Below are 64882 nucleotides of genomic sequence, written 5' to 3'. Positions count from 1 at the left end.
AACTAATTTGCTTATTTATTTATTTATTTATTTATTTGAACGATTTGTATACTTTGCCCTCCCATGTGATCGGATCCAGAGTAAAATCCGAGCAGAGCATGTGAAATCCATGTAAATCCAGGTGGAGTTTAGCAGCTGGGTGGAGACCAGACCCAAATAATATAAAGAACCTTAAGAATCAATACTAGCACAGATAAGGTGTACGTGTGTATGAATGAAATAACATACACTATTTACATAAAACAAAATAAACAAAGATGAAAACTAAAAACTAAACAACCTAAATGAACACTTTCTAACATCCCATGGATCTTAATTGTTGCTGTATGAACTCTGGCTACCTGATACGAAACATCAGTGTGGTTGTCTGAAAGAAGTAACTTTTATTTATTTACTTACCTACTTTTTAACATATAGTTGAAAACATTACAACAATTTAAAATTTTAAAACAATATTTTAAAACAGTGTTAAAAACATTAAAGCAATATTAATTAAAAGCCTGGATGAACAAATGTGTCTTTAAAGACTTTTAAAAAGCTGTCAGAGATGGGGAAACTCTTATTTCACTAGGGAGCGCATTCCAAAGCCTCGGGGCAGCAACGGAGAAGGCCCGTCCCTCAGTGGCAAATGCAGACAGACCTCTCCAGATGGTCTCAGTGGGCAGTGAGTTTCATGATGAAGAAGAAGGACCCAAGCTATTTACTGCTTTATAGGTTATAACCAACACCTTATATTTTGCCCAGAAACATATCGGCAGCCAGCTTAGCTCCTTCAATACAGGAGTTATATGGTCTCTCCAAGATGACCCAGAGAGCAACCTGGCTGCCACATTCTGGACCAACTGTAGTTTCCAGACCACATACAGGGGCAGCCCCACATAGAACGCATTGCAGTAATCCATTCTGGAGGTTACCAGCAGATGTACCACTATTTTGAGGTAGTTCATCTCAAGAAAGGGATGCAGCTGGCATATCAGCCGAAGCTTATAGAAGGCACTTCTGGCCACCGCCTCAACCTGGGAGACCAGGGAGAGGCTTGGATCCAGACGCACCCCTAGACTGCGTACCTGTTCCTTCTGGTGAAGTGTGACCCCATCCAGAACAGGCAGATCAAAACTGAGTTCTGACCCCGCACAATGAGTACCTCGGTCTTATCTGGATTCAGTCTCAGTTTGTTATCCCTCATCTAGCCCATCACCGACTCCAGGCAGGCATTTAGGGAGGTTATGCCCTCTCCCGATGCTGCTGACATGGAGAAATAGATTTGGCTGTCATAAATATACTGATAGCACCCTGCATCAAATCTCCTGATGATCAATCCCAGCGGTTTCATGTAGATGTTAAACAACATCGGAGACAATATGGAGCCCTGAGGCGCACCATACAAGAGTTCAAATTGTGAAGAACAGAAGTCTCCAAGGGACACCATCTGGAACCTGCCCGAGAGGTAGGAGCGGAACCACCGCAAAGCAGTGCCTCCAACTCCCAACCCTCTCAGATGCTCCAGAAGGATACTATGGTCGATAGTATCAAAAGCTGCCGAGAGATCCGAAAGGACCCACAGAGTCACACTTCCTCTGTCAATTCCCAGTTGGAGATCATCCATCAGGCCGACCAAGGCAGTCTCCACCCCATAGCCCATCCGAAAACCAGTTTGAAATGGGTCTGGATAATCAGTTTCTTCCAAGACTGAGGCCACCACTCTCTCAATTACCTTGCCCAGCCACAAAAGGTTGGAGACAGGCCTGTAGTTACTCAGCTCTGAGGGATCCAAGGTAGGCTTCTTCAGAAGCGGTCTAATAACTGCCTCCTTAAGACTAGGAGGCATCCTACCTTCCCTCAGAGATGTATCCTCTCTAATAAAACGCTTGGTGTCCGTCCGTGCCTTCCTTGGTGGTTCTGGGCATGCACGGAGCGCATGCCCAGAACACGCTGAGGGAGGCACGACCACCAGCACCCGGCGGCCATGTTGGGCGGCCAGAAGCGGCCGCTCAGAAGAAACCGGGAAGAGGTGGCGAGGGAAACGGCGGGGCCAGAAGCGGCCGCCGCGAAGATAGGAAAGAGGTGGAGGGGAAAGAGGCTGCGGGGGAAGCCGGCCGAGGTGGTGGCGGAGCCGCCGCCGAGGCCTGGCGTCGCCACTAAAGCCGGCCGGGGGGGGGAAACCTTGGGGCCCGACATCCCCGCACTAAAGCCCGACATCCCCGCACCCCCCCCCCCCGAACAAGGGCCGACATGGGCCAGGAAAATGCCACCGCGGCAGAGGCCGCCAACCACCCTCCCAGGAGCCCGATCCCGCCTTCCCCGCTCCCCCCCACATGAACAAGGGCCAACATGGCCCAGGAAAATGCCTCTGCAGCCGCCGCCGCCAACCGCCCACCCAGCTGCCCGAGACCTCCTTACCCAAAGAAGAACCAACCCTGATGACCAAGGAAAAAGGAGCTCACGAAAAGAGCTCCTCTCTCGGCAAAGACACTGCCCAGACTGCCGCTGGGCGCCCTTTACGCCCAATGCAACAGTCCGGGAAGAGGCTTGGCTGAGAAATGAGCTCTGCTTGCGAGCTCCTTTCTCCGTCGCATTCAAAACAGTGAGTAAAGTTGCCGGGTGGGGGGGGGGAGCGCAAGACTTCTGGGCAGGGGAGAGGGGGAGGGGGGAGGGCAAGGGGGAGGGGGGAGGGCAAGGGGGAGGGGAGAGGGCAAGAGGGACTGGGGGGAGGGCAATAGGGAGTGGGGGAGGGCAAGAGGGAGTGGGGCAGGGAGGAGGAGGGAGGGCCAATAGGGAGTGGGTCGGGGGAGGGGCAAGAGGGAGTGGGGGACGGCAGGAGGGAGTGGGTCGGGGGGAGGGGGAGGGCAAGAGCGAGTGGGGGAGGGGGAGGGGCAAGAGGGAGTGGGGCATGGGGAGGGGAGAGGGCAAGAGGGAGTGGGGCAGGGGGGAGGAGGAAGGGCAAGAGGGAGTGGGGCAAAAGGGAGTGGGTCAGGGGGAGGGGGAGGGCAAGAGGGGGAAGGGCAAGGGAATTAGGCAGGGGGAGGGGGAAAGGAAGGGCAAGAGGGAGTGGGGTGGAAGGAGGGACTGGGGCAGGAGGCTGACAGGAAGGGGAGGGTGCGAGCGGGATGGGAGGTGGAGGAAGAGAGGCCAGAGTGTGGGGCAGGAGGGAGGGTGGGACAGGAGAGACAAAAAAAAACACACACACACACACACACACACACACAAAGAAAAAAAACATGAAGAACACAAAGGGGGGTAAAAAGGCTAGCGCCCGTTATTATAACGGGCTTAAAAATACTAGTTTATAATAATTACCAGGCCTTCTACAGCAACCCCTCTGCCAGATAATATAAGCCATGTCAGGCAAGGGTCAAGAGAACATGTGGTGGGCCACCCTGTTCCAATCAGCTTGTCCACATCCACAGGAGTCACAAACTGGAACTGATCCAACCTAGTCACACAAGAGGAGTCACTGGACACCTCCACATCAGACACTGAAGTAACTGTGGAGATGGAGTCTTAAGTCGGCCCGAATATGAGAGATTTTTTCCACAAAGAATTCGTTAAACACATCACGGCGGGTAATCAATGGTTCCATATACTGATTCAAGGGAGGAGGGGCACATACTAGCCCTCTCACAATCCTGGACAGCTCCGCTGGATGTGAACTTGCGGATGCAATAGGGGCAGAAAATAGCTTCTTTGCTGCATGTATCGCCTGAGCATAGGTCTTCAAATGAGCTGTATGTTGCAATCTGTCAGATTCAAGCCGAGTCTTTCTCCACTTGCTCTCCAGTCATCTACTTTGCCGCTTCAGCCCCGTAGTTCTTCCATATACCAACGGGCCAGTTTTGAAGCGGGTTGGAGAGGATGCTTAGGAACAATCATGTCTACTGCCCCAGTGAGTTTGCTGTTCCAATTCTTTAACAGAGCATCCACAGGATCACTGGCAGAGCCAACACTAAATCCCTCCAAGGCTTCTTGGAATCCTATTGGATCCAATAACCTTATCAGGAGGACCAACCTAATAGGTCCTTCGCCCCTGCGGAGGTGGGAAGTGATTGTGAGTCCAACTTTAACCAGATGGTGGTCCGTCCATGACATTGGGGAAATCACAGGATTCCCCACCCATGGAACACCACCCTCATCAGAGTGAAAGACCAAATCAAGCGTGTGACCATCGATGTGTGTCGGCCCTGAGATAACTTGATAGGCCCATCGTTGTCATGGCTGCTATGAACTCCTGAGCTGCCCCGGACAAATTGGTCCCAAACTGAACACCACAAGCCTGAGGGACTCCAACACCAAGTCCGAGACCAAGTCCATCAGCTTAGTTAGGGACTCTGTTGAGCAGCGGGGCAATCGGCACACCAAGAGAAGTCCCAGTCTATCCCTGGTCCCCAGACTTAAGTACACACATTCTATGTGGTCCGACACTCTAACAGGGATCCTGGTAAGGGAAAGGTTATTCTTATAGACCACAGCCACTCCACCTCCCTGCCCATGATCCCTCACCCACTCCTCAACAGAGTAGCCTGGAGGAAGAAGCCAGGACCACACTGGGCCTCCGCTAACCAGGTCGCCAGCCTCCGCTAACCAGGTCTCTGTAATATATACCAGGTCAGCACCTTCATCCAGAATCAAATCATGGGTGGTTTCTGATTTGTTCTGGACCAACCTGGCATTTCAGAGGAGCAAGGTGAGGTTCAAGGGTGGTCAGCACTGCTCCCCAAGGTCAAAGAGCTGGCAGGACAGCCGGAAGGGGAAACAGCTATTAGATTCCCAAATCCCCTTCCCTTGTAACGGCCCGCTGACCTGCCAACGTTCCATCTTCTGTTCCACACCACCACCAGAATGATTGCCCCGCAGTCAGTGGACACGCCCCCTGTCTCCCCATCTCCAGTTAAGCCCAGACACATTCTAAGACTATCTCACCCAGGACTAATTAAAACAGAAGCCCCACTATTAAATACTAATACCTGGGCCAGGAGACCTCGCCCTCACTGTCCCCCAAAGTGGCTCCCCCAAAGGGGTGACCCTGCCGGTGGTGGGCCCGCCATCACTGGCAGCAGCCTCTATAGCCCAGAGCAGGCAGCTCTAGGCAGATGGGATCCAGGAAACTGCCAAGTCACCCTCCTCCCCGGGCCCAAATCCTGCAAGGCCTCACATCAGTACAGCAGCCAGTCCTGGGGGGCAGATAACAAACGGGGGGGGCGGCAGCAGGAGAAGCAAACAGGCAGGCACCCAGTCGCTCACCTTGGGGTTTGCCTAGGGGCAGATGGTCTCCCTGCTCTTCTCTCTCCTGCAGGCTATAAAACTCATCAGAATTATTTGGATATCTAAGAGTAAGAGGAGTAATATATCTAAAACGTACATCACGGTAAATAGAACAAGACAGGAGCACATGGCCAGCTGACTCAACATCCCCATTTCCACAGGAACGCAATCTCCCCGGGAAAGGGACCCTCTTGAACCTACCCTCTAGTACCACAGAGGGCAACACATCCAGCCGTGCCAATGTAATATCCATAACTTGCTGCTTGAGAATCACTTTGGCCTTATCATAACCCAGACAGAGTAGGTATTCCATCGGCAAGCCATATAATGGAAGCTTTTCATTAATTAAATGAATCCAGTCAGAGGGATATTCAGCCTTAAAAATTAAGGGAGCTCACCTAGAAGGAAAATAGATTAGTTTCAGCCAAAAGTTGGAGATATGGATCCAGGCACAGGTCTCCTAACTTAACAAGCCTGGTTCCAATCACAACTTAATATGAGACACACACCAAGGGGGTGAAAAAATAGCCCTAATAAATTTAGACTGGACCCTCTCAAGTGGACGAAAATCACGATATATACAGATCTGCCATAAAGAAGCTGTGAGAGTACTTTGGATAGAAAACCCATAATGGCAGCTGGAAAATATCAAACCCCTGAGAAAAAGAAACATCTCAAAATTGCAGTAGCTGATCTCTGAGCAGTTGTTATGGTAAAATTATGTTTCTCTTTTCAGCAACTTGTTGTCCGGAAGATGACCCAGAGATATTTATGTTGCGTTGTCTGAGCTACACTAACCCCATTGATTTGCCATTTGTGCAAAATGGGTCTTCTGGCAAACGTTACGACCTTTGCCTTCTGATAACTGAAGGAAAGCAAGTTTTCATGACATTATTAGTCAGCCAGAGCTCTCAGCATTTTTCTCATCCCCACCAGAGACCGTGATGGAAGCACGGCATCATCAGCAAAGAGAAGAATGGCCAGGTGTCCACTGCCCAATTTTGACAGTCTTTGAAACTCAAGATTAAGAGTTATCCACCATATCATTGATATGGTAGAATAATGGGGCTAGTTATAACTCTGCTGAGCCCCTCTCTGCACTGATGGAGCTTGTTAGTCTCTGCTGGTTGGAAGGCACTGTCGGGATGTAAGTGGTGAAAAGGCTCAAGCATACAGAAAGCCTTGATCCCTAGTGCTAGATCTGCAGGGTCAATTGTAGAATTTGGTGGTGGTGAACATGCACTCAGCATGAAATTGGATTGGGTCTCTTCACCGATCCATAGCATATTCTGGTACTGGAAAACAGAGTGGGCTGGTCATCTGCAGTTGATGAGGAATCCATGACAGCACTGCACATTATTTGCAATATGCAAATTAGAGCACCTGGATTTTCTGAGCTTGAATATGGCACCCCCAGCATGAGCAGACTGCAAGGACCAACTTCTTTGGGGAGGCCTCCTCTTTGGGGAGGAACAAAGACTCTTGGGAAGTATACCTGCAATCCACATTGTGAGAAGTTGCTACTGAGCCTCCTCGGTGGCCTAGGTGAATCGCAGAGCAGTAGACCCACTCTGCTTCCCCCAGCACAGGACTCAGTCAGCTCCTCACCTTGGTTCTTCCTGTCAGAGGTCTCTGCCAACCTTACCCCTTTTAGCCAGGCCTACATTTCAGGGTCATATGATGTCATGAGTGCTTCTGAGCATGTTCTGAGCATGGTTCGCATACCACTAAGTACCTCCCCTTAATAAATTGTCCATTTCTAGGATTATGGTTATTTACAGTGTTAGCTGCTTTGGGAGCCTGCTTTGGCTGAAAAGCACAGTAGAAATAGAATAGCACATGCTGGTGTTATCAGGGAGTTGCACTCTCAGGTAGTCCTGCCTGTGGGCTTCCCAGAGGCATCGGGTGGGCCACTGTGTGAAACAGGATGCTGGACTCAAGGGGCCTTGGGCCTGATCCAGCAGGGCTGTTCTAATGTCTGATGAGACTCAGGTCAGACCTTGCACTCAGACATGCACTACGCTGACTTATCTTGGGTCATTCCTCCCTCACAGGGTAGTCGTGAGCACCAAATGGGTGGGAGAGAAGTAAGATACTCCACCCCAAGTCCCTTGGAGGAAGGGCACGCTAGAAATGCAGTTGTACATCCTGACTTAGCTTTCCGGAAGCATGAGTGCAGATGAGCATGCACTGATCAATCCCAAGCTCATGATTATTTCGTATTCACAATTTCTAGCCTTTCGCAGAAGTCAGGAATAGGTTGGTGTGCACACCATCTGCCTCCCTCCCCCTTTTTTCTTCTGTTTGGGGAGTGGGGGGGTCAGATTAATAAGATACTCCATGCCACGTCCCTTGGAGGAAGGACAGGCTAGAAATGCAATTATTCATCCTGACTCAGTTTTCTGGAAGCATGAGTGCAGATGAGCATGCACTGATTAATCCCAAGCTCATGATTATTTCGTATTCACAATCTCTAGCCTTTCGCAGAAGACGTCAGGAGGAGGTTAGTGGGCATTCCTTCTGCCGGCCTCCCCCTTTTTTCTCTGATGGGTGGGGGTCAGGCCAACCCCAGGCTTGCCAAAGGCTCCCTCTCTACCCACTGGCTGTCTGTCCTTCCTAATTAATAAGATACTCCACCTGGAGTCTCTTGGAGGAAGGACAGGCTAGAAATGTGATTATTCATACTGACTCAGCTTTCTGGAAATGTGGGTGCAGATGGGCATACACGGATCCACCATGAGATTATGTTTATTTGTATAGCAGCTAAACTAGAAAAGTCCATGTGCAGAGCAATTCCCAAAAGGTGCCACCACCTTCCATTTCTCTCTTTTTAAAGTCACATTAAAAAAACAACAACACTCTGTCCCTCCCTTCCTCTGACTCAGATCTTTCCCCCTACCTTCCTTCCCTATCTTTCCTCCTTCCTTCCTTTCATATTGGGGAAGGAAGAGGAAAAGCAGCATGGTACCACTTTGCCTGCCTTCCTCTGCACCTGTCTTTGCGAGGAGTGGGTGCCGGTGGGTGGGCTTCTGGGATTCCCCTGGAAAGTGGCTGATCCATTGTTGCCGGAAGCAGCCCATCTCCCCCTTCTTCATGAACGGGCTGGCCCGAGAATGTCCTGATGTATTTTTAATGTCTCCAAAATACTGAAAGAGCACTTGAGAGATTTAATCTGCAAAATGGATGTGTGTGGTTTAGAGCCATGCTAGCAGGGGATGATGGGAGTTGTAGTTCAAGAGGATGTTGGAGGGGGCTCTAAGGTGTTAGCCATGTGGTTGCTTACCCTCCTCTCTAGAAAGGCAAGGAGACAAACTTTGCATGTGATCATCCTAGTGAGGGAAATTTCGTACTTTGAAAATGATGGTCTGCCCTCCTCCTGTTTCATCCAGAGTCCACATGCCAGAGACGAACGCAGAACTATATTCAGAGACAATTAAAAGAAAGCAGATGTCATGAAACACTAAGATACATTGATCTGTTTGAACCAAATATACACATTGATCTGGAACAGATACAAACACGGATCTATGAATACTGCAGAAGTAAGCATAGCCCTGAGACTTAAGCTCTTTCCATGTGCCAAACATGTATATGGTTTCTACCCTGAATGTGTTTCTTGGTGAGTAGTAAGGTTTGCCCTAGTATTGAAACTCTTTCCACACTCCAAGCATGTATGTGGTTTCTCCCCAGTGTGGGTTTTATGATGACTAGTTAGTTGTCCACTCGTCCTGAAGATCTTTCCACACTCCAAGCATTTATGTGGTTTCTCCCCAGTGTGGGTTCTATGATGCACAGTGAGTTCTCCACTCGTTCTAAAGCTCTTTCCACACTCCAAGCACTTATGTGGTTTCTCCCCAGTGTGGGTTCTATGGTGCATAGTAAGATTTCCACTGCAGCTGAAGCTCTTTCCACACTCCAAGCATTTATATGGTTTCTCCCCAGTGTGGGTTCTATGGTGCACATTAAGTTCTCCATTTGTAGTGAATCTTTTTCCACACTCCAAGCATTTATGTGATTTCTCCCCAGTGTGGGTACTATGGTGCATAGTAAGGTGTGCACTCTGCCTAAAGCTTTTTCCACACTCCAAACATTTATGTGGTTTCTCCCCAGTGTGGGTTCTATGATGCACAGTAAGATTTCCACTGCAGCTGAAGCTCCTCCCACACTCCAAGCATTTATGTGGTTTCTCCCCACTGTGGGTTCTATGATGCAACTTAACTTCTCCATTTGTACGGAATCTCTTTCCACACTCCAAGCATTTATGTGGTTTCTCACCAGTGTGGATACTATAATGTGTAGCAAGATTTCCTTTCATGCTGAAGCTCTTTCCACATTCCCAGCATTTATATGGTTTCTCCCCAGTGTGGGTTCTATAATGCACAGTGAGTTCTCCACTCCTGATGAAGCTTTTTCCACATTCCCAGCATTTATATGGTTTCTCCCCAGTGTGGGTTTTGTAGTGCACAGTGAGCTCTCCACTCCTGCTGAAGCTCTTTCCACATTCCCAGCATTTATATGGTTTCTCCCCAGTGTGGGTTCTATGATGACTGGTTAGTTCTCCTCTTGTGCTGAAACTCTTTCCACACTCCAAGCATTTATGTGGTTTCTCCCCAGTATGGATTCTATGATGCACATTGAGATCTCCAGTGCTGCTGAAGCTCTTTCCACACTCCAAGCATTTATGTGGTTTCTCCCCAGTGTGCGTTCTATGGTGCCTAGTTAGTTTTCCTCTTGCACTGAAACTCTTTCCACAGTCCAAGCATTCAAATAATGTATCCCCTGGCTGAATTTTGCACTGAGGTTGAAAGCTTGTTTCAGAACGGAAACCTTTCCTACTTCCCTGGCAAAGGCTTCTTTCTGTCTCCTCCTGCATTATTGTTTGTATTCCCTGCTGGGAAGCAGATGATCCATTTCTGTTCCTCCGTTTTTTTTCTTGTTTTGCTCTCGGTTTTTGTCGCTGCTGTTTCCTCTTTCTCCATCTGGCACTTCCCAACAATGCTCCGCTGGGTTCCCCCTCATTCTTCCTCTTCCCACTGTCACCTGCTGGAATGAAAAGAGAAAACTGGTCATAAAAGATGCTCTCCGGAGAACCTATGAGGAGAAATGTTGGAGATGCAAACAAGAGGTTGGCAGCTTTTTCCATAGTTTTATGGCCATGTGATTCTAATCAAGGAAAGAATGGGAAATATATTGCAAATAGGCCTCCGTTTAGAGCTTCTTTTTATTATTTATGTGGGGAAATAGATACCTAGCAGGTGTACCAAGTTGGCTCTATGCATCCTGCTGCCAGAACGTGCTATGCCAAATGCCACAAGTCAAGAGCTGCTCCTAATGTTGCTGGCAGCTCAGGGACTGGCTTCTGCTGGCACCCCCCACCTGCTCCTGCATGCCCTGCCACACCCCCGGCATCAGCATCAGGTGCAGAGTGAAGCGAGGGTTGTGCCCATCTCCAGGAATGGGGGATGTGCGCCCCCTGGTCTGCACCCAGCCGCTGTTTCTTATGTCCGCTGGGTGCTTCCTCTCTCGCCTTCCCTCAGAGCCCCCAGCTGTCAAACACGGCGCCCTGCCTCATGCTCGAAGCTAGCAAGGAAGGGGAAGGGGGTGCCCTGCAGTTGTTGGGAGGGATTCACGGGGGGTCGGCAAGTCCCAGAGTCAGTCCCTGGCAGCATCCAATGCAGGGCTGGGAGAGAGTCCTGCTTGGAACTTGGGAGAAACACAGAGTGACCACCGATCCCCCATGACCCTCAGCTTTGCCGCCCAGAACTCCCTCTTGCTAAGTGGGTCTCTGATCCTCTTCCTCCTGGCCCAGGAATGCTACACAGAAAGGCCACCTATAGCCCCGTCCTCGGACCCTTCTTCTCGGCCAGGAGCAAAAGCCAGGAAACACTGCCTCTGTCCCTCACTCCATGCTGCAGAGCATCCTGCTCGACAGGCTTCCTCTCTTTTTCAGAATCAGCCTTGGACTTCTTGCCAAAGCTCTTTGGAATCTGTCCAGTGTTGCCTCAAACAGGGATTCCCAGATGTTGTTGACTACAGTTCCCAGAATTTCCAGCCAAAGGCCACTGCAGCTGGGGATGCTGGGAGTTGTAGTCCACAACATCTGAATCCCTGTTAGAGGCATTACTGAATCTGTCCTCTCACCTGCCTTCTCCCTCTCCACCTCACCTGAGCAGCCTCTGCTGCACCTCTCTGGAATGCAGGTGCCTGTTCCAGTGCAAACACAGCTGTGGCTAGTTCAGATATTGGCTTCTTTGCCTCCCACAGTGTGCAACTTTTCCCATCCATCTCTCCATTGGTTTTCTCTTCCCTTCAGACCCACCTGTTCTAGGAATTCCCTTTCCTGTAGTTTCTATTGTTTTCAGGCATTTTCAACAGTACTCACATTTGACTCTAGACCACACTATCTAGGAGCTCCATCTCCAGGACTCAATGGTTTTGCCAATATTTTCATGGTCCTAATTGAATGTACTCTTGTTTTGCTCTCTTTTCACCCGTGTAACTTATTTTGGCTTTTCAGCAGCTGCACCCCATTTATAGAACAGCCTCCACAGTGACGTTGGCCTGGCACCATCACTTTATCGTTTTGTTCTTCACCAAGGGATCTTTCACACAGGGCGTTTCATGCCTTTAGCTCACATCTCCTCCAGAATGGAGGGTGTGTGTTCACATATCGGGCAGATTTACCCCAAAGTCCCAGAGAGCTATCAGGGAGCACTTCACACACAATCTGAGTTTTTCAATGCACATTAGAGTACAGCCCGATTTATATCTGGGGTTAAGAAATATCCCCATTTTGCATTGGTTTTTTGCGACAACTCTGAGTTCGCAGTCAGCCTCACAGAAAACGTGTGGTAAAGCCTGCTGGTAAAGATCCCATCGAAATACTGGTTAGCACATTCTTGTTCCCAGCATGCTCCTGGCCCAACAGAGGCAGAGGGCCTGGGCAAATGGCGGGAGCGTGGGTGAGGCAGCACGCAGCTCGCCTCCTCACAGTGGCGTATCGGGGGGAAACGGCGCCCAGGGCAAGCTCTGGCCCTGAAATGGCACCCCCCGGGCCCCCACATACCTGTGAGGGTGCGGCGGCACCCCCCAGGCGGCCCATCGCCGTCACGCCAGCCACCAGCCACCGCCGCACTCGGCGGGCCGCGGGCGACCTGCCGCCGCCGCCCACCACACCAATTCGCCGCCGCACGCCCGCCGCCACACTCAGCGGGCGATCCGGGGGAGCGGGGGGAAGCCACTTTTCGGCGCCCCCCGTGACCTGCCTGGGTGGCACCCGGGGCACGTGCCCCCTGCCCCCCTATCGTTACGCCCCTGCCTCCTCGTCCCGCTGACCCGGCTCTCAGACCCTCCGCCTTCAACTCCCGATTTAGAGCAGCCTGGTCTTGTGAACAAGCCTTCTTTATCACATTGGCTCTCTCTGGCCCACAAGTGGCTCAGACTCAAGACCCCGGCAATATTTGCACCAAATGCTCACCCGGTGATGAAGCCAGACCGGGGTCTCTCTCGTTTTACTCTCCCCCTCCAGGGAAAAAGAGGGCGTCTTACCCAGTGAGGCCGGATTCCCACCATTCTCCTCCATCTCTTAGCTGTGAGGGTTCTCTTTGGTCTGGATCCGGCAGAGCCCACTCCTCCTCCTCCTGTGTGAAATGGATGGCCACCTCATAAGAACATAAGAACAGCCCTGCTGGATCAGGCCCAAGGCCCATCTAGTCCAGCATCCTGTTTCGCACAGTGGCCCACCAGATGCCAGTGGAAGCCACAGACAGGAGTTGAGGGCGTGCCCTCTCTCCTGCCATTACTCCCCTGCAACTGGTACTCAGAGGCACCCTGCCCTTGAGGCTGGAGGTGGCCCACGGCCCTCCGACTAGTAGCCATTGATAGATCTCTCCTCCATGAATTCATCCAAACCCTTCTTAAAGCCATCCAGGTTGTTGGCTGTCACCACATCCTGTGGCAGAGAGTTCCACAAGTGGATCACGCGTTGTGTGAAAAAGTACTTCCGTTTGTTGGTCCTAGACGACCTGGCAATCGATTTCATGGAGTGACCCCTGGTTCTAGTGTTGTGTGAGAGGGAAAAGAATCTCTCTCTCTTCACTTTCTCCACACCATGCATGATTTTATAGACCTCTATCATGTCTCCCCACAGTTGTCTTTTTTCTAAACTAAAAAGCCCCAGCAGGTGTTGTAGACATGCCTCATAGGAAAGGTGCTCTAGTCCCCTGATCATCTTGGTTGCCCTCTTCTGTACCTTCTCCAGTTCAACAATGTCCTTTTAAAGATGTGGTGACCAGAATTGTACGCAGTACTCTAAGTGTGGTCGCACAATAGTTTTGTTTAAGGGCATTATAATTTTAGCTGTTTTATTTTCAATCCCCTTTCTAATAATCCCTAGCATGGAATTGGCCTTTTTCACAGCTGCCGCACATTGAGTCGACACTTTCAACAAGCTGTCCACCACAACCCCAAGATCCCTCTCCTGGTCCGTCACCGACAGCTCGGATCCCATCAACATATACTTGAAGTTGGGGGATTTCGTCCCAATGTGCATCACTTTACACTTGCTAACACTGAACCGCCTTTGCCATTTTGTCGCCCACTCCCCCAGTTTGGAGAGATCCTTTTGGAGCTTCTCACAATCCGTTTTGGATTTCACTACCCGGAAGAGTTTGGTATCATCTGCAAATTTGGCCACCTAGCTGCTTACCCCAACATCTAGATCATTTATGAATAAATTAAAAAGCACCGGTCCCAGTACAGATCCCTGGGGGACCCCACTTCTTCCTTCCCTCCATTGCGAAAACTCCTCAAAGGGCTCCTAGCCAGGAACAATGAAGGAAACATTGGATGCCTCACAGACCACACAGAACGATCCTGTCGTGGCTCCTGCCAGAGCCAGAGGAGGAGCGGGGAGTTCACTGGGCTGAATCCTGGGCTGCAAGGGGTTCACAGGAGGCTGCCACCAGCCACTTTCCTTGAATGTGGGACAAAGCACTCTCTCCATAGGATTTCTGGGGTTGAAGTGGCAGAACCCTCCCTAGAAAGGGCTGTGCAGTCCTCGGCCTCCCAAGGCAGGTGACTAAGGCAAGCCCAGCATGAAGAGCAGCCCACTTCACCAACACGTGTTCATCCTCACATTCAGAAGGCAAAGGTGTGCCATAAGAACACTTGTCTTTTCCTAGAGCCAACTGGAAGCGTGAGGGAAACATTTTCACTAACCAGGCGGATTTAAGCAACACAGTGCAGGAAAGCAACACATCTAGCTAGACTGGTCCCTCTAGATCGCTACTCACAGTCAGGGGTCGGCTTTCCTCCCTGCCCTTTCCGGCCTCTTGGCTGTGGCCTTCCTTAGTTTCCCCAGCAGCTTCGCAGGCAGCTGTTTCCTCCACACTAAAGGAAAAGCTCTCTCCTCTTCTGCTGGGGGCTGGGAGTGTCGTTCCCACCAGGTCCTCTGGTCTGGTCCTTTGGTTTCAATCTTCCTGGGCTTCTCCCCTCATTAGGAAAGACCCACAATCCCAGCAGCTGCTGCCAGTGAGACCTAGTCATCTCCCTCCCATCCTTGCTATCTCTGCAGCTTCTTTCTCTTCTGACCACAATCCAAAGCAGTCAGACGTTCAGGGAAGGCGGTAAGGGAAGGGTGGGGGATGTTCCCTACAGGGTCCTCAGCTGTATGACTATACTGCCTTTCAACACAAGTGCTGCAAGTGGTTTAAGCAGCAAAAAAAAGCATTGGGTGGTGGTAGAATGGTGGGGCTGGGGAAGACCACCCCCCGCAAAACCAGCATCATGCATTCCCTTTATTGTGTGTGTGTGTGCACATGTGTATGAGAGACATAGAGACAGACAGACAGACACACTATCCCATTCAGACCTTTTTACACCACTGGATGCAGGAATTGTCCTCTTGGCCAAGCAGGGTCCATCCCGGTTTGCTTTTGGATGGGTGACTACACATAAGCACACGCCGCTGCTCTCAGGGGTTCCCTTGAGGGGAGGGGCCCGCAGTTCAGTGTCAGGCATCTGCTTGGCATGCAAAAGGGCAAAGCAGTTCAATCCCTGGCAGCATCTCCAGGTAGGGGTGGGGAACGATCCTGCCTGTCACTTTGGAGGGCCGCTGCCGGTCAGTGCAGACAATACTTAACGATGTTGGATTAAGGCTTTGGGGGCGCTGGAGCACTTCAGAGGGGGGAGGCCTTGCAGTCTTGTCCACATGACCAGCACAACATCGGTTATAGCCAAGATCTGCAAACCCAGGCAGTGCCCCCAGCTGAGAGTGGACTACAAAAACCATGTTGCTTGAAATGTGTTCCAGGAGTCTTCCCGGCCCTACCTGGAGATGCTGCCAGGGAGTGGACCTGGGACCTTCTGCCTTCCAAGCAGGTGCTCTTCCACTGAGCTGCGCCCCCATCCAGAGTGACTCCTTTAAGGCTGCCCAGGATGTTAGCCAAGACCTGTCAACCCAGGTGAGGGCTCCACATTCCTGGACGCTGCTACAGAATACCACTGCTAAGGGACTAATGGGGTGGGGGGTGCCCATAGTTGCCAGCTGTGTTTTTCAGTCTCTGGTTCATTTTCCAGTTCTCTCTCATTCCAGGAAGGAGCTACCAGGAGCTTAAGAACAACGTCGTAATGCCCACCCTGATACCAGTCCAAAGCCAACACCAGAGCTCCCATATTTGGCAAGCCAGAATCAGAGTCCAGATAAAAAATCACCACTCATCACACACACACACACACACACACACACACACACTGCACCCCCCCCCCCAATATTATTTGGAAGGATTAGAAATGTTCTGGGAATCAACCCTGAGGAATGCGGGGAAGAGGAAACACAAGTGGATTGTCCTTCCTGCTCCTTCTGCTACAAGAAGGACTCGCAGAGGCCAAAGTGAGTTGAAGGGTAAGAAGAGAAAAGCCCAAGAACCTTGCACAGAACAGGGGCCCATATGCATTGGGGGTTTGGGGGTGGTGGTGGGGTTCTTGGCATTTTTGTAGAAGGGGGCACTGGTGAAGGACTATGGCAGCTCCGTTGAATTGGAGCACCCCCCACAAATGATAAGGCCCCCTTGCCTAAGAGGGTCTCTCTCTATCCTCAACCAGAAGCAGGCAACATTCAAATTAAACAGGTTATATACAGCGATACTCTCGCCCACCTCCTCCCTTGCCACATGCAGGCTCTCACTACCATCCCAACAGGCAGCAGCAACAGTGACAGAGTATTACCCAGTGAAGCTCACCTTTGAGCGTGAAGTGTCTTGCATGTTTTTCAGAAACATTCAGTCCATCGGTACAACTCCTGTTGCATCTGATCCTGCTGCCTCACAAACTGTTATGGTTGGTACCCCAGGGCCAGAGTGCATTTGGGGAACTGCAGTGGGGGGTCCACAAGCCCCAGAGAATCCACACACCCTGGCGACTGATTACCGCGCGCACAAACCCGCAGGTCTGGGCCAGAGCGCATTAGCCGGGCAAAGGCCACCCAACCGGGATGGCTACACAGACTCCTAAAGGAGTCTAGTAGACCACGCAGTGACGCACAAGCCAAGCGGGGGGAGGAGGACACAGCAGGGAGGCTCCCTCGCCCCACGCCTTCCGGAGAGGCGCCCACAGCAGCTTCTGAGCAAGGGGTGCAAGTTGCCACTCACCCACTCGGAGAGGAGGGCTCCGTCCCGTCCCGTCCCATCCCATCCCGCCCCGCCCCCCTTTCCTGGAGAGCAGCAGCCCCGCAAACAGCTGCCAGCTGCTCTTGCTGCCTAGTGCTGGGCAACTGCAAGGGCGGCGGCGGCGGGGGGGGGGGCATCGGGAGGAGCTCAGAGGAGGACCAATAACAACCCGACAGGAGAACCCTTCAGGCTGCTGCGGCTGCTGAAGAAAGCAGGGCTGCCGGTAGGCGCAGGCTGGGGAGTGGCGGCGGGACGAAGGAGAGGGCTGGCCGGAGGCAGCTGCAGCGCAGAACAGAAGCAGCCGGGGCGTGCGCCCGTACCCAGGATTGGGTGGCGGGTGCAAACTCCAGGACGGCTCCCTTTCCAAAGGCATGTGCAGAGAGCCCAGCCTCCCTGCCCTACACGCGGCCAGATCTGAGAGCCCTCCTCGGCCCCGCCACCCCGGAAATCTGCAAAGTGGGGGGCTCGAGGGGGAGGGAACCCCGCAAACCGCCCCCCCCCCGTCGCACACACGCGACTGTCTCTGCGGAGGAAGAGGAGGAGGGGGAAGGCTCAGGAAGCAAGGAGGGCGGCAGCTGTCTGCAAGAGCGAGCTGCTGCTCCTGCAGAGACCCCGGGCAAGCCGGCAGGCAGGCAGCCCTAACCCAGCCGCTGGAGTCCGGGGCAGGGGCAGGGGCAGCCACAGCGAGCGAAAGAGGCGCCCCCGCCCGCCCCCTGCTGCCAGGAGGACTTCAGGCAGCCGTGAGGAGGGGCCCCCTTGTCTGGGCCCTCCTCCTCCTCGCCTTGGTGGGGCTGGCTGTGGTCCGGATTGTCAGGCACGAGGCTGACTCTTCCCAAGTCTCGAAACTGGCTGCAGAGGCCATTCAAAATGCATCCCGATTATTGGGGCGCCAGCCGCTCTGATTAGAGCACGTAATATCACCCCTGGATCGATTTTGCGGGGCAAGAGACACTGGCGGTGCTGTGGGGTGTACAGCTTTTATTCGGCCAACATCACTAGATACCCCCAGTTGAGTCCTAATCATATCTAATTGGTATCTCAACTGTTCCCAAGATGCTGGGAAATTTGGACCCACTACCCCTATTGCATTTCGCCATTGAGGAAGCAACCCATCAAAAGGAATCCTTAGTAAATCAGGAGCGTTTAACATAAGGGCTAGTTCGTCAATGGTCACAGGTATAGCATGAAGACCTCCTAAAAGACCAGTCAAATAAAGACCAGCATACACCCTTTTCCAAAATCGTTCTGGCTCTTCCCCTTCCTTTTGTAGCATTGCAAGAGCTTGGGCACGTAATTTAGACCTGGAACCTTTTCTTGACGAATTAGCCCCTGGTGGCGCGGTGGTAAAGCTGCCGCCATGTAACCAGAAGGTTACAAGTTCGATCCTGACCAGGGGCTCAAGGTTGACTCAGCCTGCTTCCAGCTATAGAGCGGTATATAAATGTAAGTGCTATTGCTATTCTAAGCCACTAGAGCCTCTAAAGGGCCATTCAGGTTGACATTGTATGTGGCTGCCTCTGCAAGCCCAGGAATGGGTAAGAATAGACGCTTCATTTCCTCATTATCTAACTGATGTTCACATTGGACCTCTAACAGGGATATGCAATATTCCAAAGGATCTTTCATGGGTCCCATTTTCCCCCTTATGTCTCTAATCTCACCTGTACTGAGGTGCCTCTGTGTTTCTGTATATGTGATACCCCCACTTCCGGGAAATCGAGTACTCAGTTCTCTAACTACTTTAACAGAGGTGCTCCCTACTGGGTTACAGCACGGATCATCTCTACATTCATCATCACAACAAGAGAAATCAAAGCCTTGGCAAGGATCATCACTAAAACAACTCAATCAGGGTGGACTCTGTGATGATCGTGGCTTTGTATATATGTCTTTTAAGGCTGTGATTCGTGCTGTAAGCGTCTGAATTTATTTTGAGCCTCTATTTGCTGTTTGCAACCAAAATCAACCATTTGTTCTTGTAATCCCGCCAGTTTGTCCCCTTTCTCAATCAAATTGTCTCATAAGTAAGTTTTCTTGTTCTATCTGTTGTACAGTTTTCACATATCCTGCATTCTTCGCCACTAAGTTCCCCAAAAGTTCCATCACATCTTTTAAAGTAGAATGCATCAAGGCTATTAAAACAGATTTCTGCTGTGACGCAGTCTCTAGGTTATGTCCTATAACCATTTCCCTGTACCCCTCATAGATACGGGAATCTACAGCCTGTTGAGCCACATCCAAGCTACAGGCGTCCAAAGTACACTGCAGGGTTTCTAATTCATCTTTTATACCCTTACAAACAGCGTCCCTCGTTTCTTTCGTCTCACGCTTCACAAGAAGCTCCTTCTCCAACGAGAAGGTCAAGTTACCAAGCATTTTATGGCCATCCGCTTTATTTCTGGGAGCAGGATAGTGCTCCTGCAAAGAAAGCGATGGTGTGTCCTCTTTCTTCTTGAAGAAACTCATAATGGGTACCCACAGTCAAGTCTGCTCCGTAAGCCCTAACACTTGCCTGGTCAGTGCAGTCACACAAGGACAGATTAGAGTGCCCGCATTTCTCCACCAAATATATAGGACCTCTATTCACTCTAAGTCCTTTAGCACTGCACGGCCCAACAACAAGGTAGCCCCAGGAAACGGACACAGACACCAGCTGGTTTTAGTCAATCAATAATTCATGTTTATTATAGTCAGTTAAACAGCAAGCTAGCTCCTAATTCACACACACACGCATATACTTACCAGTCCCACTCCAAAGATGATCAGTCTTTGAAAGGGGTGTGGAAGAAGCGTAGAGGCCTCACTTTGGGTGGTGTTGCTTCTCAGGGGTCTTCTAGTTTCTTGCCTGACTTATAAACGGAAGTTTCCACTTCGGTTGGTACATCTGCAGTCCACTTTCATCTCCGTGATCACAGGATGTACTCATCCTATCTTTCCCATTTCTTTCTCCTTTACAAATGTCTTCGGCAGTCCTCCCTGGGTTTCACAGATTCTTCAGGCCCTTGGCGTCTTTCCAGACATTGTCTGTGTTAGAGAGGGAGTGGGGCTGGGGCATAGTTGATGTTGCTCACTCATGCGTTCCTCCATACATACCGTTCGTAAGCACTACGTAAGCATCCTAATTTGTCAAGATCACATGGCTCATTGGGTTACAGAAATGAGCTTGTACAAATTGATATATTGTTTCTTATCTCTAGATTATTAAAAGCTTGCGGTTCAGCCAGTTATTTCAATATCACACAGTAATATATTGTTTCTTGTTTCTGCATCTTTATAACTTGCGAGTTAGCCAAGTACTTTATGCATCACTACTATCACAAAGCTAGCATAATTCTACATGTGTGTGGGTAATTGAAGTCACCCATTATTACTGCCCTGCCTCTCCTTGACACCTCCCTGATTATCTGAATCCTTTGCACCCTTGCACTTTAAAGGATGGCTTTTGCCAAACGGGATACTGCCCAGCTCCCATCGGCTGTTCCCCAGGTGTCATTTTTAAAGCTGCTCTGCAACCTTTTTGATTTTAAGCGCTAGCAGTCTGGTTCCATCTTGGTTCAAGTGCAGCCTGTCCCTTTTGTACAGGCCTTGCTTGCCCCAAATTGTATCCCAGTGCCTAACAAATCTAAACTCCTCCTCCCGGCCCCGTCGTCTCATCCACGCACTGAAACCCCTCAGCTCTGCCTGTCTCACTGTACCTGCAGGTGGAACAGGTAGCATTTCTGAGAATGCTACCTTGGGGGTCCTGGACTTCAACACACTACCTATCAGCCTAAATTTATTATTACTACATTTGGCTTCCAAGACCTCCCGACTACATTTCACCACATTGTTGGTGCCAACGTGCACCACGACAGCTGTCTCCTCCCCAGCATTGCCTGTGTGATGTCCACAACCTTCGCACCAGACAGGCAAGTCACCGTGCCTCAACACGCGGGTCACAAACCCACAATTCTTTGCAATTCTAATGATAGAATCACCCACTACAAGCAGGTCCCCACCCCTGAGAGGAGTATCCCCTGTGCAAGAGGATATTATTTATTTATTTTATTATATTTGTACACCGCCCCAAACTTTAGTCTCTGGGCGGTTTACAATAGTATAAAACAAGTTAAAATATATACAAAAACTTAAAACAATTTAACAATTTAAAAATCAGCAACAAATTAAAACCTTAAAATTTTAAGGAACAGAAAAAGCTTGGGTGAAGAGGTGGGTTTTCAAATGTTTCCTAAAAATTGTCAGAAATGGGGAGGATCTTATCTCAGTAGGGAGCACATTCCACAGTCTCAGAGCAGCAACCAAGAAAGCCCGTCCCCGTGTGGCCAACAGCCAAGCTGGCGGCAACTGGAGGGGGAGATGGGATCTTAGGGGTCTTGTTGCTATTGGTTGTACAGCTTTACTGAGACTTTAATAAAATACACAGAGAGGCAGCAATATTGCACACACAGGAGAACCTGACGTATGAAAATCAAACACCAGTGAAGCCAAACACCTGCCAAAGCAAAAAGGTTTTTTCTGGTTGGGAGAGCATTATGAGGGAAGGGGCCAGATGCATCTCCTGAGGCAGGGAGTTCCAAAGCCTAAGCAAAGTAACAGCAAAGTTCTTTCTCCCCCCCCCACCCTTTGATTGGAACACACGATCCACCAAGTCTGAACACTGCACTTTAAGGACATTGATCAGCTGGAAATGGTTTGAAGCAGGACAACAGGGAAGGTGATGGGTCTGCAAAACAAGTCCAAAGTAGAACAGTTGAAGGAAGAGCCAGTTCTCACCCCCCTGTTCCTGATGTCCAGACAGAGGGGAATCTCTGTGGTACAATCTTTTCTGATCAAATATGAATTGCATGAACAACATGATGATTATTTTTCTTTTAAAAGATAATGCAGACCACCTACAGAATGGCCTTGGGGGGAATTTATTTATTTATTACATTTATATACTGCTCTTCCTCTGCGGAGCTCAGAGCAGTGTACATGCTTAATTTTATCCTCACAACAACCCTGTGAGGTAGGCTAGGCTGAGAGATACCCGATTGGCCCAGAGTTGCCCAGTGAGTTTCATGGTTGAATGGGGATTCGAACTCCCGTCTTCCTGTTCCTAGTCCAACACTCTAACCACTACCCTATGCTATGCAGGCAAGATCCATGACTGAATTGGCCTTCAGTCACTATTAGGTCCATCTGTCCAAGCCAGGCTGAAGTGGGGGTCACACTCTGGAGCGCGGCGGGGGGGGGGAATTACTGAGCCTGCTGTCAAGGCACGATTGCAGGCCCCACTCAGCACTGGGGATCCAGCAGCAGCTGCAGCATCCTGCGGGGAACCCGGAGAGGAGGACTCGGGAGCTAGTGGGGAAGAACACCCCGGGCTTAGGAGAGGGCTTGGAGCATCTGCCTCCTCCAGGGGCTCAGCCGTGGACATGACCCGCATTTTGAAGGGCCTCTGCAGGCAGCCAGTTTCCAGACTCGGGAAGAGTTAACCCCGCTGAGAATCCGGCTCAGAGCCCGCCAGATCAAGGCAAGGAGGAGGAGGAGGAGGGCCCAGAGTCAAGGGGGCTCGCCCCGGGCTCTCCATGGGCAAAGGGGGCCCCTCCCCACGGCTGGCAGAAGCGCCTCTTTCCCGCCAGGCGCGCTGCCCCAGACAAGAGCGGCTGGGCGGGGCTTGCACGGAGGAGGCCGCCTCTCTCGGCCTGCCCGGCTCTCTCTCTGCAGAAGCAGCCGCCCTCCCTCCCTGGTTCCTGGGCCTGCCGCCTCCTCCTCCTCCTCCTCCGTAGAGACAGCCAGAAGGTGCGTGTGTGTGTGACGGGGAGGGGGGGCTTGTGCGGGGTTCCCTCTCCCCCCCCCTTGAGGATTTCCGGGGCCGAGGAGGGCTTTGAGATCTGGCCCACGTGTGGGGCAGGGAGGGAGGGAGGCAGGGAGGGCTCTCAGTCTCTGCAGATGCCATTGGGAAGGGACCCGTCCTGGAGTGTGCCCCCCCCCGCCACACTCCATGGGTCCCCGGGACCCCCACCCTGGGTCCGCGCGCACACGCCGGCCAGAACAGGGATCCCGAGGTGCTTCCCCCTCTAACTCCTGCTACGGCTGCAGCGCCTGCAGAAACTGAGACCTTGCTCCCCATTTGCGCGCGCGGGGGAGGGGAGTTGTGTCCGCTGTTGCTGCCGCCCTGCGCTTTCCCTCGCCCCGCCGCCTCCCAGCCTGCGCCTTCCTACCGGCAGCAGCCACGCTTTCTCCCACAAGCAGCCGCCGCCGCCGCCGCCGCCGCCTCCTGCCGGGTTGTAATTGGTCCTCCTCTGAGCTCCGCCTTGCCCCACCCCCACCCTCGCGCTTGCAGTGGCCCACTAGCCGGGAAGGGCAGCTGTTTGCGGGGCTGCTGCTCTCCAGGAAAGCGGGGCGGGACGGAACAGAACAGAAGGCAGCGAAGCCCTCCTCTCCGGGTGGGTGAGTCGCCCCACCCCTTGCTCAGAAGCCGCGCTGCGGGCGCCTCTCCGGAAGGCGTGGGGCGAGGGAGCCCTGCTGTGTCCTCCTGTGTCCTCTGTGGAGCCATGACATTAGCATTCTGTGTGGTCTGCGAGGCATCCCATGTTTCCTTCTTTGTCCCTGGCTAGGAGCCCTTTGAGGAGGTGGCCGTCCATTTCACGGAGGAGGAGGAGGAGGAGTGGGCTCTGCCAGATCCGGACCAAAGAGCCCTGCACAGCCAAGAGATGGAGGAGAACGATGGGAATCCGGCCTCACTGGGTAAGGCACCCTCTTTTTCCCTGAAGGAGAGAGAGACCGGTCTGGCTCCATCACCGGGTGAGCATGTGGTGCAAATATTGCTGCGGTCTTGAGTTTGATCCACTTGTGGGCCAGAGAGAGCCAATGCGATAAAGAAGGCTTGTCCACATGACCAGGCTGCTCTAAATCGGGAGTTGAAGGCGGAGGGCCTGAGAGCGGGGTCAGCGGGACGAGGAGGTGAGCTGCTTGCTGCCTCACCAACGCTTCTTCCTCTTGCCCAGGCCCTCCGCGGGTTTTCTGTGAAGCTAACTGCAAACTCAGTTGTCCCCAAAAACTGATGCAAAATGGAGATTTTTTAAAAACCCGGATATAAGTTGGGCTGCACTCTAATGCGCATTGAAAACCCCGGATTGTGTGAGAAGTGCTCCCTGATAGCTCTCAGGGACTTTGGGGTAAATCTGCCCGATATGGGAACACACACCCTCCATTCTGGAGGAGATGTGAGCTAAAGGCATTAAAAGCCCTGTGTGAAAGATCCCCTGGTGAAGAACATAACGATAAAGTGATGGTGCCAGGCCAACCTCACTGGGGAGGCTGTTCTATAAATGGGGTGCAACCACTGAAAAGCCAAAATAAGTTATACAGGTGAAAAGAGAGCAAAACAAGAGTACATTCAATTAGGACCATGAAAATATTGGAAAAACCATTGAGTCCTGCAGATGGAGCTCCTTGATAGTGCGGTCTAGAGACAAATGTGTGTACTGTTGAAAATGGCGGAATACAATAGAGACTGCAGGAAAGGGAATGCCTAGAACAGGTGGGTCTGAAGGGATGAGAAAACCCATGGAGAGATGGATGGAGAAAGGACCTCACTGTGGGAGGAAAGGTGGTACGACAGGCAAGATTGTATAGACAAAAGGAGGAATGGTACCACTAATTCCAGGAGGATGCCAGCATGGCTAACAGGTTCCGTCAAGGAAGCCATAAAAGGGAAGAAGATTCCTTCCAAAATTGGAAGTCTTGTCCAAATGAAGAGAACAGAAAAGAACAAAAACTCTGTCAAAAGAAATGCAAGGTGACAATAAGGGAGACAAAAAGAGAGTATGAGGAACATTTAGCTAAAAGCATCAAGGGAATAACAAAAACTTCTTTAAATACATCAGAAGCAGGAAACCTGCCAGGGAGGAGTTTGGACCATTAGACAATGAGGGAATGAAAAGGATTATTAAGGAGGTTATGGAGGTTGCAGAGAAGCTAAATGAGTTCTTTGCATCCGTCTTCACAGTAGAGAATATTGAGCATATACCTGTTCTGGAACCAGGCTTTTCGGGGATGGAGGCTAAAGAACTGAGTCAGACAGAAGTGACAAGAGATTATGTTCTAAATTGTCTGGAAAAACGGAAACCTAATAAATAGCCAGGGCCGGGTGGCATCCATCCAAGAGTCCTCAAAGAACTCAGATGTGAAATTGCGAATCTCCTTGCTAAAATATATAACTTATCACTGCAATCGGGCTCTGTACTGATTTTCAAAAAGGGATCCAGGGTGATTGGGAAATTACAGGTCGGTTAGCTTAACGTCCGTTCCAGGCAAATTGATGGAAAGTATCCTTAAGGATAACATGGTAACGCACATAAAAGAACAGGCCCTGCTGGCAGAAAACAGGCATGGCTTGTGCAAAGGGATATCTTGCCTCACAAAGCTTTTGGAGTTCTTTGAGAGTGTCAACAAGTGTGTGGATAAGGGTGATCCAGTTGACATAGTACACCTGGATTTCCAAAAGCTTTCAACAAAGTTCCTCATCAAAGACTCCTGAGGAAACTTAGCAGTCATGGGAGAAGGGGACAAATATATATGTGGATTGCTAACTGGTTGAAGGACAGGAAACAGAGGGTAGGGATAAATGGAGAGTTTTCACAATGGAGGGAAGTAAGAAGTGGGGTCCCTCAGGAATCTGTACTAGGACCAGTGCTTTTTAATTTCTTCATAAATGATCTAGAAGTTGGGGTAAGCAGCGAGGTGGCCAAATTTGCAGATGATACCAAATTCTTTTCAGTAGTGAAATCCAAAACGGATTCTGAGGAGCTCCAAAGTGGGTGAATGGGCGACAAAATCAACTGATCCGGAAAAGGAGAGGAAGCCTGTTGAGCAGGATGCTCTGCAGGATGGAGTGAGGGACAGAGGCAGTGTTTCCCAGCTTTTGCTCCTGGCCGAGAGGAAGGGTCCAAGGAGGGGGCTATAGGTGTCCTTTCTGTGTAGCATTCCTGGGCCAGGAGGAAGAGGATCAGAAACCCACTTAGCAAGAGGGAGCTCTGGGCGGCAAAGCTGAGGCTCACGGGGGATCGGTGGTCACTCTGTGAGTGTTTCTCCCAAATTCCAAGCAGGAATCTCTCCCAGCCCTGCGTTGGATGCTGCCAGGGACTGACTCTGGGACCTCCCCCACCCCGGTGACCAGTCCCAGTGACCTCAGCGCACCCCTCTTCGCCTTCCCGGAGCCAGCTGACAGAAGGAGCGCTTGCTGGCTTGGAGCACGAGGCAGGGCCCCTTGTTTGCCAGCTGGGGGCTCCGAGGGAAGGAGAGGAAGGAAGCACCCAGCGGGCATAAGAAGCAGCGGCTGGGAGCAGACCAGGGGCACACATCCCCCCTTCCTGGAGATGGGTGCAACCCTCGCTTCACTCTGCAACTGATGCTGATGCTGGGGGTGTGGCAGGGCGTGCAGGGGCAGGTGGGGGGTGCCAGCAGCAGCCAGTCCCTGCACTGCCAGCAGGCTCCCTATGCTACTGTCATTAACATTAGGAGCAGCTCTTAACTTTCGGGATTTGGCACAGCACATTCTGGCAGCAGGAAGCATAGAGCCGACTTGGTACACCTGTTGGGTATCTATTCCCCCCCCCCATGAAATAAAAGAAAAGGGGATCTAAATCCAGGCCTGTTTGCAATATCTTTCCCATTCTTTCCTTAATAAGAATCACACAGCCCTCAACTATGGAAAAAGCTTCCAACCTCTTGTTTGCATTTCCACCATTTCTTCCCCTAAGTTCTCCTGAGAGCATATTTTCTGACCAGTTTTCTCTTTTCATTCCAGCCGGTGTCAGTTGTAAGAGGAAGAATGAGGGGGAACCCAGCGGAGCATTGCTGGGAGGTGCCAGATGGAGAAAGAGGAAACAGCAGCGACAAAAACCAAGAGCAAAACGGAGGAACAGAAATGGATCATCTGCTTCCCAGCGGGGAATCCAAAGAATGATGCAGAAGGAGATAGAAAGAAGCCATTGCCCAGGAAGTAGGAAAGGTTTCCATTCTGAAACAAGCTTTCAACCTCAGTGCGAAATTCAGCCAGAGGATAAATTATTTGAATGCTTGGAGTATGGAAAGAGTTTCAGTGCAAGAGGAAAACTAACTAGGCACCACAGAATGCACACTGGGAAGAAACCACATAAATGCTTGGAGTGTGGAAAGAGCTTTAGAAGGTATGAATCTCTCACTTTGCACCATAGAATCCATACTGGAGAGAAAGCACATAAATGCTTGAAGTGTGGAAAGTGCTTCAGCTTGAAAGGAAATCTTGCTAGACATTATAGAACCCACACTGGGGAGAAACCATATAAATGCTTGGAATGTGGAAAGAGCTTCAGCATGAAAGAAAATCTTGTTACACATTATAGAACCCACACTGGGGAGAAACCACATAAATGCTTGGTGTGTGGGAAGAGATTCAGTACGAATGGATATCTCACTGTGCACCATAGAATCCATACTGGGGAGAAACCACATAAATGCTTGGAGTGTGGAAAGAGCTTTAGCACAAGTGGACATCTCACTGTGCACCACAGAACCCACTCTAGGGATAAACCATATAAATGCTTGGAGTGTGGAAAGAGCTTCAGCATGAAAGGAAATCTTGCTACCCATTATAGAACCCACACTGGAGAGAAACCACATAAATGCTTGGAGTGTGGAAAGAGTTTTAGCACGAGTGGATATCTCACTGTGCACCACAGGACCCACACTGGGGATAAACCATATAAATGCTTGAAATGTGGAAAGAGCTTCAGCATGAAAGGAAATCTTTCTACCCATTATAGAACCCACACTGGAGAGAAACCACATAAATGCTTGGACTGTGGAAAGAGCTTTAGCACAAGTGGATCTCTCACGGTTCACCATAGAATCCACACTGGGGAGAAACCACATAAATGCTTGGAGTGTGGAAAGAGCTTTAGCACAATAGGAAAACTAACTAGTCATTATAGAAGCCATACTGCGGAGAAACCACATAAATGCTTGGAGTGTGGAAAGAGCTTTAGTCTGAAAGGAAACCTTGCTAGCCATTACAGAACCCACAGTGGGGAGAAACCACATAAATGCTTGGAGTGTGGAAAGAGCTTTAGCACAAGTGGACATCTCACTGTGCACCACAGAATCCACAGTGGGGAGAAACCACATAAATGCTTGGAGTGTGGAAAGAGCTTCAGCTGCAGTGGAAATCTTACTGTTCACCATAGAACCCACACTGGGGAGAAACCACATAAATGCTTGGAGTGTGGAAAGAGCTTCAGGACGAGTGGAGAACTCACTGTACACTATAGAATCCACACTGGGGAGAAACCACATCAATGCTTGGAGTGTGGAAAGAGCTTCAGCAGGAGTGGAGAACTCATTGTGCACCATAGAACCCACACTGGGGAGAAACCACATAAATGCTTGGAGTGTGGAAAGGGTTTTCGCACGAATAGTGCTCTTACTCAGCATCATAGTACCCACACTAGGGAGAAACCACATACATGTTTGAAGTGTGGAAAGAGCTTCAGCAGGAGTGGAGAACTCACTGTGCACCATAGAACCCACACTGGGGAGAAACCACATAAATGCTTGGAGTGTGGAAAAAGCTTCAGGATGGGTGGAGAACTCACTGTGCATCGTAGAACCCACACTGGGGATAAACCACATAAATGCTTGCAGTGTGGAAAGAGCTTCATCAGGAGTGGAGAACTCACTGTGCACCATAGAACCCACACTGGGGAGAAACCACATAAATGCTTGGAGTGTGGAAAGAGCTTCAGCACGAGTGGAAAACTAACTAGGCATCGTAGAATGCACACTGGGGAGAAACCTCATAAATGCTTGGAGTGTGGAAAGAGCTTCAGCATGAAAGAAAATCTTGCTACACATTATAAAACCCACACTGGGGAGAAACCACATAAATGCTTGGAGTGTGGAATGAGATTCAGTACGAATGGAGAGCTTAAGGTGCACCATAGAACCCACACTGGGGAGAAACCATATAAATGTTTGGAGTGTGGAAAGAGCTTCAGCCAGAGTGGAAACCTAACTAGTCATCATAAAACCCACACTGGGGAGAAACCACATAAATGCTTGGAGTGTGGAAAGAGCTTCAGGACGAGTGGAGAACTCACTGTGCATCATCGAACACACACTGGGGAGAAACCATATAAATGTTTGGAGTGTGGAAAGAGCTTTAGCACAATAGGAAAACTAACTAGTCATCATAGAAACCATACCGGGGAGAAACCACATAAATGCTTGGAGTGTGGAAAGAGCTTCAGGATGAGTGGAGAACTAACTGTGCATCATCGAACACACTCTGGGGAGAAACCACATAAATGCTTGGAGTGTGGAAAGAGCTTCAGCTGCAGTGGAAATCTTACTGTTCACCATAGAACCCACACTGGGGAGAAACCACATACATGCTTGGAGTGTGGAAAGAGTTTCAGGACGAGTGGACACCTTACTAGGCATCATACAACCCACACTGGGGAGAAACCACATAAATGCTTGGAGTGTGGAAAGAGTTTCAGGACGAGTGGACACCTTACTAGGCATCATACAACCCACACTGGGGAGAAACCACATAAATGCTTGGAGTGTGGAAAAAGCTTCAACAGGAGGGCAGACCTTACTACTCACCAAGAAACTCATTCAGGGTAGAAACCATATGCATGTTTGGCATGTGGAAGAGCTTCAGTGTTGGAGCTATGCTTCCTTCAGCAGTTTTTGTAGATCTGTTTCTCTCTTTTACGAATCAATGTATATATTTGGTTCAAACAAATTGATGTATCTTGGTGTTTTATGTCATCTGCTTTCTTTTCATTTTTTCTGAATACACCTCGGTGTTCGTCTCTGGCATGTGGACTCTGGGTGAAACAGGAGGAGGGCACACCATCATTTTCAAAGCAAAAAATTTCCCTCACCAAGATGATCACATACAAAGTTTGTCTCCTAGCCTTTCTAGAGAGGAGGGTAAGCAACCAAATGCCTAACACTTTAGAGTCCTAACCCTCTAAAATGTCTCTGTACAAATGAAGAGTGAGTAAATGAGACTTTGATTTACTTTAGTAGGCTTTATACTTCTGATAAGTATACTTCTGATAAGTTTTAGATAATACTTTGAAAACTGGACATTCAAAAATGTTGGGATTTGTGAACCCTGTAATAGAGGCAAAAGATTACAAAACATTTCTTAAGTCTCTACCTCCTAAATAAAGATGCTTTTGAGAAAGAAAGACAAAAGGCCTCTGTTTCCCTGTTCCTTAAGTTCAGGTGCCTGGCTGGTTTTCAAGAAGATGCAAGACACACAAAATAAAATGACCATGTGCGTAGAATGGTTGCTCAGAAAAAGCCTTGCTTTTCTCACTACTTCTGTTAAACGTGCAGGACGGGGCCCCTTCAAATGGTTTGACTGTGGTGCAACCATTAAGTGTTTCGTCATGACCTCTGACCACCAGAGGCTTTGGGTGTGTATGAGGAGGGGTGAGGGGTTATTTTAAAAGATTTTTTTAACATTTTCATATCCGGCTCTTCTTCCAAGGAGCCCAGAGCGGTGTACTACATACTTAGGTTTCTCCTCACAACAACCCTGTGAAGTAGGTTAGGCTGAGAGAGAAGTGACTGGCCCAGAGTCACCCAGCAAGTCTCATGGCTGAATGGGGATTTGAACTCGGGTCTTCCTGGTCCTAGTCCAGCACTCTAACCACTACATCACACTGGCTCACGTGGGACAGGCCCCAGAGCAGGGTTTTTTAAAAGGAGAAAATAAAATACTATTTAGATTAACTGAATAGGGTCTATTTTGGATTTTTAATTTCTCATATAAATTAGCTTTGTACTAAAGATTATAAAGTTGAAGATTACCCCTTTTAAAGACAACTTTAATGACCCAGGCTTTGTGACATGAACACCATTAAGGCTTAAAGTATTGAGGTACACAATTTTTGCTCTTTCTCTCTCAGAAGACATCTAGGAGAAATACAACAGTGAGTATTACAAAACTCTCTCTTTAAAAAGTATGGCTTGTGAAAAGGCTTTTCTGACCAGAGGTTTTATTAATTCATGGTTTTTGATAATAATACTATCCTTATAAGTTTTACTTGTTTGTTGCAAGTCAGACTTACAACAACAACAACCCTGTGTGGTAGGTTGCCTTAAAGTTTTCTAACTCCTATGAGTTCTTGTTTTTAGAACTTGCTGGCTGATGCAGTCACAACAACAACGCTTTAGGCCAATCCTGAGCTGCCTGGATTGTTGGACTTTGTGGCTGACAGAAGAGGAAGAGGCTATTGGCTGACAGAGTTTGCAGGCAGAAGCACCTGGCTGGGCAGTGGGGATTCCATATGCAGATAAGGAGGAGGAGCCTGTGGCACTGTGGTGATTGGGCAGTGGTGATTCCATAAGGAGGAGGAGCCTGTGATGGTTAAGGTCAGTTGGAATGCAACTGTTACAGGTCAGAAGATGTTCTTGATTGGAGAGGAGAGGAATCCTTTATAATAAAGTGCTAAGTGAGTGTCTGTGCCTTTGGAACGTTGGCGTCTGCGTTGGTGTCTCCCTGGGCTGTTCTGGGCCTGCGCAAAGCGCAGGCCCAGAACAGCCCAAGGGAGACACGACCGCCGACACCAGGCGGCCATGCTGGCCGGGTCTCTTGCTGCCGCCTCTGCCCGCTCGGCCGGAGAAAGGACGCGGGGACGGGCAGCACTCTGGCCGGCGGGGACGGCACTCTGGCCAGGTCTCTTGCTGCCGCCTTTGCCCGCCCAGCCAGAGGAAGGACGCCGGGAAGGGAGTGGGGGCGGGCAGCACTCTGGCCGGCGGGGGCAGCACTCTGGGAGGCGGGAAGGGAAGGGACGCCGGGGAAGGGAAAGACGGCGGGGGCAGGCAGCACTCTGGGCGCCGGGGGCGGCTGCAGCGAGGCAGTGGCGGCGGCGGCGGCGGCACAGAGAAGCCGCGGCCAAGGGAAAGACGGCAGGTGCGGGCGGCACTGTTGGCGGTGGGGCCGGCACTCACCGCCCGACCAGGAGCCCAGAGACGGCGGCGGCAGGAAGGACTGGCACCGCTGGTGGCCGCCGCCGCGCCAAGAAGACTGGCCCCGCTGACGGCCCAAACTAAGGCCGCCGCCGCCCGCCCGCCCGCCCTCCCAGCCGCCCTTCACTGTAGGCTTTTTTCCCTCCCTAAGACTATGATTGTACCCGCCGCCGTCTCCTCTCTAGCACCCCAGCTGCACGCGGTGTCTCGGAACATGTGAGTTGAGGTCACTGGCCGAGCGGCGCCGCTGTCACAAAAGGAAGCAGCGGCGGCGCTGCTGCTGCTGTTACCTGGGAGACCCCAGTTACCACAAACCAGACAGACAAGGATGATTGAAGGAAGCAATAGTCACCATTTATTGAACCAAAACCAGCGCTGGTGGCTCTTTCCTGTGCCTCATGGCCTACCAGGAAAGACGCGCCAAATACCCAGTGCCTTGGGGTTTTATACCTTGGCATTGTTACACAGCTGGGCGTCCCCCATTCAGCCCGAGGGACCAATTAATTCATTACATTTACACATGTGTTTGCCTTGAGGCTGGACTTTGCCCTAAGTTTCGGTTCTTCAGCAGACAGATAAGCAAATGAAGAGAAGACACATCCACATTCCAAGAAACAGAACAGTTACAGTTGGGAATAAGCCGATCATTCGACGCCTATGCTAATGAAGTTTGCAACACCCGGACCCTCTTCCCCCACCCTGCCTGTCCTTGGCAGATAAGAGACTCCACAGTTTCAGCAGTAGAGAACAATAAGGAATTTTCCATCTCACATCTCCCCCCTCAAGAGCCCATTTCAGGGCTCTTCTTTCACAGGCAGACTGGCATACATTGCCATTATGTGTGGGGCAGCTTCTTTCCTGACTATAGCAGAGACAGCAGATTCTATTATTCTAGTTAAACAAGGGATCACACAGGGTAACATAAGCAAGATAATAACAATGACAATGAAGACAATAAACAATGATTTTAACCAGGCAAGGTCGGGTAGCCAACTTGTGAGCCACTGCCACATCCCCCATTCGGAGGTGGGCTGACCGATGCTATGAAAGACTTGGATGGACCTTTTCAACTTTGCCGCCTCTTGATCAATTTTGCCTTGGTTATTTACATAGTAACAGCATTTTCCCCCAATTAAGGCACAAGCACCCCCTTGCTGAGCAGCAAGGATATCAAGCGCCTTTCTGTTTTGTACTACCACCTTTGATAGGGAATCAACCTCCTGTTGAACTTCCATTAACATTTTCAGTGTGTTATTAAAGGATTTTTCCATTTCCTTTGAGATGTTTTTAACTGCCTGTTCTAGTTCAATTACACCAAGACCTGGTAGTATGGCTCGCCAGGCCTGATGAAACCCGGTGTTTCGAACCACAAGGGGGTTTTCCGCGCCATGTCTCGCGCGGTACAGGAAACTGCCCATATTTAAAACTTCAGAGGCATTTAGGCTTTTGCGAAGCTCTACCTTGGGTGCTAGGTAGGCAGGGGCACATCTACCATTCCAGCCTTGTGGTAGTGCTTTGTACGCATTTCTCCCACAGAGCCAGTACATTCCAGGCTCTCGCAAGGACAGGGTCAGAACGTCCCCTGTCTCCCACTCTCCTGGCCCCACCTTCCGTTCCCCTATATTCAGGGCTGTGGCACACTCCCCGTCTAGGCTGAAAGGTCCGGATTTGCTGTACCGGCCCCCAAACCAGGAGAGAGTCACGTTAGGGTCTTTGTGGTGCGCACATGTTATACTTAACCAGATGTGCCAGAAAGGGGATTCCCACGTGTTAAGTTTACTGTCACACGTGTCCTGCTTAGTCTGTGTTTTGTTGACTAGAATGCCCAACCGATCATGTACATACAGAGTGTGATTCCATAAAAATTTTGACTCCTCCCCCCAGGGGCCACTAGTAAAATTGAACAGAGTGACGGAGGGGAGTGTCATCTCCCCCCCATACAATCCAAAATACCTCCCCACGGCGGGATCATCCCCATCACATTTCTCCTGGTCAGGTCCATGATCGTCCAGCAACGGTGTGAACTCACCAAGAGATTTATCAAATGACCAGGTGTGAGCGCAATGGGCATGTGGAATTGCTCCCAGACTGGGTCCTGTACTGCCAACATTCTGAATACAGATGGGATGTTGTCCCAGCAAGGATTCCACTTCATATTCGGGCACCCCTTTTGAATACCAATTGCGTTTCCATTCCCTCACATAGCGGTAGGGCTGACGGTTCCCCCCTCTTGTGTCCGGGCGCCATGCCAAATCAGTGGTGCTAATCCATGGCGAACACCAAGTGACTCTGGGTTTTTGCACCCACCAAGCGAGGGATACCGGGCCCGCCACCAGAGCAACCTTTTCCTCAGAGTGTATATCTCCATGGGTGCAAACCCAGCAGTCTTTAAGAGACGTAGCTCCGATCACAGACTGGAGCCCCGGGACCTTCGGGTGGGAAACTTGGTATGGGGTGCCCATTCCCATTACCCACAGAGTTAACAATGCCCGAACCCACATGTCCAGATAGAAAAAGGCTCCCCCCTCTCGCCTCCCCCTCCGGTGGTCCGTATGTAGAGTGGCCGCTTCCGGTATTGGGCGAACAGTAGGGACGTCCAAAAGTTGTACCCTGGACCCGTGCGAAGACGTGCACCCATTCCCGGTAGGGTGTAGCAGGGGGTAGACTCAGGGTAGACGGCGGATCTTCAGCTTCGTCTCTCCGGTCCTCTGTGCAACCCACGAAATGGGCGCCTCTGCCCACTTAACCCTGGTGTGATGGACCCACGCCTTAATTCCTGCACATTTTAAAGCAGTAGGAGTGATTAGCAGAATTTGATACGGGCCTCCCCATCTGGGCTTCAGCGGTTCCACATTCCACTTCTTAACCCACACCCAGTCCCCCACCTCGTATGAATGCACAGGGTCGATTATTGGAATCGGAATTGTCTCTTGTAGGGAGCTGCGTACATCGTGCAAAACTTTACCCCACTGAGCTGTAGAGGGCGGGCGATCTCCGTCTGGGCCGCGGAGAATGGGTGATGCCCTGCCATACATGGCTTCAAATGGAGTAAGTTTTCCCTTGCCTCTTGGGGTGTTCCTAATTTTAAACAGCACATAAGGCAAAAGAGCCACCCAGTTCATTTGCGTTAGTTCTATCAGCTTGGCTAACTGATCTTTGATTGTTCTGTTCATGCGCTCCACCTTCGCGGAGCTCTGGGGCCGCCAAGCAGAATGGAGTTTCCAGTGGATCCCAAGGGCCCTAGAGACATCTTGCACTGCCTTGCTAACAAAAGCCCCTCCATTGTCTGAGTTGATCTGAATTGGCAGTCCGTGGGTGGGCAGGTGGTCATTGGGCCACCATAGGCTCAGCTCTTGCATTCACCGCCCTCAGGTCTTGCACTGGTCTGTAGCGCCCAGGTTCCCGCTTTTCCACCAGAAAGAGTGGGGTATTCCATGCAGACCGGCATTCTTGCAGTATTCCCTCTTTGAGATAGGCGGTGATGGTTGGTTGAATTACCTTCCTTTTCTCCTCTGAAATTGGGTATTGTGGTATGTTGGCAGGTGTGGCTCCTGGCTTCATTCGAATGCACACGGGGGGTTGGTTAACAGCTAGTCCAAATCCTCCATTTTCAGCCCAAACCTCTTGTGGTACTGGCAAGCTTCCTGCCATGTCTTGCGCTATCAAGACTTGGGTGGCCTCCGGTTTCCCGTCCCACCAGGCTTTCCACTTCCAGGCCTTTTCTTTGGGCATTTCTATTGTGCAAACGTCTCCCCCTTGTGGCGTTTCGAAGGTGAAGCTTCTGTCTTTTGCAAAAGTCAGGGTAGCTTGTAGCTTACACAAAATGTCCCTTCCCAATAAATTCATAGGGCAGTCGGGGAGCCACACGAATTGATGCCTAAAGGTATTTCCCTTGAGACTGCAATTGTCCACATCAAAAATAGGTCTGGAGTTACTGCGACCTGTGGCCCCCTGTATTGGCAATTTGAGGGCTGTCTTCTCTCCCATAGGTTGTTGAATGGCCGAAATAGTGGCCCCGCTGTCAATCATAAATGGCACCTTCTTCCCCTGTACAGTCAAAGTAACCATGGGTTCTGGGGAGAGTGGTAATTGGTGCAGCAAACCCTGGCCCCGTCATTCTGTCTCCTCCACACGTCCAGCCATCACTCGGGACGCTCTGTGCCCCCTGCCTGCATTTTCCTCCTCAGGTCTTTCCGGGCACTCATTCTTCCAGTGGCCATGTCTCTTGCAGATGGCACATTGGTCACGGCCTAGGCGCTCTTGGTAGGCTCCTCTGCCTCCTCGCCCTCGCCCTCTGGTACTGCCACTGCCACCTCGTCCCCGTCTGCCCGGCAGTTCCCCTCTGATGGCCGCTGCCATCACAACGGCAGCCTTCTGCTGCTTTTCTTCCTCTGTATCTCTGTTTGCATATACATTCCTGGCTAAACCCAATAGCATCTCCTCAGGCATGTCCACTGCTTCTTCTTTCTTCTGCAGCTTTCGGCGAATGTCCTTCTGGGCTTGGGCTATGAAAGTCATGTTGATCTGCCTCCGATTCCCTGCATCATCTGGGTCAATGCTCGTCCATTGGCGGTAGGCTGCCTTCAGCCGCTCCATATACATGCCGGGCGCCTCCTGTGGTCCCTGCAAGACTTCTGACACTTTGGCGAGATTAACATTTCTTCGGCCCGCTGCCTTCCTGCCCTCTATCACTAGGTCTCGATACTTAGTCAGGAAATCTTCACCCTTTCCCACACCCGGATGCCAGTTTGGGTCTTTGGTCACTAAGTAGAGCTCGTACAGCTCCTTTGGATTTGTCCCACTTTTGAGCTTCTTTGCATGTTCGTCTAATGCCTTTTTCATTCCCTCTTGGACTCGTCCCCGCTCTTCCGAGGACAGCAGAGTCACCATCAGTGTCTGTATATCTCCCCAAGTGGGACGGTGGGTGCGCATGATCGTCTCAAAAAGTTCCAGCATCTCTCTTGGGTCTTCAGTAAGGGGCTTAGTTGTGCGCTTCCAGTTTAGCAGGTCTGAGGATGAGAAAGGCACGTACTGGTACTGATACAGTGCTTCTCCTTTCTCCCCTGGGAAGGTGGTTACTCGTAGAGGGGCCATGTTTGCCCCCCCTTCTTCTTCTGGACCTGGCTGCTGTTTCTCTAGTTCCTTCTTTGCCTTCTCCAGTTCCTCCATCCTAACTTGTAGTAGCTTGAACTCCCTTTCCGCCGCCTCTTCTCGCTCCTGTATCTCAGCCTCCTTCTTCCTTTCCCATTCTAGCCATTCCTGCGCCTCCTTTCTTTTAGCCTCTTCTTCTTCTTTCGCTTTTGCCTGCCGTATCTGCTCCTCTGTCTGCCTCAGGGGATACGGTGGGCCACGTGGGACTTTGGGGTACAGTGGGTTGTAGGGAGGAGGCGGTGGTGGTAGTTCTGGCTCTTCCTCAGTCTCTAGGAGCTGGGGTGGGGGTGGTGGCAGCCATGGGGCTGAGGCCCCTTCCCCCTCCATTTTCTGTGGCTTGCTTGTGCTCTTGGTGCGGAGCGCCAGCACTGTCTTTGCTCCCTGTTTCTTCCTACAGTCCCGTAGCCATTTTGGCCCCTCTATGGCGTTCAACATCATTGGTCTATGTATGCATACTGGTCAGGGTGGCTTTCAGTCACTGTTATATGGACTTTGCGGATTTCTTCTATCTCGAAACTCCCTTCTGCTGGCCAAGTTGGACTTTGGGCTGGCCAGTTCAGTGTAGAGTGTCTGACCAGGATTTCAGGTTTACAAGGTGGATCGCCATAGTCTCTTGTAAAGCCCTTTTTAAAGTTCTGGACCATGCAGTTCAGTGGGGTGCATGCTTTCGAGCCTCCCCCACCCATGCTTACAGAATTGTGCTCTCTTTCACTCCAGACAAACAGACAAGTAGGAGAAGGGAACAGACTGCGGGTGAGGGGTCCCGCAGTGAGACACAAAAGGGATTATGAACAGACAAATTCACGCCCGCACCTCCGATTTGGGTCCCCTTCCCGTCGCCGGGAGAGAGAACTTACTCAGGAGTCCCGCCTTGCCACTGCAAGGCCACTTTCACGGTGGGTTTCCCCCTGTGGGGTCCCCCTCTGCACTCACCAAATCCTTGCAAACTGCACACAGTCACACACAACCTCCCTTTTTTCCTCCCAGAGCCCGTCCTGCTTTTAGGCAGTGCCCTCTGCCCGCAGCGGCTCTTGACACAGGGTGGGCGATTCCCCAGTCCCCCTTTGTCTCGAGACCCTTAATACTCCACCTGTCCGGACGCCTGCGTTGGTGTGCCTCGTTCCGCGCCCGTCTTCGGTGAGCTTGGGAGTCTGGGTCTCACGCCGCCGGGGGTCAAAACCTTCCTTCTTACAATAGGAGAAGTGGCGCCGAAGGGTTGCTCTCCCACGACGTGAGAAAGGGACCCCCCAAGCAACCACCGATGGGCAGGTAATCACCAGCCGACCATCCGAGTCACGGCACCAGTTTATGTTACCTGGGAGACCCCAGTTACCACAAACCAGACAGACAAGGATGATTGAAGGAAGCAATAGTCACCATTTATTGAACCAAAAACCAGCGCTGGTGGCTCTTTCCTGTGCCTCGCGGCCTACCAGGAAAAACGCGCCAAATACCCAGTGCCTTGGGGTTTTATACCTTGGCATTGTTACACAGCTGGGCGTCCCCCATTCAGCCCGAGGGACCAATTAATTCATTACATTTACACATGTGTTTGCCTTGAGGCTGGACTTTGCCCTAAGTTTCGGTTCTTCAGCAGACAGATAAGCAAATGAAGAGAAGACACATCCACATTCCAAGAAACAGAACAGTTACAGTTGGGAATAAGCCGATCATTCGACGCCTATGCTAATGAAGTTTGCAACACCCGGACCCTCTTCCCCCACCCTGCCTGTCCTTGGCAGATAAGAGACTCCACAGTTTCAGCAGTAGAGAACAATAAGGAATTTTCCATCTCACACTGCTGGCCGTGCGCAGAGTGGGGGGCGGTAGTAGCCGCCACGGAGGCGGGCCCAGGAGAGCAGCCGCGAAGGCTCCCCAGCGACTCCCCTCCTTCCCCCGCCCCCTCCCTTCCTTCCCCCCCACCCTCGGAGGCAGGCGGCTGAGCATTTCCTTTTCCTGCAGTGGATCTTTAAGGCAGGTAAGGATGGAGGAGAGCATTGCTGGTGTCTTCTGCGCTCCTGCTGCTCGGGGGGGGGGGGGAATTGATGAAAGCAAAGTCTCCAGTCTCTGGGGCCTTTCCCCAACAGCCCCACAGAAGGAGACACGTCCATGGAGGATAGCGGGTGTCATTGGCCACTCACCGGGATAGCTATCGATTCCCATCAGGACCAGAGGGGCATGCCCCCCAACACCCAGCACTGGTGGGGAACACTAAGGGGAATGTGTGGTTTCCTTCTTTCCCCCACTGCGGGCTTCCCCGGTTCCCCAGTTGGCCACTATCTTGCTATCGGGATCACAGAATGGGGGAGGAGACTTTACTCTTTGCTCTTGCCATGGTCCTGATTCAGACTCCTCCCCCCCACCTACAGCTATTTGCCCCTGTTGGGGAGTCTACACACGATATTCACAAAATCACTTGACAACCTGATTAGAAGGGTTCGTCATAATTTTTTGATTCACTGACTGTCTTCCTATAAGGCCAAATTAACACATACTGTATTTGATTAACACAGAAGATATCCTGACTGTAAGCTGCACGCTGTAGAGAGACTTTTATGACTTTTAATTTATCAAAGGAAATAATTAGCACACTTTGTGGCAGCCAGTGATGGAATTTATTCATTTGGAAGGCATTGGTTTCCTGTCATTAAAACTACATCATGTCCTTCCTTAAACTTGAACTGGGGGCAGTAAGAAGTCACTAAAATGAAATGAAGAGGTTTTTTGGGAGTGCTCTCATGCAATGATTTAATGCTGCTAAAAGATAGCAACCCCATAATGTTTGCCAACAAACATAGTTTATATTATCAAGCTTCCAATTAGCACGTTTTCTTCATCAAGGAGGAAGGCAGAGAGAGAGAGAGAGAGAGAGAGAGAGAGAAAGGAAGGAGTGAGGGAGGGAGACAGGACAATAGAAAGATGGAAAGAAGGAAAGAAGGAAGGAGAGAAAAGAGATAGAAGGGAGGGAAAAGGACTAAAGAAAGAAGGAGGGAGGGAGGGAGGGAGGGAAAGAAGGAATGAGAGAAGGAAGGAAGGAAGGAAGGAAGGAGAAAGAAAAAGGAGAAAGGAGTGAGGGAGAAGGATAAAAGAAAGACGGGAGGGAGGGAGGAGCAGCTAGCCCCAAAGAGCGAGCCCGTTAAAGGAAGAAAAGAGGAAAAGAGAAAGAAACAGAAAGAAAGGAGTGAGGTGGAAGGAAAGGAGGGAGAAGGAGAGAGAAGGAAGGGAGGAAAGAGAGAGAGAAAGGAAGGAAAGGAGGGCGAGAGGGAGGGAGAAGGAAGGAATGGAGAGAGAGAGAGAGAAAGAAGAAAGGAAGGAAAGGGAAAGAAAGAAAAAAGAAAGATGGGAAGGAGAAGAGGGGGAAGAAAGGAAGGAAAGGAAAGAGGGAGAGGGAGAGAAAAGGAAGGAATGAAAGAGAGAGAGAAAAAAAGGAAAAAAAAGAAGGAAGGAAAGGAGGGCGAGAGAGAGGGAGAAGGAAGAAGCGGGGGAAGGTACTAGTGCACGTTATTTTAACGGGCTTAAAAATGCTAGTCTATATATAAAATGATAGCAGGCGGGTCTGCAAAGAGAGGGGTTGTGAGGGAGGAAAGAGCCCCTTCAGGAGAAAGAGGCTGCCATTGTGTGAATTAGATGGGAAAGCAAGATGAAAAAGATCTGTTAACTCAGGGAGGGAGGGAGAGAGAGAAAAAAAAAACATGAAGGGAGGGGGAAGGAAGAGTGAGTGGAGGAGAGAGAAAGAAAAAGAAGGGAGGGGGAAGAGAGCAAGGGATGGGCCGGAGCCTGTCAGTAGCCTGAGGGGAACGAGTGGCTGTGGTGGCAGCAGCGAGGCACGGCTCTGTCAACCAGGAGGGTCGTACATTTTGTATTTTTTCTGTTTCAATTTGGACCGAATCCAAATCAACCCCATTTCAGATTTTGTACAAAACTAAGCCTTCCGAATCACCGCAGTTTGTTTTGTATCCAAATTAATCCAAATCCGAATTAATTCAGGTTAAAAAAAATGGGTCACGTGGCCAAAAGAGTGGGTGGGGGTTTTTGTGCCCAATGAGTGGAAGCTACCACAAAAATTTCAAAGGAATTGGGCAAACGGATGATTTTTGGTGAATTTCTGAAGTTTGCGCGTCTTTCAGATTTTCCCCATAGGGTATAATGGAGGTTTCAGGGAAAGTATAGCTTCACACGGGGGTGGGGGCAAGGGGTGGCCTAGAGTGGAGTGTGGTTGGTGGTACTGATGTAAATTTGGTACCTATCAAATTTGATACCTATCAAGAAAGACCCAACGCCCTATTCAATTCATGCTTACACAGGCAGAGAGTCACATTGCTTGTGAGGCAACATTGATTCAATTTCTTACACAGGCAGTGAGTTGCATTGTTACATAAACATTCCTTGTGAGGTTACATTGTTTCAATTTCTATTTCCTTGTTTCGTCCTGGTGTGTCAGCAAGTTAACGTAGCTACTGCCTGGTCCCGAGTTCATCATCATCATTATTTATTATTATTTATTATTATTATTTACATTTTATATCCTGCTCTTCCTCCAAGGAGCCCAGAGCGGTGTGATAAATACTTAAGTTTCTCCTCACAACAACCCTGTGAAGTAGGTTAGGCTGAGAGAGAAGTGACTGGCCCAGAGTCACCCAGCAAGTATCATGGCTGAATGGAGATTTTGAACTTGGGTCTCCCTGGTCTTAGTCCAGCACTCTAACTAACCACTATACCATAGCAACACCTTGGTTCATCAATAGTGCCCAGTTGGTGCAAGAAAGCTACCACATTTTTTTTCAGAGGAATTTGGCAAAGGGCTGATTTTTAAATAATTAATGAAGTTACATGTCTTTCAGATTTCCCTCATAGGGTATAATGGAGGTTCCTGCAGTCCCATAACCCCACTTGAGGGGCACTGGGGTGGCCCAGAGCAAGTGGTGGTGGTGTGCACATAAGGTGCCAAGCACCCACATGGGTTGCCAACCCATGAAATACAGGATTTTGTTGTTCTAGAGGTGTTCTGAGTGTAGATTCTCTGGTAGCATATGAGAGTGGATCCATGGTTTTTCATTAAAAATCTCATTTGCTACCAGAGAATCTAAACTCAACAGCTCAGGAACAACAAAGCCCAGTACCTCAATGGGTCAGCAATCCACAGGGGTGGTTGGCACCCTCTGTGCGCTACAACACCACTCACTCAGCACCACACCAGTCCCCCCCCCCAAGTGCAGTTATGGGGCTGATGAAACCACCATTATTCCCTATGGGGGGAAAGCTTAAAGACACTCTAACTTCCCCAAATCACAAAAAATCAACCCCTTGATCAATTCCTTTGAACATAGGAAACTGCCATATACTGAGTCAGGTCTCTCCAAAAAAGGAACCCTCCTAAATCTACCCTCTAATACCACCGAGGGCAACACATCCATCTGTGCTAGTGTCAGGGTCCTGTCTGTGGCTTGGATATATCAGATTATTTATTTATTTATTTATTTATTTATTTATTTATTTATTTATTTATTTATATACCGCCTAGTATAAAAATCTCTAGGTGGATACAGATACTTAGTTGGTTTTTGCAAGGGCTTAACTGCTCCAAACCACCTGTAACTTGAGATTGTGTTCTTGTGAGAATGTTGATGTGGAAACAGTAGGTCATGTGCTCCTGTATTGCTCATTTTATTGTGATCTGCATCTTAGACTTATTGCTCCTCTTGTTTTTTGATATCCAAATAATTCTGATAAGTTTTATATAAACTTATTTATTTCTGATATGCATACCAATGTCTCACATCTGGTGGCCAAATTCTGTACAACTGTGATTAAGATTCGTATATCGTGTATCAGAGATGGTTAATACAGGTTCTTAATTCATTTTGTTTTTATTTTGTCATCTTTTGGGGACTCTTGTATCTGGATTTGATCTGTGTGCTGATCTTTGATTATAATAACTGAATTGAAATGGGACTACAACTAAGTGTAAAGAAGACTAAAATAATGACAACAGGTACAGCAACCGGCCTCAGAATTGATAATCAAGACACTGAAGTGGTGGATAGCTTCTGTCTTTTAGGATCAACAGTAAAGGATCCTGCAGTTAAAAAATACGCCACAGACTAGCACTTGGTAGGGTTGCAATGAAGGCTTTGGGAAGGTTATTGAGATGCTGTGACTAGTCTACACCTACAAAGATTAGAATTGTTCGGACCATGGTTTTTCCTGTGACACTCTATGGATGCGAAAGCTGGACTTTGAAGGAGCAAGATGGAAAAAGCATTGACGTTTTTGAACTCGGGTGCTGGAGAAGACTTTTGAGGAGACCATGGACAGCCAGGAAAACAAACCAAAGGATCATAGAACAAATCAATCCAGAATTTTCACCCAAGGCACAAATGACCAGGCTCAAACTATCATTCTTCGGACACATTATGCGAAGACCCAGCTCCCTGGAGAAATCCATAATGCTGGGAAAAGTTGAAAGAAAGAGAAGAAGGGGATGGACTCAATCACGCCAGCAATGAATGCACCACTGAGAGACCTTAAAGGCAAACTGAAGACAGATCATCCTGGAGAGAATCTATCGTTGTGGTCACTAAGAGTCGACACTGACTTGACGGCACTTAATCAATCAATCATTGGCTTTTTCCTCCATATACACATACACCTTATCTGTACTAATGTTCATTCTTAAGCTTCTTTCTTTATATAATTTGGGTCTGTATTGAATTGTGTATATTTAATCAAAGATCGCAACTGAACATACAGTAAAATGTAGCAACAGAACGACTCTGTGATTTAGAAAACGTTTGCAGTATAGGCTGGAAAAGAGAAGGGTGCAAGGAGAATTCATGGTAGTGTAAAACAAAATAAAAACACACAGAAAAATTAAAATCTCTAGAAAATAAATGAAGAGTACACCAAGTTTGACATCTTAATAGGAGCAATAGAATAACAACGTACACTGAGCTTTTCATAAAAACATAAGACAAACCCCGCTGGATCAGGCCCAAGGCCCATCTAGTTCAACGTCCTGTTTCCCACAGTGGCCCACCAGATGCCTCTGGGACGCCCACAGGCAAGAGGTATGTGCATGCCTTCTCTCCTGTTGTTGCTGCCCTGCAATGGGTATTGAAAGGCATCATGCATCTGAGACTGGAGGTGGTTTAAAGCCTTAAGGCCTACCAATCGATATTTCTTATGATTAGCCATAGGCCATTGCATATAAAGAAAATACTGTAATACCAAAGAAATACAACTACAAATACATGTCAGTCCAGTCAGTAGAATACCCATCTATCTCCCTTCCAGTATGGCAGAAGGCATTACCTGAAATCTAAGTTCTGAGAAAGCTCTACATACCTGAGAGTAGGTTAGAGTTTGGAAATAGGATGCCTCAGAATGGTTCCTCTTTATTCTGGGAAACCAGACTGAGAAAGGTGAGCAGTTACATAGGAACATAGGAAGCTGCCATATACTGAGTCAGACCCTTGGTCTAGCTAGCTCAGTATTGTCTCACAGCCTGGCAGCAGCTTTTTCAAGGTTGCAGGCAGGAATCTCTCTCAGCCCTAACTTGGAGATGCTGCCAGGGAGGGAACTTGGAAGCTTCTGCTCTTCCCAGAGCGGCTCCCTCCCCGGAACTTGGAAGCTTCTGCTCTTCCCAGAGCGGCTCCATCCCCTGCTGAGGGGAATATCTTACAGTGCTCACACATGGAGTCTCCCATTCATATGCAGCCAGGGCAGACCCTGCTTAGCTAAGGGGACAAGTCATATGCTTGCTACCACAAGACCAGCTCTCCTCTCCCGTTGATTATTGCCCTGTCCATTGTGGTGTCCTGCTCAAAAACCCAATTCCTCAGAGTCACTCCCTGGCTGTTGACCACGAAATCACCCATCTTCATATTGTATCTTCTTAGCAGAGCCTCACAATGCTGAGCCCAACATCCATCCTTTAATTGTTCGAGCCAACACATCTCTGCAAGGCCCATCTCTCCCATTTTATTTAATCTGTGCCAATAGTGAAGGAGCAGTAAAAGAATCCTGGAAGCGGTGGAGGGTAGCCCTTCTCTGCCCTAAGATGGGCTGCTGGAGCACCAGGAGGAAGTCCTCGTATTTTACTCAAATCCTCTTCCGTTACTTCCTCTCCCCATTTTTCTGCTCCATATAACAATTTAGAAACGGAGGTCTTCAGAATGAAGTTCATCAATTGTCCCCCTCTAGAATAATTATTTCTAAAAAAAGTGTTGCAGCAGTGCATTAGTGTTGGCACCTGCTAGCAAAGTGGCCTCTGTGTGATGTTTCCAATTAATGTTGACATCAAAATTAATCCCTCAAAACTTAATCACACTTACTCTAGAATGTGCTTATCAAGTAGCCATTGGAAGCGTTGTGGTCTTTCTCCAAAGACCATTACCTGAGATTTGGAGTTAATAATAATAATAATAGTAATAGTAATAGTAATAGTAATATAATATATTCTGTGACAATATCTATAACAATTGACCATAAAATTCAGCCATCCCAGGTCCTTGGGAAGGACTCGATGTCTGGATAAAACAAACCAGTCAATAACACCTGTCTGACTGTGTAAACAAGAAAATAATAATAATAATAATAATAATAATAATAATAAAATAAAATAAATAAATAATAAATAAATAGTGAGAAGTAATGGTTTGACTTTATTCTTAGGAACATAGGAAGCTGCCATGTCCCGAGACAGACCCTTGGTCCATGTAGCTCAGTATTGTCTTCACAGACTGGCAGCGGCTTCTCCAAGGTGACAGGCAGGAGTCTCTCTCAGCCCTGTCTGGAGATTGGCAATTTCACATCTGAGTTCTTTGAGGACTCTGGGATGGATGCCATCTGGCCCTGGCGATTTGTTAGTTTTCAGTTTTTCCAGACAGTTTAGAACATCATCTCTTGTCACTTCTATCTGACTCAGTTCTTTAGCCTCTATCCCTAAAAAAACCTGTTTCAGGAACAGGTATATGCTCAGTATCCTCTGCTGTGAAGACAGATGCAAATAACTCTTTTAGCTTCTTTGCAATCTCCATATCCTCCTTAATAATCCCTTTCACTCCCTCATTGTCTAATGGTCCAACCTGGCAGGTTTCCTGCATCTGATGTATTAAAAAAGGTTTTGCTATTCCCCTTCATGCTTTTAGCTAAATGTTCCTCAAAATTCTCTTTTTGCCTCCCTTATTGTCACGTTGCATTTCTTTTGCCAGAGTTTGTGTTCCTTTCTGTGCTCCTCATTTGGGCAGGCCTTCGAATTTCGGATCATCTTTTTCCCTCTGAGGGTATCCTGGTGAGGGGCTTTTCATTACAGTCTGCCCCTTGAAAACAGATGGCCAGCATGCACATTAAAAGGCACCTCCTCTTCAAAGTTGTAAGTAAAAAACCATAGTGGAGAAACTAGTCCAATTCCCAAGAACGGCAATGAAAGACATAGGAAGCTGCCTTTTACTGAGTCAGACCATTGGTCCATCTAGCTCAGTATTGTCTACCCACACTGGCAGCAGCTTCTCCAAGGTTGCAAGCAGGAGTCTCTCTCAGCCCTGTCTGGAGATGCTGCCAGGGAGGGAACTGGGAAATTTCTGCATACAGATGCTCTTCCCAGAGCATCTCCACCCCCTCGGGGAAATACCTTGCAGTGCTCACACATGGTCTCCCATTCAAATGGAAACCAGGGCAGACTCTGCTTGGCAAAGGGGTCAATTCATACCTCGAGGTGCTCTACCCCCGGACCATGGGGCCCTGGCTTGTGCTTCCAAGTTCCAGGGGTGCCTCCAAAGGCCGAGGGAGGCTGCCACTGCCACGAGTCCTCTCTCTGTTGCCACGAGGCTGAGCCGCTAATCTTTGCAAGTATTCTAGGTGCCATGTTTGCAGCCGGGGTCGGTGGGTTTGAGCCCGAGCAGGCCTCCCCCCATGGTGGTGGTGGGCGGAGCGGGAGCAGTCACTGGGCTGACCATCCGCTCAAGGGTCACTGAGGCGGATGGCTGGCCCAGATTGGAGGTTCCGTTTTGCAGCAGCGGCGGCAGCATTGGGGCAGGGGGGTTTGCAGAGGAGGCCTTGTGGCACGGGTGGCCAGGCACCCGAGTTACCGAGGTGTGCCACTGACCCCTGATCTAGATCTAAACTCTTTGAAATTTTGAAGAAGATTTTAGGGTTTGAAGAGAGAGAGAGAGATAGAGCTGCCCAATTCCAGGGTCACAACTTTGAGATCCTTTCAGGATAACTCCCAAGGACCTGCTCAAAACCAAGTCCCAGGATCAGGCCCACGACACATCTAGTCTCCAGCATCCTGCTTCCCACAGCAGTGGCATGAGGATGCTCCCTCTCCTGCCGTTGCTCCCCTGCAACTGGGATTCGGAGGCATCCTGCCTCTGAGCCTGCAGGTGGCCTATAGTCATCTGGGCTAGTAGCCATTGCTCGGCCTGTCCTCCATGAATGCTCTACGCCCCTTTTAAAGCCACCCAGACTGGTGGCCACCACCACCTCCCATGGCAGAGAATCCCATAGATGGACTAAGCATTGGGAAATGGCCTTGGTTAAGTGCCCACATGGAGTGTGATGATGTGGAATTGTGTTGCCTGAGACCTGACACTTTCCTCCCTCTGAGTGTGTCCAGGTATGCTGAATGGGGGCTTGGGGGGGGGGCATCTTGGGGGCCTGGTTGCTATTGATTGTATAACCTTACTGAAACATTAATAAAATACAGAGGGGGGAGCACTATTGAGTAAGTAGGAGAAGAGCCCCTGGTGGCGCAGTGGTAAAACTGCCGCCCTGTAACCAGAAGGTTACAAGTTCGATCCTGACCAGGGGCTCAAGGTTGACTCAGCCTTCCATCCTTCCGAGGTCGGTAAAATGAGTACCCAGAATGTTGGGGGGCAATATGCTAAATCATTGTAAACCGCTTAGAGAGCTTCCAGCTATAGAGCGGTATATAAATGTAAGTACTATTGCTATTGCACACACAGGAGAGCCTGACAAAAGGAAACCCAACACCAGTCAGGCCAAACACCTGCCGTAGTAAAAAGACCAGATAGTGGATCCCCTGAGGCAGGGAGTTCCAAAGCCTAGGCAAAGGGACAGCACAGTTCTTTCTTTCTTTGAGTGAAACGCAGTAACCACCAGGTCTGAAACCTGCTGCATTTTAAGGGAGTTGATCAGCTGGAAATGGTTGGAAGGAGGGCAACAGGGAAGGGGAAGGGTTTGCAAAACAAGTCCAGGGGAATGGTTGAAGGAAGCGCCAGTTCTCACCCCCTTGTCCCTGATGTCTGGGCAGAGGCGAGGCTTGATTTCTCCCTTCTAATGACTGAGCAGTAATTGCAGGAGTGTGTATGTGTATTAAAAGACAGTCCAGACCAGTCCAGTTCCCACCCCCCAGTCCAGACCACCTGCAGGGCGGGGAGAGGGCAAGGTCCATGAGTGAGGTGGCCTTCAGTCACGGTTAGGTCCATCTGTCCAAGCCAGGCCGAAGTGGGGGTCACACTGTGGGGGGGGTTGCTGAGCCTGCTGTCAAGGCACTTTTGCAGGCCCCACTCAGCGTTGGGATCCAGCAGCAGCAGCAGCATCCTGCGGGGAACCAGAAGACTCGGGCGAGCTAGTGGGGAAGAACATCCTGGGCTTATGAGAGGGCTTGGAGCATCTGCCTTCTCCAGGGGCTCAACCTTGGACATGATCCGCATTTTGAAGGGCCTCTGCAGCCAGTTTCCAGACTCGGGAAGAGTTAACTCCCCTGACAATCCGGATCAGAGCCAGCCAGTTCAAGGTGAGGAGGAGGAGGAGGGCCCAGATTCAAGGGGGCGTGCCCCGGGCTCTCCATGGGCAAAGGGCCCCTCCCCACGGTGGGCTGCCTGAAATCCTTCTCTTTCCCGCCAGAGAGAGGCAGGGCTGCTGCTGCCGCCACCTCCAGCGGCTGGGTGGGGCTTGCACGGAGGAGGAGGCGACCTCTCTCGGCCGCCTGGCCTACCTGCAGGGGGTGGCGTCCATGTCTCTGCAGCAGCTGCTGCGCAATCTTGCAGGCAGCCGCCGCAGCCCTCCTTGCTTCCTGGGCCGGCCTCCTCCTCTGCAGAGACAGCCAGAAGGTGCGTGTGTGCGGCGGGGAGGGAGGGCTTGTGCGTGCGGGGTTCCCTCCCCACCCTTTTGCAGATTTCCGGGGCCGAGGGGGGCTTTGAGATCTGGCCCACATGTAGGGCAGGGAGGGAAAGCTCTCTGCACATGCCTTTGGGAAGGAATCTGTCCTGGAGTGTGCCCCCCCCCACACTTCATGGGTCACCGGGCTCCCACCCTGGGTCCGCGCACACACGACGGCCAGAACAGAGATCCCGATGTGCTTCCACCGCTGACCAGAGCCACCAGTAAAGGGTCGGTGTGTGTGACTGGGAGGGCAAACTCTTAGATTCTCCTTGTTTCTTCCCTCCCCCCCCCACCAGCAAAAGTGTTTCCCTGGGGAAAGCAGTTAACCAGGACTTTAGGGCAGATGCAGAACTATAGGGGGGGCAGGCAGGGCACATGCCCTGGGCGCCATTCTGGTGGGCCACGTTGGGGTGCGCCAAAAAGTGCCATGATCCCCCCTGATCCCCCCCTTCCCCGCAAAAAAATTTTTTTTCAGGACGACGGAGTCGTCTTGTGCCCCCTGGGATGGCTTGTGGGGAGTGTGAGCGCGGCAGTGGCGGATCTCCTGCTCAGCCATGGCTCCCAGCGGAGGAGGCGGCCGCGGGGAGCGAGAAGGCGACGGCAGTGCGGACGATGAGGAGAGCTGTGGGTGGCAGAGTCCCCTGTGGGTGGGAGAGAGCAGCCCGGCTTCTACCAGAGCCGCCCAAGGGCAGGCGGCGGCGGGCGCGCCATGATGGCTTCTCCCCACACCAGTCGGCAAGCTGCAGTTCCAAGCCGGAGGCCGCGCCTGTTCCTTCTCCTCTCTCCAGGCACCACCCACGCCACGCTCAGAGGTGAAGGGGAGGACCTGCATGCAAGTCCCGCCCGGGATGGCCTGGGAGTGAGCGCGGCGGCGGCGGGCGGTGGCACGGCGGATCGCTGAGTACAGAGGCCTGCAGTCTGGCCCGGCATCGAAGCGACAGAGCCCTGCAGCGAAGGCTGCCTGGTTAAAGATTAGCTCCAGGGTGTTAAAGGACTGGCCTGCTTGAAAAGGAGGGGGTGTTAAAGGACTTGCACGGACCAGCACTCAACCCCCTGGGGACCGATAGCAGTCCGGTGACCGGTGGTTGAGAAACTGTGATCTAGAGGGACCAGTCCCGCTAGATGCTTTGCTTTCCTGCACTGTGTTGCTTAAATCCGCATGGTTAGTGGAAACATTTCCCTCGCACTTCCAGTTGGCTCTAGGAAAAGACAAGTGTTCTTATGGCACACCTTTGCCTTCTGAATGTGAGGATGAACCCTTGTTGGTGAAGTGGGCTGCTCTTCATGCCTTTGTCACCCGCCTTCGGAGGCCTTGGACTGCTCAGCCCCTTCTAGGGAGGGTTCTGCCACTTCAACCCCAGAAATCCTATGGAGAGAGTGCTTCGTCCCACATTCAGGGAAAGTGGCTGGTGGCAGCCTCCTGTGATTCCCTTGCAGTCCAGGATTCAGCCCAGTGAACTCCCTACTCCTCCTCTGGCTCTGGCAGGAGCCGCGACAGGAGCGTTCTGTGTGGTCTGTGAAGCATCCAATGTTTCCTCTTTTGTCCCTGGCTAGGAGCCCTTTGAGGAGGTGGCCGTCCATTTCACAGAGGAGGAGGAGGAGGAGGAGGAGTGGGCTCTGCCGGATCCGGACCAAAGAGCCCTGCACAGCCAAGAGATGGAGGAGAATGGTGGGAATCCGGCCTCACTGGGTAAGGCACCCTCTTTTTCCCTGGAGGGGGAGAGTAAACGGAGAGAGAGACCGGTCTGGCTCCATCACCGGGTGAGCATGTGATGCAAATATTGCCTGGGTCTTGAGGTTGATCCACTTGTGGGCCAGAGAGCCCATGCGATGGGTCTGAAGGGATGAGAAAACCGATGGAGAGATGGACGGAGAAAATAGTGCACTGTGGGAGGAAAGGTGGTTTGACAGGCAAGAGTAGGCAAACAGGGCAATGTCTGAACCAACCGCTGCTGTGTTTGCACTGGGACAGGTACCTGCATTTCAGAGAGGTGGAGCAGAGGCTGCTCAGGTGAGGAGGGAGAAGGCAGGTGAGAGGACAGATTCAGTGTTGCCTCTAACAGGGATTCCCAGATGTTGTGGACTACAGCTCCCAGCATCCCCAGCTGCAGTGGCCTTTGGCTGGGGATTCTGAGAGTTGTAATCAAAAACATCTGGGAACCCCCTGTTGGAGAAAACACTGGAAAGATTCCAAGGAGCCTTGGCCAGAAATCCAAGGCTGATCCGGAAAAGGAGAGGAAGCCTGTTGAGCAGGATGCTCTGCAGGATGGAGTGAGGGACGGAGGCAGTGTTTCCCGGCCTTTGCTCCTGGCCGAGAGGAAGGGTCCAAGGACGGGGCTATAGGTGTCCTTTCTGTGTAGCATTCCTAGGCCTGGAGGAAGAGGATCAGAGACCCACTTAGCAAGAGGGAGCTCTGGGCGGCAAAGCGGAGGCTCCCGGGGGATCGGTGGTCACTCTGTGAGTCTTTCTCCCAAGCAGGACTCTCTCCCAGCCCTGCGTTGGATGCTGCCAGGAACTGGGACCTGCCCCACCATGTCCCCTCCCAGCAACCGCAGAGCACCCCTCTTCCCCTTCCCGGAGCCAGCTGACAGAAGGAGTGCTTGCTGGCTTGGAGCACGAGGCAGGGCCCCTTGTTTGCCAGCTGGGGGCTCCGAGGGAAGGAGAGAAAGGAAGCACTCAGCGGGCATAAGAAGCAGCGGCTGGGAGCAGACCAGGGGCCCCACATACCCCCTTACTGCAAATGGGCACAAACCTCGCATCACTCTGCACCTGATGCTGATGCTGGGGGTGTGGCAGGGCACGCAGGGCCAGGTGGGGGGTGCCGGTAGCAGCCAGTCCCTGGGCTGCCAGCAAGCCCCCTACACTACTGTCATTAACATTAGGAGCAGCTCTGAAATTACGGCATTTGGCATAGCACGTTCTGGCAGCAGGAAGCATAGAGCCGACTTGGTACACCTGTTGGGTATCTATTTCCCCCCATGCAATAATAAGAAAGAGGCTCTAAAGCCAGGCCTGTTTGCAATATCTTTCCCATTCTTTCCTTAATTAGAATCACAATGGCACACAGCTATGGAAAAAGCTGCCAAACTCTTGTTTCTATTTCCACCATTTCTTCTCATAAGTTCTCCTGAGAGCATCTTTTCTGACCAGTTTTCTCTCTTCATTCCAGCAGGTGATATTTGGAAGAGGAAAGATTTCCATTTTGAACATAGCTTTCAACCTCAGTGCGAAATTCAGCTGGGGATAAGGCATTTGAATGCTTGGAGTGTGAAAAGGGTTTCAGCACAAGACGAAAACTAACTAGTCATCATAGAACGCACACTGGGGAGAAACCACATAAATGCTTGGAGTGTGGGAAGACATTCAGTACGAATGGAAAGCTTAAGGTGCACCATAGAATCCATACTCGAAAGAAAGCACATAAATGCTTGGAGTGTGGAAAGAGCTTTAGCACAACTGGAGATCTCACTGTACACCATAGAATCCATACTGGGGAGAGACCACATAAATGTTTGGAGTGTGGAAAGAGCTTTAGCACAAGTGCACACCTTACTATGCACCATAGAACCCACATTGGGGAGAAACCACATAAATGCTTGGAGTGTGGAAAGAGCTTCAGCTGCAGTGGAAATCTTACTGTTCATCACAGAACCCACACTGGGGAGAAACCGCATAAATGTTTGGAGTGTGCAAAGAGCTTCAGGACAAAAGGAAGTTTGAATATGCATCATAGAATGCACACTGGGGAGAAACCACAAACATGCTCAGTTTGTGGAAAGAGTTTCAACACAAATGGAAAACTAACTAGTAATCATAGAACCCACACTGGTGAGAAACCACATAAATACATGCAGTGTGGAAAGAGCTTCAGCATGAAAGGAAACCTTGCTAGACATTATAGAACACACACTGGGGAGAAACCACATATATGCTTGCAGTGTGGAAAGATATTCAATACGAATGGAGAGCTTAAAGTACACCATAGAATCCATACGGGGGGGAAACCACAGAAATGCTTGGAGTGCAGAAAGAGCTTCAGCACAAGTGGAGCACTAACTGATCATTATAGAACCCACTCAGGGGAGAAACCATGTAAATGATTGGAGTGTGGAAAGTGCTTCAGTACAACTGATGCTCTTACTCTGCACCAAAGAACCCACACTGGGGAGAAACCACATAAATGCTTGGAGTGTGGAAAGTGTTTTAGCACGAATCGTGATCTTACTGAGCACTGTAGAACCCACACTGGGGAGAAACCACATACTGTAAATGCTTCGTGTGTGGAAAGCTCTTCAGCTGCAGTGGAAATCTTACTGTGCATCATAGAACCCACACTGGGGAGAAACCGCATAAATGCTTGGAGTGTGGAAAGAGCTTCGGCTGCAGGGGAAATCTTGCTGTGCATCGTAGAACCCACACTGGGCAGAAACCACATAAATGTTTGGAGTGTGGAAAGAGCTTCAGCAGGAGTGGAGACCTCAATGTGCACCATAGAACTCACACTGGGGAGAAACCACATAAATGTATGGAGTGCGGAAAGAGCTTCAGGACGAGTGGAGAACTCACTTTGCATAATAGAACCCACACAGGGAAGAAACCACATAAATGCTTGGAGTGCGGGAAGAACTTCAGCTGCAGTGGAAATCTTACTGTGCATCGTAGAACCCACACTGGGGAGAAACCACATAAATGCTTGGAGTGTGGAAAGAGCTTTAGCACGAGTGGATATCTCTCTGTGCACCATAGAACCCACACTGGGGAGAAACCACATAAATGCTTGGAGTGTGGAAAGAGCTTCAGCAGGAGTGGAGACCTCAATGTGCACCATAGAACTCACACTGGGGAGAAACCACATAAATGTATGGAGTGCGGAAAGAGATTCAGGACGAGTGGAGAACTCACTTTGCATAATAGAACCCACACAGGGAAGAAACCACATAAATGCTTGGAGTGAGGGAAGAGCTTCAGCTGCAGTGGAAATCTTACTGTGCATCGTAGAACCCACACTGGGGAGAAACCACATAAATGCTTGGAGTGTGGATAGAGCTTCAATAGGAGGGCACACCTTACTTCTCACCAAGAAACTCATTCAGGGTAGAATCCATATACATTTTTGGCATGTGGAAAGAGCTTCAGTTTCATAACTTGTTGTTGTTTATTTACGATCTTAGATCAAACGTCAATATACACAGAATATACACAGTAAAAAGAAAATAATGGAAACAAAGTCTAAAATGTCATCAAATATATAAAATCAGGAATCTTTGACAGTAACCAATTGCTGTGCTCTAGCTTCTCTTAGTTTGGTCAATGTGTAACAAAATTTAGCAACCACCAGGGATATTGTTGGGTCCCTGTCTTCTAATAAGCATATAAGAATTGTCTCCACTGAGTGGCTTTGGAGATCTTTCAGATACTGAGATAAAAATAAATGTCTTTCATCTGTATAAAGTGGGCAGTGTAACAGTAAATGCGTCAGTGTTTCGGGAGCAGCTCCGCAAAGGCATAGTCTCTCCTCATAGGGTTTTCTCTCAAATTTCCCTACTAGCATCGCTGAGGGTAAAGCATTCAAGCGAGCTCTTGTAAACGCCCAGCGCAGCTTTGGTGAATAGATTGTATAGAAATAGGAGGCTGTGACCCAGTCTTTCTTAGTGCTTAGGAATTGTAGCGGCCTATTCACGGAGGCCCTTTCCTCCTGGAAATTTATGTCCCTAAGCCTTTGTTTGACTAGGGATCTTGCTGTTGACTCGCCCTGTTCTAACAATTGTACTGGGCAGAAGCCCATCTTCCGGAGTCTTTCCTCAACCATCATACACCAACGGGGTTGTGGGGTAGCGGCAAGGAGATGAGGTATAAGTCCTGCCGGGTAAAGATAAGTCTTAATCCAATACAGGATTATGAGCAGCCAGGCCCTGGTCTCCAATTTCCATAGCCCAATCTCCAGCCGTATTAAGGAGTTCGGGACACATTTTGGTACCCCCAATAGTGATCTCAGAAAGCCCGATTGTACTTTTTCTAAAGCTTGTAAGCCTTTTGGTGGTCTAACCTGAATCCCATATGGCAGCTGAGGTATCACTTTAGCCTGAAAGGCTTTATTAGCTGCCGGAATATAGCCACCACCTTGTGCCCAGAAAAATTTCCTGATTGCCATGGAAGATCGAGTGGCATTCAATTTAGCGGCACTGGTGTGCGTAGAGGTACCACCATTAAACTGGAACACCCCCCCCAGGTATCTGTACGAGTTCACCTGCTCCACTCTGGCACCAGCTATGGACCATCTAAAAACCCGTTGCTTCTTTGCAAATCTCACGATTTTAGTTTTGGTGTAGTTAATTTCCAGAAATTCCTCATTGCAGAACAAACTCAAGCATTCTAACGCTCTTTTTAGACCAACTCTGGTCTGTGACAATAAGGCTGTGTCATCTGCATACATCAGGATAGGTAGACACCTGTCCCCTATCTTTGGCGCGTGAGTTTCAACTTGCCGCAGACGGGTTATTAGACCATTTACATAGAAATTGAAAAGAGCTGGGGCTAGTATGCATCCCTGCCGGACCCCCCTTTCTACAGGGATCTCTCTGGATAATTGGCCATTGTGGTCACATTTTACTCTCAGACTCGTGTTCTCGTAAAGTTTATATATTAGAGATAGCAATCTCTTGCCGATAGAAGAGTTTGCAAATTTCTCCCACAGAGCATCCCTGGATATTGAGTCAAAGGCACTCTTAAAATCTATAAAGGCGACATATAACGGCGCCTTTCTGCCCTCAACGTATTTCTCTATTAAACTCTGGAGGACCAAACAGTGATCCATCACAGATCTTCCTTTTCTGAATCCCGCTTGTTCTTGTTCTAGGATGTTTTCTTTCTCCATCCAGTCCAACAATTTTGAGTTTAGATGTTTAGCGTATAGCTTACCAATTACGCTTAATAGACTTATGGGTCTATAATTCGACGGGTCATCAGACGGGCCTTTTTTGTGAATTGGAACGACAATTGCCTGTCCCCAGCCATTGGGCATATTTGTTGTTCGGTCTATATGAGTGAATATGGAGGCTAAGAGCAGAGCCCACCAGCTAACATTGGCCCTTAAGAAATCGGGGGGAATGTAGTCTTTACCTGGAGATTTGCCTCTCTTTAGCTGTCCAATCAGATTCTCCACTTCTTCAGTGGTAACTGGAGGCCATACAGGCTATTCCTCCGGGGGGATGCTGGGCCGAGATGGAAAGGTTAAGTGTGCTTGTGGGGCAGCATAGATTTTGGTGAAATGATTTACCCATCTTTCCTCTGGCACTGGAATTTGTCTGGGGAACGAATTAACCCCGGATACTAAGCGCCAAAAACTGGCTTCATCCTTTTTATTAAGGGCCGTTATAAGTTCTGACCATTGTCTTTCTTTCAGGGCCTCCTTTTTGGCTTTAATCAGAGACTTGTAACTTCCCTTATATTGTTTGAATTTCGTGTCTAGAGATAAGGTATTATTTATTTTGCGGTCAGCCGAGAGTTGTAACAGTACTTTTTTTGCATTTTTACAGTCCTGGTCAAACCAGGGTTTGTTATAAGATATGTGTGAGGCGGCCCTGACCCTGGCTTGAGTGCCTCTGACCAGAAAAGGGAAAAGTAAGGAAATCAAGGCTTCGTAATTGACAATCACTTCAGTCTGAGACACCAATGCCCCTTCGGGGGCAGGTTCTTCACACCGTTTAATGCAAACTAGGGTTATTTTTTTGTGCTCCTCCATCCCCACTTCTGAATAACACCAGCTCGTGAGTCTAGCCTCCAACTCTGGGGACCACTTAATTCTCTGGGCCAAAACAGGGGGTTTCGTCTCTGGGTCATCCCTGCGGTTGAGTGAGGTTTCTATGACCCCCTCATTGGTTAGCCGGCAAGTGACCCTCAGAGGGAAATGGTCACTCTCTGGTCTTGGGATAACCTTCAGCTCTATTATTTTGTCTATCAGCCCTCTAGATACCATTACATAATCTATTATCGAGCGTTTTGTACTGAGAAAAAAGGTAAATTGGCCAGGGCAGTCTCCATTGACAGCTCCATTAAGAATATGGAGATCTAGTTTGTTAGCCAGCTGTATCAGCAGCCTGCCAGTAAAGTTACTGCCCTGGTCTAACAGGATACGCATTGGTGCAAGAGGTGAATTTTCTGGTGTCAAGTGGGGCATATCCCCAATACCTGAGTCTTCAAGCGCATTGATTCTGGCATTACAGTCGCCCCCTATCATTATTGCTGCCCTCGGATAGTCCATCATCAGCTGCATGAGGTATCTTTCCAAGTCACCCCAGTGGGACTTACTATGTATTCTAAGACGTGAAATAGGCATATACAGATTGACAACAATAATTTGTGTTTCATGTGTGCGAAGCAGGACTGCCATCACGATATTAGAGCAACAAGGGAGAGCCAAGGTTTCTGCTCTTAGCCCATAGGAGATACCTATTGCAAGCCCCCCCATGTTTCTGCCTCCTTTGGTGCTCTGGGAAGCAGGAGCCAAAAAAACTTTATAATTGGGAACATCAAAGTTGTCAGTCCTCCAGGTCTCTTGTAGGAGGAACACCTCGTGTTTAGCAATAAAGGCAAATAGCTCAGGGTCCTGATCCTTTTGTAGCCAACCTCCGACATTCCATGAAAGTAATTTTATGGTTTGGGTTGCATGGCTAGCCTGTGAATGTCACTTTTCCCCCTGATCAGTCAGGTTCACCACCATAGGTGAATAAGATGGACTGATCTGAGTTCTATTTTCCGTCTCTGCAATCTCTGCTGCCAATGACTTGGGGGGGACTTCATTGCGATGAGCAATTAATGTCTCAAACAGGGGTTTTGAGTCTATTTCCAGCTCCACTGGAGTTCTCTCCTCCGCACAAAGGGCATCATTTTGTATACATGTCTCTATTTGAGATGAGTGCGCCAGACAATCATCGGTTGATACATCAATCCAGGAGTCCCAAGGTAGTGAAGTGTTTGATAAGTGGAGGCTGAAGGAATAAGGAGGCTTCTGAGTCGGGTTCTCATCCAGCTGTAGATCCAATGCAAGTGTATTAATGTGTTGTACCAGAGCAAGATCTTCCTCTATTGAGGCTACACCTGTCTTACTCTCCTTGTCAGCACTGGGATTATCAACTTTGTTGGTTACTTGGGGCTTTATTTTAAACGGAGCTGTTGGTTCCACCCTTGTGTGGGAAAACTGTAGGCAGTCATTAGTGTTCTTTGGACTTACTCGGTTCACCATGGTGTCTGCCACGCGTTGGATCCTGGGAGAGCCAGGAGGGATTTCTGAAGTATTCGCTTCCAGCCCCCAATCTTTCTTGATTCCTCTATATGCTGCAAGTATGTCCTTTATATTACCTGCATGTCTAAGTGAGACAGGGCTCTGCTTTTTGTTACTTTTCTTTATCTTTCTCCAGCTCTCAGGCAGTGAGCCTGGGCCTTCTGCCAAACTCCTTTTGGCCAGGAGCCCAGCCCTTGCTGTATGGTCTACGGAATGTCCAAGGTCAGAATTTGCAGCAACAGGTGCTGATTTGACCTTAACCCCTTGTATGCCAGGGAATAGAGGGACAGGCTCTGAGTCAGCGAAGACTCTAATTGGGAAAATCCCACAGGCATTTAACTGTCTGGACCTGTACATGAGTTTTGTTGGAACTCCAGGTGTATTAAAGTTGATCATTATCCTTTTGTAAAAACTACAGCGAGGGAGCCAATACACAGAGTTCACCTCAGCAGATGAGAGAGAGACATTAAGAAGTGTTCTCAGGGCTGCCAGAACCCCCTGCCTATCCTGCCATAAAAATCTTCTTGGGCTCCCCCAATCAATACAGAGCACAATGTTTTTAGATTGTAGCACCCTGGGATTTTTCGTTTCCAAACGGGGTCCAGCATTTCGAATTTGCTGGTTAGCTAAAGACAGTTCCTCCTTCTGGTTCAAATTGCTTTGGACTAGAGTAGTTCTGTCTCTCCTTTTATAGTCCTCTAATAGCTTCCCCATTGACTCCTCTAATGACCCTAGCTTATATTCAATATTTTGCAGATAGCCCAAAAGGGAAATAAGTGTTTCCATTGTAATAAAAGTGTGATTTGCAAATAGCTTACAAAATTCTCTTTGCTCAGAGTCTGCTGGATGTTCTGGCTCAACGGAGTCCGGCATCAGTAGCGGCTCCCCTTGACATTCTTCCAGCGAATCGTCCTTCTGTTTTTGTAAAGTTTCCAGAGGATCAAAGTTGTTTTTTATTGGAAAGGACTTTGTAACCATTTCCAGGTCCTTTGTTGTCATAAAACTGTCCATTTTCTGTTGTTTTTTTCCTTTCTGTTGTTTATCTGCTTGGTCCGGTGAAGAACGAGGTCGTTTCTTATTCTTGTTTTTGCTTCCCATCTTGTTAGTTGTACCGCAGCCACAGATAGAAGAAAAATGCAGCTTGTAACGACCCAGGAGAGAAAAAGCAAAAATCTCAAGAATCCAGCGTTAACACAGCAATATAATTACAGCCAACTGTCAACTAACAGGGAGGGTTCATCAAATAATCTAAAACCCCTTAATTAAAGCCATTAAAGTGGCGATAAAAACTTAAAATCAGAGAGCGATTCTAAAAGGCAGCTGCCTCCGCCGCCATCTTAAAAATCACCTGTTTCATAACACAGTTTCCTTTACACAGAAGAAGATCTGAACGGTATTCTTTTGTTGGAAATTTAATGAATATTTGTTGAAAAAAGCAGAAATTGTGGAGAAAGCCAAATGGAAGTTAAAGTATTTTTTAAAATTGAATTTAAATCAAGAAATCGATAATAAGATAGTTTGGGATGCAGGAAAAGCAGTTATGAGAGGGTTTTTTTTAATACAGCCAAATGCATACCTTAGAAAACAAAGGGAATTGAAAAAAGAGGGATTAATGATCGAGATTTCTAAAAAAGAAAGAGAACTCTTATTTATTAAGGATAAGCAAGAGACTATTCAAGTTATTAAAATGCTTCCATAACAGCTTTCTATGTTGGTATTAAATGAAATTGAATGGAATTTAAAGTATGCGAAGCAGAAGTCGTTTTAATTTGCAAACAAACCCAGCAAGTTATTGGCTTGGAAAATTAGAAGCGAGGGAAAGAATAAGTACATATCCAAGATATCTACAAAAAATGGACGTTCTTATGATGAAAGGGAAATAAGAAGGGGATTTTTCAGATATTACTCTGAATTATATAAAGAAAATAAAGTAGAGGATATAAAAACTGATAAATTCTTGAAGATGCAAAATATTCCACAATTTACTAAGGATCATATAGAAATTATGAATGAACCAATATCAATAATGGTATTAATGGAAGTAATAAATCAAAGTAAAGTTAATAAAGCACCTGGGCCCGATGGTCTGTCACCTTTGTATTACAAAACTTTTAAAGATCAATTATTACATCCTTTGCAATGGACAATGAATGATATTCTGCAAAAAGGGAATATGCCAACATTGCAGTAATTCCAAAACCTGATCAAGACTTAACACAAGTTAAGAATTATAGGCCAATTTCACTGTTAAATAATGATTATAAACTTTTTGCTGCCATTTTGGCAAGAAGAATGAAGGTTGTATTAAGAGCCTTTATTCACGAGGATCAAGCAAGGGTTTTTATTTTTTTTGCCAAAAAGGCAACTAAGAGACAATGTGAGAACAGTCTTGAATATATTGGAGTACTATGAAAAACAGTGACAAACAGATAGCTATGGTCTTTTTGGATGCAGAGAAAGCTTTTGATAATGTCTCCTGGCAGTTTATGTGGAAGTTATTGGATGCAATGGGAGTTGGTAATAATTTTATTAGGGCCATTAGGACAATATAGTCGGAGCAATATGCCAAAATTATTATAAATGGGGAAGAATCAAATAACTGTAAAATACAAAAAGGAATTAGACAAGGTTGTCCGCTTTCCCCATTACTTTTTATATTAGTTCTGGAAGTGCTTTGTAGAAACATTAGAAAAGATGACCAAATGCAAGGCCCGAAAGTAGGGAAGCAGGAGTATAAACCAGTAATGTGCCCGGACCGATCCGGAGGCCATTCTACAGGCCTCCAGACCAGTCCGGACTTGGGTGGTTCAGATTTGGATGGTTCAGGGTGGGGGGTCCCCTAAGGCGCGGGAGAGTTTACTTACTCCTCCCGCCGCTTTCCCCCCTCCGGTGCCCGTATTTCATGGAATAATGGTTTTTACTATTTCCTCGAGCGCCCCTTCTCCAGCGCTCTGCTGCAGTGATTGTTTCAGTAATGGGGCGGCAGGATACCTCCCTGCCGCCTCTTCCTCCGCTTGGCGTCATGGCATAAAGTGCAAAAAGGCTTTAAGAAGCTTTTTGTGCGCGTACGCACGTATTTTCTTAAGTAAACGGAGCGGCAGGATATCTTCCTGCCGCCCCTTCTCCCGCTTTGCTGCACTTTGCCATGTCATTCTCCTTTCCCCTCTTCCCTCTACTAATTCCTGATCTCCCCAACCCATGCCAGTCCTCAACGTTCCTTACCCCCCACCCTTTTCCGCCTATATCTGAATTATATTAGGCTCTAGGAGAATTTAATATGCACACATATGATAGTTAGGAACACTGGGTGAATGTTGTTGCTGGCTATGGTTGAAATATTGTTAGTAATTCTGATAGATTGTTCTGCTTTCTGCTCAGTTAGATTGATGTTGTTATTCTTTTGTACTCAATAAAGCCCATTGAATCATTTAGGATTGCTTTGATCTCCTTTCTATCTTGCGCACCCAGATCCTACATGGTCACCCTATAAAAGAACTGGTCACTTTGTGACACTGGTGAAGCCAGCCTAATTTCATCTGCTAGCTTGTGAGCATAAAATCAGGCTTGGTTCACAACAACACCTAGCAATTCTTCTCTTTGCTGATGATGCCGTACTTCTGTCATGGTCTCTGGTGGGATAAGAAAAATGCTGAGAGCTCTGGCTGACTAATAATGTCATGAAAACTTGCTTTCCTTCAGTTATCAGAAGGCAAAGGTCGTAATGTTTGCCAGAAGACCCATTATGCATAAATGGCAAATTAATGGGGTTAGTGTAGCGCAGACAATGCAATACACAGGGGCGGAGCTATCATTGGGTGAACGGGTTCAAAGAACCTGGGCCGTGCCCAATCAGGAGCTGCCATTCGCGGCTCTGACACGCCCCCCGCGTCTGACGTCAGACGTGGGGGCAATAGTTTAGCTCCTGACCGGGGGCCGCGCAGCCCCTTCAGGAGCTAAGACTGGTGCTGCGTTCGCAGCGTAGCCCAGAAGTGGCTCTTCCCTAAGAGCTGCATCTGGGCTGCATTGCGAATGCAGCACCAGCCTCCGTCTAACTGCTGAAGGGGCCACGCGGCCCCTTCAGCAGTTAAGCTGCTGCAGCTTCTGATCCCGAACGGAGCCTCAAGGCTCTGTCCCGTAGCCAGACCATGACGCGTCTGACATCAGACATGGGGGTGTGGCTATCCCCTGCGCCTGACGTCAGACGCAGGGGGCGGGGCTATCGGGGCGCCCGCCGAACTGTACATGGGCCGCCGGCAGGCTAGCTACACCCCTGGCAATACAAATATCTCTGGGTCATCTTCCAGATAACGGGTTGCTGAAAAGAGAAACATAATTTTACTGTAACCAATGCTCAGAGATCAGCTACTGCAATTTTGAGATGTTTCTTTTTCTCAGGGGTTTGATATGTTCCAGCTGCCATTAAGGTTTTTCAAACCAAGGTACTCTCACAGCTTTATGGCAGATCTGTATATATAGTGGTTTTCATCCACTTGAGAGGGTCCAGTCTAAATTTCTTCGGCCTTTTTTTTTCAACCCCTTGGTGTGTGTCTAACATTAAGTTGCAATGAGAAGCAGGTTTGTTAAGTTTGGAGACCTGTGCCTGGATCCATATCTCCAACCTTTGGCTGAAACTAAACTATTTTCCTTCTAGGTGAGCTCTATTGAATAGCCCTCTGATTGGATTCATTTAATTAATGAAAAGCTTCCATTATATGGCTTGTCGATAGAATACCTACTCTGGGTTATGATAATGCCAAAGTGATTCTCAAGCAGCAAGTTATTGATATGAAACACCAAATAGAATTCAGTTGGGCACCAAGCTATGTGAGGTTTGGAGCTGTTAAGCCTGCGCAAAAACCAACAAATTATCTGTATAATCTGATATATCGAACACACAGAGGAGCTCTGACATTGGCACGGCTGGATGTGTTGCCCTCTGTGGTACTAGAGGGTAGGTTCAAGAGGGTCCCTTTTCCGGGGAGTTTGTGTCTCTGTGGGAATGCGGATGTTGAGTCAGTTGGCCATGACAATGGGTACAGCAATCAGCCTCAGAGGTGACTATTGTCAGGGAACTATTGAAGGATAGTTGCCAGAAATGTTTTCCATATACAAGGGACAAAACAACAGATAACTGACAATATCTTCAATTGGGTCAGAACCATAAATACATGTCTGTCCAGCCAGTGGAATACCCATCTATCTCCCTTCCAGTTTGGCAGAAGGCATTACCTGAAATCCTAAGTTCTGAGAAAGCTCTGCATATCTGAGAGTAGGTTAGAGTTTGAAGATAGGATGCCTCACAATGGTTCCTCTTTATTCTGGGGAACCAGACTGAGAAAAGTGAGCACTTGCATAGGAACATAGGAAGCTGCCATATACTGAGTCAGACCCTTGGTCTGTCTAGCTCAGTATTGTCTTCACAGACTGGCAGCGGCTTCTCCAAGGTTGCAGGCAGGAATCTCTCTCAGCCCTATCTTGGAGATGCTGCCAGGGAGGGAACTTGGAAACTTCTGCCCTTCCCAGAGCAGCTTCATCCCCCGAGGGGAATTTCTTACAGGGCCTACACATGGAGTCTTCCATTCAAACACAACCAGGGCAGACCCTGCTTAGCTAAGGAAGTCCTTTTATTTTTCTCAAAGCCTCTTCATTTACTTTCTCTCCTCAGATTTCTGCTCCATATAACAATTGAGGGATGGCTTTAGAAATGTAGCTCTTCAGAATGGAGTTCATCAATTGTCCCCCTCTAGAATAATAATTTCTAAAAAAGTGTTGCAGCAGTGCCATAGGGTTGGCACATACTAGTAATGTGGCCTCTGTGTGATGTTTCCAATTAATGTTAACATCAAACTTCATTCCTCCAAACCTAGAGAATCACACCTGCACCAGAATGTGCCCATCAAGTAGCCATTGGAAGTGTTGTGGTCTTTCTCCAAAGACCATTACCTTAGATTTGGAGTACATCATCATCATCATCATCCCCCAGTGAGGCACTACCTTGGCTTGGTTGTAGGGCTTGTGTGCTCTGAGGAAGTTGAGAGCTATGCCCAGAGGTCCAACCATACTGGACAGGTCTCATCAAAGGAGCCAGACGAAGAGTGCCTCTCCCATTAACAATATGGTGAGACGTAACTTTAATAAATCTAAACTGGATCGGTTGTCGCCCTGGTCAACAAGAACTGCACCAGGTGCTGGAGTCCCTGGACATCTGGTGGCAAATGGGCTACAGGACTCAGGCTCTTCAGTTGAGCAACCAGGGCCGGAGATTGTAGGGTTACTAGAAGAAACGTCGCTTAACAGGAAAAAATATACGTAAAAAGCCAACAAGGAAATAATGATTTGCTATTACAAGTCTATTCCAACTAGAAGAAGTTATTTAAAA

General features: G+C 49.2%; 2 protein-coding genes across 4 annotated transcripts; one reads left to right on the top strand and one right to left on the bottom strand.

The window, feature by feature from the left end:
• Nucleotides 1–7991: 7991 nt before the first annotated feature.
• Nucleotides 7992–16925, bottom strand: LOC128351184 (zinc finger protein 502-like). Of its 3 annotated transcripts, XM_053310440.1 has the most exons (3): nucleotides 16500–16925; nucleotides 12808–12899; nucleotides 7992–10302 (listed from the first exon to the last, which is right to left on the bottom strand). In XM_053310440.1, the coding sequence occupies exons 2-3, from the start codon at nucleotides 12839–12841 to the stop codon at nucleotides 8858–8860; spliced, it is 1479 nt and encodes a 492-aa protein (XP_053166415.1). In that variant the 5' UTR covers nucleotides 12842–12899; nucleotides 16500–16925; the 3' UTR covers nucleotides 7992–8857. The 3 variants fall into 3 exon arrangements, with proteins under 3 accessions (XP_053166415.1, XP_053166416.1, XP_053166417.1); XM_053310441.1 differs by lacking the exon at nucleotides 12808–12899; XM_053310442.1 differs by lacking the exon at nucleotides 12808–12899 and having other exon boundaries at nucleotides 7992–10299.
• On the top strand, nucleotides 15697–29985 carry LOC128350639 (zinc finger protein 665-like). The gene is made up of 4 exons (XM_053309027.1): nucleotides 15697–15722; nucleotides 22361–22709; nucleotides 23528–23657; nucleotides 26722–29985. The coding sequence occupies exons 1-4, from the start codon at nucleotides 15697–15699 to the stop codon at nucleotides 29580–29582; spliced, it is 3366 nt and encodes a 1121-aa protein (XP_053165002.1). The 3' UTR covers nucleotides 29583–29985.
• The last annotated feature ends 34897 nt before the right edge of the window (nucleotides 29986–64882 follow it).

The sequence above is a fragment of the Hemicordylus capensis genome, chromosome 3 (assembly GCF_027244095.1).
Source record: "Hemicordylus capensis ecotype Gifberg chromosome 3, rHemCap1.1.pri, whole genome shotgun sequence".
NCBI classification, from domain to species: Eukaryota; Metazoa; Chordata; class Lepidosauria; order Squamata; family Cordylidae; genus Hemicordylus; species Hemicordylus capensis.
This window is presented reverse-complemented; position numbering and strand designations above follow the sequence as displayed.

What these genes read in the sequence shown, in the direction of transcription:
- LOC128350639 (XM_053309027.1), top strand. Translation starts at nt 15,697, where the DNA reads ATGTTAGCCAAGACCTGTCAACCCAG. An exon ending in TCCGTAGAGACAGCCAGAAG is followed by an intron (nt 22,710 to 23,527) that starts GTGCGTGTGTGT and finishes GTCCCTGGCTAG; the next exon opens with GAGCCCTTTGAGGAGGTGGC. An exon ending in TGGGAATCCGGCCTCACTGG is followed by an intron (nt 23,658 to 26,721) that starts GTAAGGCACCCT and finishes TTTTCATTCCAG; the next exon opens with CCGGTGTCAGTTGTAAGAGG.
- LOC128351184 (XM_053310440.1), bottom strand. Translation starts at nt 12,841, where the DNA reads ATGGAGGAGAATGGTGGGAATCCGGCCTCACTGG. An exon ending in TGGGAATCCGGCCTCACTGG is followed by an intron (nt 10,303 to 12,807) that starts GTAAGACGCCCT and finishes TTTTCATTCCAG; the next exon opens with CAGGTGACAGTGGGAAGAGG.